The sequence below is a fragment of the Clarias gariepinus genome, chromosome 2 (genome assembly GCF_024256425.1).
Source record: "Clarias gariepinus isolate MV-2021 ecotype Netherlands chromosome 2, CGAR_prim_01v2, whole genome shotgun sequence".
Taxonomy (NCBI): Eukaryota; Metazoa; Chordata; class Actinopteri; order Siluriformes; family Clariidae; genus Clarias; species Clarias gariepinus.
Genome location: NC_071101.1, coordinates 754,049 through 825,635, shown reverse-complemented (window position 1 = coordinate 825,635; position 71,587 = coordinate 754,049). Strand labels below are relative to the sequence as shown.

At 39.6% G+C, this 71,587-nt stretch overlaps 8 protein-coding genes and 1 pseudogene across 9 annotated transcripts; 3 read left to right on the top strand and 6 right to left on the bottom strand.

Moving 5' to 3' along the window:
- Positions 1-3,111: 3,111 nt before the first annotated feature.
- On the top strand, positions 3,112-3,761 carry LOC128543179 (histone H1-like). Its single transcript, XM_053513540.1, has one exon. The coding sequence runs from the start codon at positions 3,132-3,134 to the stop codon at positions 3,759-3,761; it is 630 nt and encodes a 209-aa protein (XP_053369515.1). The 5' UTR covers positions 3,112-3,131.
- A 694-nt stretch (positions 3,762-4,455) lies between these two features.
- Positions 4,456-4,870, top strand: LOC128543128 (histone H2A-like). The gene has a single exon (XM_053513472.1). It carries the CDS (start codon positions 4,467-4,469, stop codon positions 4,851-4,853), a length of 387 nt encoding a protein of 128 aa, XP_053369447.1. The 5' UTR covers positions 4,456-4,466; the 3' UTR covers positions 4,854-4,870.
- A 963-nt stretch (positions 4,871-5,833) lies between these two features.
- On the top strand, positions 5,834-6,268 carry LOC128543109 (histone H3). Its single transcript, XM_053513447.1, has one exon. The coding sequence runs from the start codon at positions 5,845-5,847 to the stop codon at positions 6,253-6,255; it is 411 nt and encodes a 136-aa protein (XP_053369422.1). The 5' UTR covers positions 5,834-5,844; the 3' UTR covers positions 6,256-6,268.
- Positions 6,269-20,200: 13,932 nt separating this feature from the next.
- On the bottom strand, positions 20,201-20,624 carry LOC128543224 (histone H2B-like). The gene has a single exon (XM_053513592.1). The coding sequence runs from the start codon at positions 20,598-20,600 to the stop codon at positions 20,226-20,228; it is 375 nt and encodes a 124-aa protein (XP_053369567.1). The 5' UTR covers positions 20,601-20,624; the 3' UTR covers positions 20,201-20,225.
- Positions 20,625-21,150: 526 nt separating this feature from the next.
- Positions 21,151-21,462, bottom strand: LOC128543164 (histone H4). Its single transcript, XM_053513519.1, has one exon. It carries the CDS (start codon positions 21,460-21,462, stop codon positions 21,151-21,153), a length of 312 nt encoding a protein of 103 aa, XP_053369494.1.
- Positions 21,463-31,109: 9,647 nt separating this feature from the next.
- LOC128542982 (4-galactosyl-N-acetylglucosaminide 3-alpha-L-fucosyltransferase 9-like) lies at positions 31,110-33,540 on the bottom strand. Its single transcript, XM_053513237.1, has one exon. It carries the CDS (start codon positions 33,283-33,285, stop codon positions 32,137-32,139), a length of 1,149 nt encoding a protein of 382 aa, XP_053369212.1. The 5' UTR covers positions 33,286-33,540; the 3' UTR covers positions 31,110-32,136.
- Positions 33,541-39,519: 5,979 nt separating this feature from the next.
- On the bottom strand, positions 39,520-43,212 carry LOC128542945 (4-galactosyl-N-acetylglucosaminide 3-alpha-L-fucosyltransferase 9-like). The gene is made up of 2 exons (XM_053513163.1): positions 43,152-43,212; positions 39,520-41,456 (listed from the first exon to the last, which is right to left on the bottom strand). The coding sequence occupies exon 2, from the start codon at positions 41,446-41,448 to the stop codon at positions 40,261-40,263; it is 1,188 nt and encodes a 395-aa protein (XP_053369138.1). The 5' UTR covers positions 41,449-41,456; positions 43,152-43,212; the 3' UTR covers positions 39,520-40,260.
- A 6,132-nt stretch (positions 43,213-49,344) lies between these two features.
- On the bottom strand, positions 49,345-50,255 carry LOC128509597 (4-galactosyl-N-acetylglucosaminide 3-alpha-L-fucosyltransferase 9-like; annotated as a pseudogene).
- A 7,005-nt stretch (positions 50,256-57,260) lies between these two features.
- On the bottom strand, positions 57,261-67,535 carry LOC128542929 (4-galactosyl-N-acetylglucosaminide 3-alpha-L-fucosyltransferase 9-like). Of its 2 annotated transcripts, XM_053513136.1 has the most exons (3): positions 67,519-67,535; positions 67,208-67,273; positions 57,261-58,634 (listed from the first exon to the last, which is right to left on the bottom strand). In XM_053513136.1, the coding sequence occupies exon 3, from the start codon at positions 58,625-58,627 to the stop codon at positions 57,425-57,427; it is 1,203 nt and encodes a 400-aa protein (XP_053369111.1). In that variant the 5' UTR covers positions 58,628-58,634; positions 67,208-67,273; positions 67,519-67,535; the 3' UTR covers positions 57,261-57,424. The 2 variants fall into 2 exon arrangements, with proteins under 2 accessions (XP_053369111.1, XP_053369102.1); XM_053513127.1 differs by lacking the exon at positions 67,519-67,535 and having other exon boundaries at positions 67,208-67,454.
- Positions 67,536-71,587: the final 4,052 nt, after the last annotated feature.

Here is a 71,587-nt window from a genome sequence, read left to right as displayed (position 1 = left end):
TGGGGTGTGACATCACTGCAGTGACAAAAATTGCTCAAATTCCCCCCTCTTGGTCGGCGACTGCAATGGACGTCACTTCCCACACAATCCCGTCTCATGACTTGTAAGACATGGGAAATACAAATGCAAATGGACTTTTCTTTTTTATTTGAAATTTGGCAGTCAGTGTGCGTTCATGAAGGCGAAACAGCAAACGGTAATGCGAAGTTTGCAATTGCATTTGAATTACGTCCACATATGAGAACGCAATTGCAAATGCAATTTGTAATTCCTTTTGAATATCGTCCGGGATATAACTCCATACCTTAGGTTGTTTAGCTTTAAGTTGATATTTTTTTGTTTTCTACTTGAAACTAAAATTTTAAGTTTGTTCAGGAGCTGATATTTTTGCTGCTCACTCTGCTGACTCTCTTTTTCTCTCTCTCTCTCTCTCTCTCTCTCTCTCTCTCTCACACACACACACACACACACACACACAAACACTTTCTGTCAGGTTAAATGTCTCTTTTTCTAGCCTTATGGAACACAGTCTGAATCTCAAGTCAACAGTTTGTATCTGCTCTCTTTCCTACCGAGACAACATGAAGCACCTTGAAGCTTCCTGAGACGTAAAGCAACCATATTCAAAATACTTCATTGCACCTTGCACTGTTACATGTAAATACTAAATTATCTTAAAGCTTACTTGCACATACAAATACCTTTGCAATAATATGATCATATATATTTTTATATTTATATGTTTATGTAAAGTTGGGAAACATTATGGTAATGATGCCTCATTGTTATCGGTATATGACAATAAAACTTGAAACTTGAAACTGGATCCTGGACTTTCTGACCGTAAGGTCTCAGTCAGTACGTATCGGGAACTGCACCTCTAGCACCAATACAGGGCTGTCTGCTGTTCACACTGCTGACTCACGACTGTGTAGCAACACACAGTTCGAATCACATCATCAAGTTCGCTGATGACACGACCGTGGTGGGTCTCATTAGCAAGAACGATGAGTCAGCGTACAGAGGAAGAGCAGAGGCTAAAACACAACACACACACACACACAACACACACACACAAACATTATCACTCAGCTTAACTCAACTACCTCAAAACAGACTGGACTGACTTCAAGACAAGAGCAATCACACTGAGCTACACTACCAAACTATTTACACACCAACCTGTAAATGCTCTTTTTTGCACAATATTCATTACTGGATTACTTTTTGCACTAACTTCCTAATTCTTGCTGCTACTTTAAGGAACGTTTACTGGTCCTGCACTACCTCAGCTCATCAACCTGGACACCACAGAGTATTATGTTATGATGTGTTTGTCACACCGTTACTTTTCTGCTCTTGTTTGCACATTTGCACGTGCACTTTATGTTGTCTGTTGTCAGTAAAAAAAAAAAAAAAAAAAGGTTAGCTATAGGTTAGCTAGTTAGTCTTTGTTAATTTATGTTGATTGAAAAAAAAAAAAAAAGGTATGTTGTCAGGTCTCTCTGTCCTGTCTCTGCTAGCCAGCTAACTAGGTCTCTTAGTTACCTAGTTTTAGCTCTTCTGTTAATTTATGTTGTAAATTTATGTTGAATGTAGCACCTTGGTCCTGGAGGAATGTTGTTTCGTTTCACTGTGTACTAACTGTATACAGTATGGTTGAAGTGACAATAAAGCCTACTTCAACTTGAACTTGAACTTCCATATAATCTCCTTGCTTTTCAATGCACCTTTTCCATCTGTTAACATTTCTGTCAGCATTTTGTATTTAATCTTTACAAAAAATGTTTTAAAAGGTGAAAGGTATTAAAAAAAAATTATTACCAACAACATGAGTGAAAAGTCGCATGGTATTTACATACAAATGTATTAATTTGCTTTAATAACAGTCAACCTATTTTTCTGTTTGTATTGAATTCACACAGCAGAATAAACTGCCTTTTACATTTGCCATGAGTTTGTGTAGTGTTATCCTCTTTTTGAGAAGAGATAATGAATTTAACATGGTATTTTGCTTTGGGGAAATTTGACGCTGTTATACTTGGGTTAGGCACTGTGGGGACCAGGGTTCGATTTCCACCTCAGATCTGAATTCACACTGTCTGCATGTTCTTCCTATGTTACTTTCCTCCAGGTACTTCACAGGCAGTGGAGTGAGTGAGTATAGAAGATGAATAAAGTGAATAAAGTAGGGCACCATCCTGATTATTAAATGTCATATAGAATGTTTGATTGCTTAATATTTTTTAAAATTTGAAAACTAGTTAAAGTTAAAATAAAAATAATAATAATAATGATAATAATAATAATAATTCAATCTTTAACCACATTGCATAGAATATCATTTTAGTGTTTTTATCTTCACATCATACATTTCATAGGAATGACCGACTGTGTGTAATTTTTTCTGGCTAACACTATTCATAATTCACCCTCAACAGGTTGAAACAGTTGTGATTAGACATTAAAAATATATTTCAATATTCATTTAGGTAACTAATCAAAATCGTGGCTTAGCGGTTAGCGTTTTATTCTTGCACTTACAGGGTCTAACAAATAAACACACACACACTCTCTCTGGCTCTCTCAACCTGTCCCCCTAAGCTGTGCTTTACACAGACCAAAACAAGCTCTGTTTCATATCCCACACACAGCGCTCGGCCAGTGCTCACACATCAGGCTCACTGACAGGACTCGCCTTCAGTTCGGACCAGAGTTCTTACAGCGGTGCGACCTGTTTTGGTCCGGTTTTTACACACGACACGCACGAAATGCGCAGTCCGCCGGCTCGAGCTGCAGGCGCGCGGCGCACGTTTATGGCTACTGCGCGAGAGTGCGGCTGTCTAACTGACCGTGTCGGGCCTCGGAAGAAAGAGGAAAGGCCTTTCTCACTAAACGTGTGCTTGAACGCTTGAGATCTGCAGTCAGGACTCGGATATTCGCAGAGAAATGTCCGGAGAAAACACACTCGCTATCGTGTGACGGAAGCTCAGTCATTCAGCGGCTGCCTGGTTGAGTCTACACCGCTCTCATATGTGCTTTAAGATCAGAGGGGAGGGAGGTTCCAGTGTTTTACTGCGCGCTCAGCGTTATACTCGTTTATTCTACTTAGATCCCTAAAAGAGAGAGAGATGGCAGAAGTGGCTCCCGCGCCCGCCGCCGCGCCGGCCAAAGCGCCCAAGAAGAAAGCAGCTTCGCGGCCAAAGAAAGCCGGGCCTAGCGTCGGCGAGCTGATCGTCAAAGCGGTTTCCACGTCCAAGGAGAGGAACGGCGTGTCTTTCCCCGCCCTGAAGAAAGCTCTGGCTGCCGGTGGATACGATGTGGAGAAGAATAAGTCCCGCGTCAAGCTCGCCGTCAACAATCTGGTGGAAAAAGCGGTCTTGGTTCAGACCAAAGGCACCGGCGCGTCTGGCTCTTTCAAGCTGAACAAGAAGCAGGCCGAAGCCAAGAAAACCGCACCCAAAGCGAAGAAGCCGGCCGCCAAAAAGCCCGCGGCGGCGAAGAAGCCCAAGAAGGTAGCGGCCAAGAAACCCGCCGCCGCCGCCAAGAAGTCTCCTAAGAAGGCAAAGAAACCCGCCGCTGCCGCCAAGAAAGTCACCAAGAGCCCCAAGAAGGCGAAGAAGCCGGCGACCCCCAAAAAGGCAGCGAAGAGCCCCAAGAAGGCGAAGACGGTTAAGCCCAAGACTGCCAAGCCTAAAGCATCCAAGACTGCCAAGCCTAAAGCGCCCAAGGCGAAAAAGGCAGCTCCTAAAAAGAAGTAAACTTGTTAAGTTTATTTCTTTCATATTTCCCCCTGAACGGCTCTTTTAAGAGCCACCTATGTTGTCATTTAATGAGCAATAACCCACTTTTTTTGTCGAACTACATAAATAGAATTAACCATGCTGTTTAATACTATACGATTCTATGGAGTCTTATGATTTCGAGAATTTGTTAGTTAGTTTACACTTCAATCTAGTCATGTAAGAGTATTGAAATGCATGTTAGCCGGAAGTATACGAGGTTTTTAATTCAATTTTATTTCAATTCAATTTTATTTGTATAGCGCTTTTAACAATTGGCATTGCCCCAAAGCAGCTTCACACAATCAAAATAATTATTTTGTTAATATATTAATTTTATACTTTTTTTTAAGTTTGTACGGAATTTGAATGTGTATGAATCAAAATGGTCAGATAGTTCCTGATCAAACTGTTGAGTAGACATGTTATGCAACATGTTGCAATTACATGATATGAGTGTTAATAATGCGTGTAAAATGAAAACATCAAAACTCTATTTCTGTTATCTTTTGATGAGACATGGGGCGGGGTTGGAGAGAAGTCGGAAATCAATGGCGTGTTAGTGATTGGCTGGTTTGTTACAACGATTGCAGCCAATGAGGATGCAGCAGTTTAGGCTATATTAGAGAGCACTAGAGAATGATTGCTTACATTTTCTATTCGAACACGTTAACGTAGTGAATCATGTCTGGAAGAGGCAAAACCGGTGGAAAGGCTCGTGCCAAGGCCAAGACTCGCTCATCCAGAGCCGGACTGCAGTTCCCCGTGGGCCGAGTCCACAGGCTCCTCCGTAAAGGGAACTACGCTGAGCGCGTTGGTGCCGGCGCTCCGGTCTACTTGGCCGCTGTGCTGGAGTATCTGACTGCTGAGATTCTAGAGTTGGCTGGTAACGCCGCCCGCGACAACAAGAAGACCCGTATCATTCCCCGGCACCTGCAGCTCGCCGTGCGTAACGATGAGGAGCTGAACAAACTGCTCGGCGGAGTGACCATCGCTCAGGGTGGTGTGCTGCCCAACATCCAGGCTGTGCTTCTGCCCAAGAAGACCGAGAAGCCGGCCAAGGCCAAGTAATTTCACCCACTGCTGCGTTTCAGTCCCCAAAGGCTCTTTTAAGAGCCACCCATTTTCCCTTTGAAAGTGCTTTTTCCTGTTTTTTCAGAAACACTGTTGTAATACGCGAATGAATAGGAATTATAAATATTTTGTAATAAGGCTACCTGAAAAAAGTTGTTCGTTTGAGACTTATTCTATATAATGTGTAGCTACTAGCATCAGTAATTCTACAGTGTCAGTTGTCAATTAAATAGTTTGTTAAATATGTGTTTTATCTTTTAAGTCTATTTTAGTTGAGCAAGAATGAGATCTGACTAGTATTTTCAGAGTAGAACCAATGTTCTCCAGTCAGGGGCGAGTCAGGGTTTAATTGTGTGCGACACTATATACTTGTCCATGTGAGAGTTGTGTTCGGCAGACAGTAATATTTTGAGCTACAGTGTTGCAGGAGACTTTTATGGAATGAATACAAGATTTAGTTTTTTTTATCTCCCTTCGAGTTCTTCCGACCAATGAGGTATGTGATGCTTTACTTTGTTTAAAGTTACCGAATGCTAGCGGACCTTACACAAGCGGAATGTGATGGTCAGGAACGACAAAAAGCCTCATGTGGCTTTTAGAATGAGAATAAAATGTGTATGAAATTTGCTGCCATGTTTTAACGTTGCACTATAAATGTGACTATTTTGAGATGTAAATGTACAAAACAAGTATAACCATGTAAATAACTTAGGGTTATGGTACATTTTGTTTTAAAACGCAAGCAGCGCGCTCGGTTTTGCATAAAGATAATGGGGGAGTTTCAAACCGAGTCAGTGGGAGAAGAGCAGCCAATAAAAGTAAACCCTCGTCACGTTACGGAGTGACGTAACACGTTGGAACCAATGACAGGCGGCGCTTTCAAGCCGCCCAATCAGCGCAGCCGAGCGTTAGGCTGTAAATAGGCCGCGCTCTCTCGTGTCACTCATTTTGTTTTTCTCTCTAAAGAAATACAAGCAGCTCGTAAGCGATGGCAAGAACTAAGCAGACCGCGCGTAAATCCACCGGCGGTAAGGCGCCTAGAAAGCAGCTCGCCACTAAAGCTGCCCGCAAGAGCGCGCCTGCTACCGGCGGCGTGAAGAAGCCTCACCGTTACAGGCCCGGCACTGTGGCTCTGAGGGAGATTCGCCGTTATCAGAAGTCTACCGAGCTGCTGATCCGTAAGCTGCCGTTCCAGCGCCTGGTGAGAGAAATCGCTCAGGATTTTAAGACCGACCTGCGCTTTCAGAGCTCGGCTGTCATGGCCCTGCAGGAGGCGAGTGAGGCCTATCTGGTCGGTCTGTTCGAAGACACCAACCTGTGCGCTATTCACGCCAAGAGAGTGACCATTATGCCCAAGGACATTCAGCTGGCCCGCCGTATTCGCGGAGAGCGCGCTTAAACATCTTACGTTACGTCTTATATACACAAAGGCTCTTTTAAGAGCCACTTCATTGTTTCAGAAAAGTCGGCCATATTTTTTTCATATTCGAAAAGTTTCCATATTTTTAATAGGGTTGGGTTTTTACACATTTTCGTACACAAATTGACTGCAGTGAAAAGCTTTCACAATACATTATGTATCTATGATATTTGGCATTTAAAAAGGTTCGGAAGTCAGTTTTTTTGGGTGGTTTGGTATTACACAATTGAAATAAAGTCTATGTTTTTTTAAAAACATAAAAGCAAATATGCATTTTATATCATGACTTACAGATTTTGACACTGAGTTGGGCTGATATTTTAGTTTACAAATGCAGTAGATAAGGCTTGAGATTATTTTAAGAAAGTAATAGTAAGGAAGTATGCTTAATAGAGAATATTTAAAACTCGTTGTCCTACATCAAAACTTGCATGATAGTTATGTTTCTCTGTACATGATAAATATTTTAGTGGTACTATTGTTATAGCATATATAATGAGACTCTCTCCCCCCCCCCCATCACCAAACAGAATGGCCTTACTTCAATAAAATCATTTCAATAATACATTTTGAGGTGTTTAGTGCTGTTGTGTGTTATTATTGAGACACTCTGTGCTGGTATCTGCATTTAAATGCTAAAGCTATTTCAGCAGAATAGCTCAATTTGTCCACGTTTACATCGTGCATAACGTCGTAGGTGTGTGTGTGTCTCAGTTCATGTATGCAAATGATTCCTCAATATCCCAGAACCTTTATAGGTTATATACAGTGGTGTGAAAAACTATTTGCCACCTTCCTCATTTCTTATTCTTTTGCATGTTTGTCAGACAAAATGTTTCTGATCATCAAAGTAATTTAACTATTAGTCAAAGATAACACAAGTAAACACAAAATGCAGTTTTCAAATGATAGTTTTTATTATTTAGGGAGGGGGAAAAAAACGCAGGCGAAGATAACCAGCCCCCGACTCCGGCATTAGAGCCCTTACAGCGGGGCGAGTGGGTGACGACTCGGCGGCATAGTCGTTTAGCCAAAGCTAAGGCTAGCCCACCGGAGCACACCTCTTCTGCGCTTCACGTGTCCAACAGGTTTGCTCTCCTCAGTGATGAACCCGCTGAGAAACCTGAAAGAGCTCTGGTTACAGGAGACTCTATACTGAGACATGTGAAATTAGCCAGACCTTTAGGGGCGCCAGCGGCAGTGGTTAGGTGTATCCCGGGAGCCAGAGGACCGGACATAGCAGATAATCTTAGGGCTCTAGGACAGCACAGTATCTCAAAGAAAGTGGTACTTGCTGGAGCTAATGATATACGCCTGTTAGGGCGGGACGGTGTCCATCCCATTTGGGAAGGTGCTGCTCTCATTTCTTGCAGTATAGCTCATAGTCTTAGAAGAGGCCTAGTTAATCGGTGACAATCCAGAGCCCAGGCCAGGGAGCAGACAGACAGGCTAAACCAACCGACTGCTAGCTGCATAGAGTCGTCACTCAGGGTTCACTGTATTGAGACTGTGTCTGTTCCCCGAGTTAAGCAAAAATGTAGAAAGACCCAGAAAGTCTGTTTTCTTAATTTAATTAACATAGATATTACAAACTCAGATCACACTGAATGCGCAGCCGGCACCTCTGATCTGAAGCTAGGACTGTTAAATATTAGAAATCTCGCATCTAAAGCAGTTATAGTTAATGAAATTATCATGGATCAGGAATTTGATATACTCTGTTTAACAGAAATCTGGGTTAAACAGGACGAGTATGTAGCTCTAAATGAAGCTAGTCCTCCTGGATACAGCTACATACACCAGCCTCGGTTAACTGGTAGAGGAGGAGGCGTCGCAGTTATTCACGATGATAATTTAACTATTGTACAAAAACACGGACACAAATTTAATTCATTTGAAGTTCTCTATAGTAACATAACAAGTGTAGCTACAAATATTAAGTCAGCTCAATCGATTCCACTAATTGTCATTTACAGACCTCCAGGGCCGTACTCTGAATTTCTTAGTGAATTTGCAGATTTCCTCTCAAACCTAGTCGTTTCTGTAGACAAGGCGTTAATTGCTGGAGATTTTAATATTCATTTTAAGAATCCAGAAGACCCTCTGAGAACATAATTTATGCCATACTGGACTCAGTAGGAGTAAATCAGTGTGTAGTAGGACCTACTCATAAAGCAGGTCACACTTTAGATTTAATAATATTTTTCAGATTAAGTATAAGAAATTTATTTACAAGTCCATTGTCTGAAGCTATATCAGATCACTATCTTGTCTCAATTCAAGTGTGTCATAGTAATAAAGTACACACAGCGCCGCGCTACTGAACTAAACGTACATTTACATTAACTACCACACAGAGTTTTATCAGTAATCTCCTAGAGTTATTAACTTATACTAAGGCGACTGAATATCTAGAGTCTACGCTCCGTTATACCTTAGATAATGTAGCTCCAGTTAAAAGAAAAATTATTAAAGATAAGAAACTCGCTCCCTGGTATAACGATCATACACGCTCTTTAAAACAGACCGCTCGGAAATTAGAACGTAAATGGCGTCAAACTAAATTGTTAGTATTTCAAATAGCATGGAAGGAGAGCATCCTGAACTATAGAAAAGCTCTTAGTGTAGCTAGATCAACATATCTCTCCACTCTTATAGAAAATAACAAAAATAATCAGAGATTTTTATTTAATGCTGTAGCCAAATTAATCAGAAATAAGACCACTGCAGAAATCTCCACAACAACATCATGCAATAGTGAGGACTTCATGAACTTTTTTAATAATAAAATTGTAAATATTAGGCATAAAATTGAGGCTTTGAAACCGAACAATGTAAGTTATGCAGATGTTAATCTAGCCATGTCAGATCGGAACTTAAAATACTTTACTCCCCTTGAAGAGAATGAACTAATTTCACTCATCTCTTCTTCAAATTCATCAACCTGTATATTAGATCCTGTACCGACACATTTTCTTAAACAGATAGTACCAGCAATAACAGAACCCCTGTTGAGAATAATTAATTCTTCACTCAAGTTCAAGTTCAAGTAGGCTTTATTGTCACTTCAACCATATACAGTTAGTACACAGTGAAACGAAACAACGTTCCTCCAGGACCAAGGTGCTACATGCAACATAAACTTTCAACATAAATTAACAGAGAAGCTAAACTAGCTAGCTAGGAGGCCTAGTTAGCTGGCTAGCAGAGACAAGACAGATATTCCTAACATAAATTACAACATAAATTAACAAAAAAAAAAAAAAAAAAAAACTAACTAAAAAGACTAACTAACTAAAAAAGACTATCTACAGGTTTTTTTTGTTTTGTTTTTTTTTTCCCAGACAACAGACAACAACATAAAGTGCACGTGCAAATGTGCAAAACGAGCAACAACAAAGTGACAGTGCGACAACAACGACATATCAGAACATAAAAATATGGTGTTGAGGTAGTAAAAACATAGCAGCAAGAATTGGTATTTGTGCAAAAAGTAATGAATATTGTGCAGAAGAGATAAACAGTGAGGCATTTACAGATGTGTGTACGATAGTTTGTGTGGGTCAGTGTGTCTGCGCTTGTGTTGATTTGTCAGTCCAGTCACAGTGTTTTGATGTATTGATGTAGTTGAGTTGTAGTAGTTAAGCTGAGTGATAATGTTTGTGTGTGTGTGTGTGTGTGTGTGTGTGTGTGTGTGTGTGTGTGTGTGTGTGTGTGTGTGTGTTTATCAGTTCAGTCCCTTTTTGTTGAGGAGACGGATGGCTTGTGGAAAAAAGCTGTTGCACAGTCTGGATGTGTGTGCCCGAATGCTTCGGTACCTTTTTCCAGATGGCAGGAGTGTGAAGTGTGTGTAAGAGGGGTGTGTCTGATCGGCCACAATGCTGTTGGCTTTGCGGATGCAGCGTGTGGTGTAGATGTCTTCAATGGAGGGAAGAGAGACCCCAATGATCTTCTCCGCTGTCCTTACTATCCGCTGTAGGGTTTTGCGGTCCGATATGGCACAATTCTCAAACCAGACAGTGATGCAGCTGCTCAGGATGCTCTCGATAGTCCCTCTATAGAAGGTGATCAGGATCGGTGGTGGAAGCTGGGCCTTTCTCAGTCTTCTCAGAAAGAAGAGACGCTGTTGGGCTTTCTTGTGTAGGGAGCTGGTGTTGAGGGACCAGTTGAGGTCCTTCTCCAGGTGGACACCCAGGAATTTAGTGTTTTCGACAATCTCCACAGAGGAGCCGTTGATGCTCAGCGGAGAATGGTCGCCTCGTGTCCTCCTGAAGTCAACAACCATCTCTTTTGTCTTGTCAACATTCAGAGACAGGTTGTTGTTGTTGCACCAGTCCGTCAGCCTCTGCACTTCCTCTCTGTACGCTGACTCGTCGTTCTTGCTAATAAGACCCACCACGGTCGTGTCATCAGCATTGGTTATGTTCCAAAATCTTTTAAATTAGCAGTTATCAAACCAATAATTAAGAAACCTGACCTCGACCCCTGTCAGCTGTCCAATTACAGGCCAATATCAAACCTCCCCATAATCTCTAAGATTCTGGAAAAGATAGTAGCGGAGCAGCTATGCTCATGTCTACAAAGAAATGGCATACATGAACTGTATCAGTCAGGATTTAGGCCTCATCACAGCACAGAGACAGCACTCGTTAAAGTAGTAAATGACCTCCTATTGGCCTCTGATCAGGGTTGTGTAACTATGCTTGTATTACTCGTATTACTAGCTTTTGACACCATTGATCACGCTATTCTTCTTCACAGATTAAAAAATGTAGTAGGAATTAAGGGTACAGCCCTCTCCTGTCCGATCTGTATCAGTATGTAGACTTAAATTATGATTATTCTGAATGTTCCCTAGTGGAGTTTGGTGTTCCACAGGGGTCAGTTTTAGGCTCATTGCTTTTTTTTCCTTTACATGCTTCCTCTGGGCAACATAATCCTTAAGCATGGTATTAGTTTTCACTGTTATGTGTGCAGGACATAAGAAATTGGATGTTATTTAACTTCCTTCTGCTTAATCCAGATAAGACAGAAGTTCTAGTCATAGGACCGCATACAGCTAGAAGTAAGATTCTAGATCACTCTGTAACTTTAGCTGGCCTTTCTGTTCTATCGAATGCAACAGTAAAAGACCTTGGTGTGATTATAGATTCCAGTCTTTCATTTGAAGCTCATGTAGATAATATTACCAGGATAGCATTCTTTCACCTCAGAAATATTGCCAAGATAAGAAATATATTGTCGCTAAACGATGCACAAAAACTAGTTCATGCTTTTATCACCTCTAGGTGGGACTATTGTAATGCCTTACTGTCTGGTTGTCCAACTAGGTGCATAAACAAGCTTCAGCAATCCAGAATGCAAATCAAATTCAAAATCAAATTCAAATCAAATTTTAATCCAATTGAAATTTTATATGTCACGTACACAGCCACACACAGTACGATATGCAGTGAAATGCTTTTTCGACTACCAGTGACCTTAAAATAAAAGCTTAAACATAAGAAATAAATATGAATAAAAGGTAACACGGTAGATAATAAAGTTAACTGGAAAATATACTGTACAAGTAAAAATAAAGATATATTGCAGTAAAAGAAGTATTGCAGAAAAATGAAATTAACTAGTAAAATATACTGTGCTAAGTAACATAAAATAAATATATACTGTACAAATAAAAATAAAATATATATAATAAATAGAAAATAGAAATTTGTCCATATAAGTAATGTCAAAATGGCTGAGGTGTGCAAATATGCATAAAGTGACTTCTTAAAGTGTCTTATTATAAAAGTGATTTGTGCAGTGGTCCATAATAAAAGTATTGGCGCTTTTCCACTGCGTGGCACGACTCGGCTCGGCACGGCTCGGCACGACACCGCACGGCTCAGTTCGACTCAGTTTGCGTTTCCACTGCAGTTTAGTACCGCTTTAGAGTGGCCGTGATTATTCACGTGTCGTCATAGTTGCGCCGCCTCTACTGCCGTGACATCATCTAAACGCGCCACAACAAACACACAACAATGGAGCATATGGACGGAATGGTGTTCTTCATTCTCGGCATGTGGATGTTTTTAACAGCAAGACGAAGGAGTTTGTTTCAAAAGAGGCTGATGGCAGCCAAAGAAAACACATAAAAAAGACAAGAGAGTTTGGGAACTTTTACAACAACACGAAGACACCGACAACTTGTTATCTCGACGACGCACAAGGGTAAGCATCTAAAAAAAAGCTCATCACTAGCTAACTTTTATCACTGTTGCTAAGCATATAATAAACTTAACTGCCAGTGTTACATTAAAATGCAGATTCTGTATATTACAGGTCGTGCTTCAGAGTGGTGGGATGTGATTGTTCCCAGTTTTACAAACACTCAGTAGCTGGAGATCTTTAGAATGTCTGAAGAAACATTCATCCACTTATGCAACAAACTGCGTCCAGCGATGGAGTGACGGGACACAAACCTCCGTGTGTGTGTACCTTTAAAGAAAGCTGTAAGCATAACAACTGTGTCGGTGTGTTCAGGAGTTCTGTGCAGCAGCAGAAACCCTGTTGGTCCCAGAGCCAATTCGTTAACCAGCACGCGTAGTTGTTAAAAATGCCTTCGGTCGATTAAAAGGAAGATGGCGATGCATTATGAAAAATGACTGTGCTGTCAACCTTGTGAAGTCCATGGTGTTGACATGTTGTGCTCTACATAACCTTTGTGAGAGTCATGGTGAGATCAAACCCCAGCAGCAGAGACTGTGGTGGCAGTGCCACAGGCTGTAGAGGAGGAGGGCAGGGATGTCCGTGCAGGTCTGATGCGTTACTTGAGTAGCTAACTATTCACGTAGCATGTTCTGTAAAGTGTATTATCAATAAATTTCAAAAAAAAAAAAAAAAAAAAACACACAAAAACAAACACCTATGGCATTAGTCAGCAAGAGAGTTCTATTCCCGTCGGCCACTCATTGCCTGGACAAGCATCCCCATAACATTGAGGAATGCTTGATTGAAAGCTGCCGTCTGAGAGTGTTCCTCTGCCCTCAAGGCCGCTTCCTGCTCCCTCGCTTGTTTGGCCTCTTCCAGTGTCATCTGCAAGTGGCGCTCCCTCTGGGCACGGTTCAGCTCCTGCTGCTCAATGTCTGCCACCTGCATCTCTCTTAATGCAGCAATATGTTCCTGATGGTGCAGGCTCCGTTTCCTCTTGCCTGGACCAAAGCGTAGAAAATTGGAGTGAAAATGAGAGAAATTATTTTTGAAATTCATTTGATTTTACTCAATTACATTTACAGTATCTATGGTATTGTATAGTATTATTATTTATGGTATTAAACTATTCATGGTAAGCAACAGTAATTCATGAGACACGGTATATAAGGATATATATCCTATATTGTGATATCCTATTTGTACATAATATGATATATGAAGTATCAAATGTGTATTGTACCTGTTAACACACGCTGCGGTGTCGCCGTGCAGCTGGAGGCCGATGGTGTTGGCGGGCGTGGTGGAGACGCTGCTAGCACCGCTTGGGAAGAGGAGTCGTCGTCCTTGCATGTAGAAAGTACAAGTGAATCGATCGTGGACAATGAGTCTGAAACGCAAAGTTTGTCTAATCAGTTGGGAATACACAAATTACTGCAACACAACAAAAAAAACATGAACATCATGAACAATAGCACTACCACTGATACATGTTAGCTACTAGGAGTTCGTGCTTCATTAAGGCCATGATTTTACAGTCAAATTGCGATATAAAATAAGCATCGACGGTCAATAAAACCAGAAAAGTTAGGATTTCAAGCGTTATAAAAACACAACGTACCATCCTCGATCGTGTTCTCCAACAACAATGGCATGGCCGAGTCCAGGGCACCCTCCCTTCCATTGCTCGTTGGTCTGCCTCCGTAGATTGCGTCCATTTGGGCGAACCACTTCCTCGACCGCCTGTTTGAACCACTCCGGCTGTTGTGGTCCTTTATACTTCTGTAGTCGTTCTTCATTTTTTTTTTACTTTTTTAACTTGTCCCTACAATGTTTGTAAGTCCGATGGTAGCCGTGTGCGGCCAAGAGCTTAGCGACCTCCTGAAAAACTTTTTCATTCCGCGTCGCCCCATCAAGCTCTCGCTGGATCCGCTACCAATGAGAGGAACGTCTGTACTTCCTCAATAGACCATGAAACAGCCATTTTTTTTGTTAATACAGTACAAAAAGGTGCGTCCAATCCTTCGTTGGCTCTGCTAATAATACTCGCGGGTCTGTTGTGTCTCGTGTCACAAGTTCAGTGACGCAGTAATGACGATTTTTTCCGGCCAATCAGTGACCAGCAGAGTTTACACATCACGTTTTGGTAACGGTTCGGCGCGCTTGGAACCTCGGCTGAGGTGGTACTAAAAAAAGGACCAGGTACCAGGTACTGTTCCCAGTGGAAAACCCCCCAAAAGTGAGCTGAACTGAACCATGCCGTGCCGTACTATGCAGTGGAAAAGCGCCATATAAGTATATAGTGCGAAAAGTGTGCATGAATGTGTCCATAGTGTCCATGAATGCCCAGTCAGTGTTGGATGTAAAAGAGATAATATTAGTCCTGTATTGTGTTGTGGTTGAGAAACCTTATGGCCTGCGGGAAGAAGCTCCTCCTCAATCTCTCTGTATTGGTCTTCAGGGAGCGGAATCGCTTCCCAGACCGCAACAGAAAGAACAGTCCATTGTTGGGATGGCTGAGGTCCTTCACCATCTTCCTGGCCTTAGTCCAGCACCGTTTGCTGTAGATCGAGTTGCAGGTCAGGGATGCAGATGATTCGTTCAGCTCAACGCACCACTCTCTGCAGCAGCGAGAGTCCTCACTAGAACCAAAAGATACGAGCACATCACACCTATCTTATCTTCACTTCATGGTCTCGCACCGCAGTATCTGAGCGAACTGCTAGTGTCTTACGATCCGCTACGCCTACTTTGATAAAAGGATGCAGGCTGCTTATCAGTACCGCGTATTATGAAACCTAAAGCAAGGGGCGGAGCTTTTTCTTACAAAGCCCCGAAATTATGGAATAGTCTTCCAATAAGTGTTCGGGACTCAGACACAGTCTCAGTGTTTAAGTCCAGGCTAAAAACCTATTTATTTAATCAGGCATTTTTATAAATAGATTAGCCTTAGGTAAAGGAGCAGATCTGGGGGACTCATGGACGTAGAGTATTATGGTGAACTGGTATGTTTGGATGCTGTCCTCCCCACTCTCATTGATCACTCAGGTTTGTTGACGGTGAGGTGATTGGTTGCTTTACATCTCAGGAAGCCCTCATGTCTGTGTTTCCTTCTGGCTCTCCCTTTTAGTTATGATGTCATAGTTAGTCCTGCCAGAGTCTCTGCTTGCACTCTACAGTAAAAATAGAGTAAATATAGATGTACATTAACATTATATGACTGTGACCAGACCTAACTGTTATCTCTTCTCTTCTGCTCTCTCTCCTGCTCTTTCTCTTCCCTCTCTCCCCCTCTCTCTCTGTCGAGCTACACATGTTGTTCCTGGAGATGGTTGTTGGGGATCTCGTCACATGGATTCCCTGTGTGTCTCTTTGGGATGCGTCTCGTGTCTGGGGATGGTTCTTTCTACCTAGAAGACGGTTCTGGCCTTGACTGGTGTTGGCTGTTGGATGTAGCTGTTTCTCTAAGGACTTGACTCTTCAATAGTTCAGGACTGGAACTTTATACAAGTCTACCTGTGTTTTCAATAACTAACTGGACTCCATATTAACATCAATTAACATCAACTGTTATGCTGAACTGCCTGCCAACTAACACACAGTATAAATGCAGATCAATTCCTGCTTTCTGTTTCACCATGGATCAATTTGAGTCCATCAGAATACTTAAAAAGGTCATGTTGCCTTACTGTATGCCGAACAGGGAATGCCCTTGAAATGGGTGTTTCAACAAGACAACGACCACAGACACACCAGTAAGCGATCAGCATCTTGGTTCCAGACCAACAAGATTGACGTTATGGAGTGGTAGCCCAATCCCCAGCCCCTTATCCAATAGAAAAGTTGTGGCCTGACAAAGGTTTTTGAGGCAAAACCAAGAACTGTAAGAGGAATTGTGGCGTGTAGCACAATTGTCACAGATGTAAAGCAGTTCTCAGAAAGCAGGTTATACAACTAAATATTAGTTCAGAGATGCACAAAAAGATTAAACTTTAAGCAATTTTGTTTAAACTTTTTTCTACAGTACACACTGCTATTATTTTGAACACAACTGTATATATATATATATATATATATATATATATATATATATATATATATATATATATATACAGTTGTGTTTAAAATAATAGCAGTATAATGTGCGCGTATAAATAACTGACAGTCATCAATAATGATGACCTACTGTTATAACATGGCTGGACTGGCCATAGGGCATACAGGGCATTTGCCCGGTGGGCCGATGGTGATTTTCGGATGGATTCGGGGCTGGACCAATTACAGCCGAGGAGGTCAGATGCACCCTCCCCCTTGTAACGGCTCAGCAATCACATATCATTGCTGAACAAAAATGGAGAACAAAAAACGCAAAGGAGTAGGAGGAGCCGAAAAAATTAGGGCCAAAAAGAAACTAGCCCTTCAGGCAGATGCTGCCAAATGTGCTAAAATATTACAGTTGTTTGGTGGCTATAGTGGAGCTTCCACTTCAGTAAAATTAGAAAGTGATGGAGGCCAGCAGCCGCAGGTTGAAGAGTGAAAGGGGAGGCAGGAGGAGGAGAGACCCGAGGAGTAAAACCAAGTAAAACCATAAAAAAAACTTATAAACCAAGTAGGTGTAGCTTATTTTCGTTGTGCTTGCTAACGTTTTACAGTAAGTTACAATAACTCCTACTGTGTACTAGTTAGCATGATGACAGAGTTTCTATGCTGGTGCTATGATGTTACTGAGAGTGAATTATTGATAAGGTTAGTTAGTATGGGTTGCCAAACGTAAAAAACGTAATCGTCCCGAATTCAGAGAAAATATTACGTGTTACGTATTGAGGTGAAAAGGAACGCGATTTGTCCTGTATTTCAGCTAGAATAAAAAAATAAATTAAAAAACACACAAAGCTGGAGTTATCCTGTGTCTTTACGCTGCGCAGCTGCCTCGGCTTCTCTCATTCTCTCCCCCTCCTTCTCCTGTTGATCAACTGATCGGTTTATCAGCTGTTTGCTAGAGCCACATAAAAGCTGCTAGTCATGATCGGTTTGGATATGTGAGAGAGAAACATAAAGGTAAAACCAGGAGATGTCCTTATTCAATCATCAGAGTTGAACAGGTGATGGAGAAACAAGTTTATCTTTTAGGTGACATGAATGAGTTGAAGGGAAGTTATGAACTGTTTCTGACAGACAAATAACACCAGGATCCTTTTCTACATAGCTGACAGCTGGTAACTGTGCAGGGGCGGGTCTAGCAAAGTTTTGCCAGGGGGCCAGGTAGGGCATTAACAAGGAAAGGGGGTCACAAAGAAATACTTTTCTTTCTTATTCTCATTTTAAATGTCTAGCTTTTAAATAATTATCTGAATCTTACAACCAAAGTGGTCATTTGATGTTAAATGTATAGAAATCCATTATCGTTTATAGTAAATATTAAGTCTAAAAATATTAAGTCTAAAAATATTAAGTCTCTGTAAGCCCAGTAAGCTTACCATCTGTGCAGTCTGAAATTATGTCGAAGAAAGATGTTGAATCTATTTAATTATTGTAGAAAAATAATTTATTTCTGTGCATTTGTGTTAGGATTTAGCTGGTTGTGGCAGCCCAGGTCTCTGGATGACACTCCAGCGATCGTGATCCCTGTGTTTTGTTGTGTTGTCAGTTCTTGTGCCATGTACTGTGTGTAAAATGTCATCAAAAATTCAATTAAGTGTTATTCTTTCTCAACTTTCTTTCTCTGTCTCCTTTCACTTTTTAAAGGTTGCCATGTTTAAAAAATATTTTGTGCTGCCATGCTGTTTGTTGATGTGGTAAATAAATAGTTTATGAAAATATCACTAAATCTCTAATTTATTAATTTTAATACTCATTATAGATCATGTCTCACCTTTAGTCTTCTCTGTCTTAATTTCAGGTTTCCACCATGTGTTGTAGATAGTTCAGGAGGTTAACTCGACCAAGCTGTCTTTTGTTTTCCGCTAAGTACTGTTTAGAATACCAGAATAGGGAGGATGGTGTAGGTTTAAGTTAGATTGATACATATATACCAACAGGACAGTGTACATCGCTGTCAGAACAGCGGGTGTTTTCATTCAAAGGCTTTATGGCTTTGCCAATAATACCTAGTGGGCCGGTCTCTAGTCAAAATGCCCGGGCCGATTTTTTGTCCCAGTCCAGCCCTGTGTTATAATAATAACAAAGATTACTTACTATTATAGGTTTCCAATGTGTGAATTTAAGCTTTTGTTTTCAACGCATCCTATATCCTATCAGTCACTTGTGCCCGGGACCACAAAAGTTATTTTGTGCCATATATATACTCAGCAAAAAAAGAAACGTCCTCTTTTCAGGACTGTGTATTTCAACAATAATGTTGTAAAAAACCAAATACTTTACAGATCTTCATTGTAAAGGGTTTAAACAATGTTTTCCATGCATGTTCAATTAACCATAATCAATTAATTAACATGCACCTGTGGAATGGTCGTTAAGACCTTAACAGCTTACAGAAAGTAGGCATTTAAGGTCACAGTTCTAAAAACGCAGGACACTAAAGAGACTTGTCTACCGACTGTGAAAAACACCCAAAGAAAGATGCCCAGGGTCCCTGCTCATCTGCGTGAACGTGCATTAGGCATGCTGCAGGGAGGCATGAGGACCGCTGGTGTGGCTAGGGGATAAATCGCCACGTCTGCACCGTGAGACGCCTAAGACGGCGCTACGGGGAGACAGGAAGGACGGCCGATCATCCTCGCAGTGGAAGACCACGTGTAACGACACCCGCACAGATTGGGTACATCCGAATATCACACCTGCGTGACAGGTATAGGATGGCCACAACAACTGCCCGAGTCACACCAGGAACACACAATCCCTCCATCAGTGCTCAGACTGTCCGCAATAGGCAGTCCATGAGGAGGAGATGCACTGCAGTACTTCAAGCAGCTGGTGGCCACCAGATACTGACTGGTACTTTTGATTTTGAGCCTTATGGTGTTGACTCTTTTAGTGTTCGTACAAATATTTACACATTAAGTTTACTACTGTAAAAACAGTTAAAAGTTAGAGGATGTTTCTTTTTTGCGGAATATATATATATATATACACACAAAATCTTTCAAAAAAGTGATTTTGGTAAACATCTTACTGAAGTATTCTGTGATAAGCAGTACAATAGGCTTCATCTTATCATATAATCAAAATCTTTTTTCCCCCTTAAAAATGTGGGGTATGAGCTCCAGTAAATAAGGTCTGCAGGACGTACACAACGAATGCAAGCTCAAAATTGTAAAGTTTACAAGAGCTGAAAAAAAGGTCTGATGAAACATTATAAATATGTATTATAGTGGATTCATAATGGAACCAAACAACCCCAGTCACTTTACATGAGTGAGAGTCAACAGGAGAGTTAAATATTTATATAATAAGTTTATTTATTCCACTGTGTTTTTTCCCTAGTCTTCATGTTGTATTAAATTAAATTCCTTTGATCGTCCGAGATTCATGGTTTTATTTGTTGTAAGAAAAAGTAACAGCTACGAGTAGAGCAGAGTTGTAAAGCTGCTATGTGCTAGTTTTGAACAGCTCTGTACGGCTAGAAACTACTTTGATCTAGAACAATACAGCTTAAAAATTCTATTGGATTTACAAGTGGCTCCTAGAAAACGACTTCGAAATACACAATCCTACACTGCAGGAAATCACTCTTTGACGGACAACATGGGTGGCTCTTAAAAGAACCGTTGTGTTGATGAAGGCGGCGGTGACGCGCTTTACTTGGAGCTGGTGTATTTAGTCACGGCCTTGGTGCCCTCGGACACGGCGTGCTTGGCCAACTCACCGGGCAGCAACAGGCGCACGGCGGTCTGGATCTCCCGGGAAGTGATGGTGGAGCGTTTGTTGTAGTGAGCCAGACGAGAGGACTCACCCGCAATACGCTCGAAGATGTCGTTAACGAACGAATTCATAATTCCCATCGCCTTGGACGAAATGCCGGTGTCGGGGTGAACCTGCTTCAGGACTTTGTAGACGTAGATAGCGTAGCTCTCCTTCCTGGACTTTCTGCGCTTCTTGCCTCCTTTGCCGGCGGTCTTGGTCACGGCTTTCTTCGAGCCCTTCTTGGGAGCGGTCTTGGCTGGCTCAGGCATGGTGCTGTTACTTCTGGATGAAACTGAAAGAAGAATGAAAAGCGCCGTCTCGAGGCCCCTCTATGTACAGGTCACATTGTAATTAAGCACAAGCCAAGAACGGATTTTGATTGGTCTATATCCAAAACCTCAACACGTGAGGGACCTCCTACCACCTCAGTCTTTTCCTGTTACTCCTCCCCCTCCGCTTCGCTTTGTGTCCCTTCCCGCCGTTTTAGAGTCGGGGGTTAATTTATTTTTACAATAATTTCATACAGAAATTAAGTAGATCACGCGTTCAACACTTAGAAAAGACCATGTAAATATAATTCGTAAATGAACGCTATCTTTTAAAAGTCCACATTAAAAAGTAATGTGTACCACATACACTTTAAATACTTTGTTCATTTGATTTTTGGTGTTTTATATAAACATCATACAGCTTTTAAACGGTGTTTACTAGATTGTAAATACTTCACTTTTACACACATACAGAAATAAAAACTCTTTTGCTGGAGATGTGGGTGGCTCTTAAAAGAGCCGTTGTGTTCGTGTCGTTAGCCGTTAGTGTTTAACCGCCGAAGCCGTACAGGGTGCGTCCCTGGCGTTTCAGAGCGTACACCACATCCATGGCGGTGACGGTCTTTCTCTTAGCATGCTCGGTGTAGGTGACGGCGTCGCGGATGACGTTCTCCAGAAACACCTTGAGTACACCACGAGTCTCCTCGTAGATCAGACCGGAAATACGTTTCACTCCACCACGGCGCGCCAGACGGCGAATAGCGGGCTTGGTGATTCCCTGGATGTTATCGCGGAGAACCTTACGATGACGCTTAGCGCCTCCCTTCCCGAGTCCTTTCCCGCCTTTTCCTCTTCCTGACATCGTGCTATTTCCGCAAAGTTAAACAACAGACTAGTACTTAGAATTCAACGATGACGTATTTATTCGCCTCCAGAGGACCTACTTGAGACCAGGCAAGGAGGCGGGACTAAGACCAACGGTCGTGTAATATGATGTTTTTTCCTTTAAATAATAGTTGGAGGAGAAGTACTTTTTTTTCTTAAAGATATATAAAATGCGTGATTACATTTTATACCAAATAAATCATACATCCAAACAGCAAATAAGCATCCGCGAGACCTGATAGAAATATAAATTTTAATGTAACGTAATGTAAGTATTAGTAGTACTTTGTATAATTTTGCATATACGGCATAAATGTTGAAACATTTTTACATATCAGTGTAATTAACAGTGTAAAAATGAAGCATTTGTAACCATGTATATGTGTCGTGTAATGTGTAAAACCTTTCTTAAATGAAGTTTGATTAAAACCGCAAGAGCGCACAAACACACACATTCACACAATACGGGCAATTTGGTAACGATTTTGGTATGAAACGCTCGTACCAAGAGGAAACCCGACAAGCACAGGGGGTTTATTCAAACTCCCCGCACACAGATCAGTATTCCAGGGGGGTTTCCAGAAAGCAGGTTATGTGACAGACCCGGGTAAGTTTAGGAGTAAGTTAGTGGATAACCTCAACTTCCGGTTCCAAAAACGTGGGTAACTTTCTGGGTATGTATGTAACCATAGCAACTGACTCTCTGAAGATGACCTGCTCGGTAGGAGGTTATGTTCCAGGGTCAGGTTGTTTCAGAAGGTTATTGAGCATAGCGGCCCTTTTGATGATGATCCTGTGGACGTGGAGGCACAAATTATACAAGGTTTTTTCGCTGGGAGAGAGTTATAACTCCGCGTATTGATGTCTTTTTATTTCCTAATGATTATTTAAAAGAGCGTTATTGGTTTTCAACGGAATTGTTAATTTACTTAACACATCTCTTGAAACCGCATATTGTAAATGTCACAAACGGCGGGTCTGGGCTTAGAAAACGTTCTGTACAAAGCACTTCGTTTTTTTTCATCAGGGCATTTTTTTGTACAATGTGGGGCGTGTGGTGTAGAGCATGTGGGAAAGGCAACTGTATGTCTGGCACTTAAACACTTCTTACACACACATGTGTACAGTTCCCTGGCCATAAACCTCTGTGTGTTATTGGAGGAATTCCACAGAGTGCCAGGTTTGTCCTTTATAGTAAAATCGATGACACATATTTAATACGTAGTCAAACTATTTATATCTACTGTATACATGTATTCATCCTGCACACACACACACACACACACACACACACACACACACTTAATCCTTCCATATATGACTTTATATTTCAGGATTTCTAAATGTAATTGGGTGCATTGATGTCAAACACATTCCTATTAAAGCTTCTTCAATAAATGAGGGAGACGATGTTAATAGGAAATTTATTCATAGTATCAATGTTCAGGTAACAACTTAATTTTGTGTCCTTAATTTTTTGCCTTGTTAAAATCATTAAACTCATTACTTTTTTAATATGTGAGGCAACTCACATCATTACTAATGTTGATGCAAAATGGCCAGGATCTGTACATGATGCCAGAATTCTCCACAAGTCATCATTATGTCAGACATTTCAGCAGGGTTTTGCTCTATACAATGTTTTTTTTTTATTTTTTACTATATTAGTATTGTACACTTGAATCATTACTGGACAGTGCAATGTTTACTTGCTGGGGGACAGAGGACACCCTTGTCTGCCCTATTTAATGACCCCCTACCCTGAACCTGATCCTGGACCACAGACACTCTTTAACCTGGCTCACAGCCGAACACGGGCCGAGGTGGAGATGACCATAGGGATCCTCAAGTCTAGGTTTCAGTGTCTGCGTGGGCTCCGGGTCAGTCCAGAGAGGGCATGAGACATCATAGTGGCTTGTGTTGTGCTTCACCACATTGCCATTATAAGAGGAGAGAGACACCTTCCTTGTATTGAAGAAGAGGCCCAGAGGAACCTCTACAGATTTGTGCACACAACATGGAAGTGATGGAAGACAGGATTTGTCAAAATAACTTTTATTAAATAGTTTGCACTGGTCTGCTGCTCAGTTCATTTCTTTATTTCCTGAAAAACAATGATAGTAAAATGAAATAAAAGTTGTTTTTTTAATGACATTGCTTTATATACACAACACTTTTAACATGCAACAGATTAATATACGCACAAGTTCTCACCTTAAGGCGACGCTCCAGTAATTCAGTTTCTAGTGTTGCTTTTTTAATGGATAGCCTTTTCTCTCCCATTTAAGGTCCATCTCCATGTCACTTTCTCTTATTTGTTTTTGAAGATGGACCTTATACAGATCCTTTACTGGCAACTAGGAAGGAAACTAGGATTTATTATTAAAAATAATTAAATAATTGAGATTCTGTCAGACAATATAATTAAAATATGGACAACTGCACACAAATTCTTACATTGATTAGATCATGCATTGAGGTTGAAGGACCTTCATCCGTGGGTAAATCCCCAGGTATGTACTGTGAAAGAACAATGACAGTTTGTTACTCTAATGTGAAAAGGGGGCGCTGCATTATAATACTATGCATCCGACCTCAGTGGATCTACCAGCATTGTCCACTTCTGTCACAGCACATGTGGTCTCTACATCTTCATCCTTCAGTGAAAATATGCAAGTATACGTTATCTGGCAAAAAATAAAATAAAAGCAACTAAAGGTACCTGACAACAAAACACTTACAACTGTGAAAGACTGTTCTTTCTGTAAGGTCCAATAATACAATCCCTCTATTAGTATCTTCTTCTTCTTCTTTGTCTTTCGGCTGTTCCCTTTCAGGGGTCGCCACAGCGAATCATTTGCCTCCATCTAACCCTATCCTCTGCATCCTCTTCTCTCACACCAACTAACTTCATGTCCTCTCTCACTGCATCCATAAATCTCCTCTTTGGTCTTCCTCTAGACCTCCTGCCTGGCAGTTCCAAACTCAGCATCCTTCTACCGATATACTCACAATCTCTCCTCTGAACATGTCCAAACCACCTCAATCTGGCCTCTCTGACTTTAACTCCAAAACATCTAACGTGGGTTGTCCCTCTGATAAACTCATTCTTAATTCTATCCATCCTTGTCACTCCCAAAGAGAACCTCAACATCTTCAGCTCTGCTACCTCCAACTCTGCCTCCTGTCTTTTCTTCAGTTCCACTGTCTCTAAGCCGTAGAGCATTGCTGGTCTCACCACTGTCCTGTACACCTTTCCTTTCATTCTCGCTGATACTCTTTTATCGCACAACACACCTGACACTTTTCTCCACCCATTCCAACCTGCTTGTACCCGCCTCTTCACCTCCTTTCCACACTCTCCGTTGCTCTGGACCGTTGACCCTAAGTACTTAAATCCTGCACCTTCTTCACCTCTGCTCCCTGTAGCCTCACCGATCCTCCTGGGTCCCTCTCATTCACACACATGTATTCCGTCTTGCTGCGGCTAACCTTCATTCCTCTGCTTTCCAGAGCATACCTCCACCTCTCCAAATTTTCCTCCACCTGTTCCATGCTCTCGCTACAGAGCACAATGTCATCTGCAAACATGATAGTCCCTGGAGACTCCTGTCTTACCTCATCTGTCATCCTGTCCATCACCAGAGCAAACAAAAAGGGGCTTAGAGCCGATCCTTGATGCAGACCCACCTCCACCTTGAACTCTTCTGTCACACCTACAGCACATCTTACCACTGTCTTACAGCTCTCATACATGTCCCGCACCACTCTAACATACTTCTCTGCCACTCCAGACTTCCTCATACAATACCACAGCTCCTCTCTTGGCACCCTGTCATACGCTTTCTCTAAATCTAAAAAGACACAATGCAACTCCCTGTTACCTTCTCTGTACTTCTCCGCCAGCATCCTCAAAGCAAATACTGCATCTGATGTACTCTTTCTAGGCATAAAACCATATTGCTGCTCACAAATGCTCACCTCTGCCCTTAACCTAGCTTCCACTACTCTTTCCCACAGCTTCATTGTCTGGCTCATTAGCTTTATACCTCTATAATTGCCACAGCTTTGCACATCTCCCTTGTTCTAAAAAATTGGCACCAATACACTTCTCCTCCATTCCTCTGGAATCCTCTCACTCTCCAAGATCTTGTTAAACAAACTTGTCAAAAACTCTACTGCCACCTCTCCTAAGCACTTCCATACCTCCACAGGTATGTCATCAGGACCAACAGCCTTTCCACTCTTCATCCTCTTCAACGCCCTTCTCACCTCACTTCTACCAATATTTGCTACTTCCTGTTCCACAACAGTCACCTCTTCTACTCTTTGTTCTCTTTCGTTTTCCTCATTCATCAACTCGTTAAAGTACTCCTTCCATCTTCCCATCACCCTCCTGGCATCTGTCAGTACATTTCCATCTCTATCTTTAATCACTCTAACCTGCTGCACATCCTTCCCATCTCTATCTCTCTGCCTTGCCAACCTGTACAGATCCCCTCTCCCTCCTTACTGTCTAGCCTAGCATATAAGTCCTCATGTGCTCTTTGTTTGGCCTTTGCCACCTCTACCTTCACCTTACTCTGCATCTCCCTGTACTCCTGTCTACTCTCTTTAGTCCTCTCAGTGTCCCACTTCTTCTTAGCTAGCCTCTTTCCCTGTATACACTCCTGGACTTCCTCATTCCACCACCAAGTCTCCTTGTCCACTTTCCCCTTACCTGATGATACACCAAGTACCCTCCTACCTGTCTCCCTGATCACCTTGGCTGTAGTTGTCCAGTCAACTGATAGCACCTCCTGACCACCCATAGCCTGTCTCAACTCCTCCCTAAAGACTTCACAACATTCTTCCTTTCTCAGCTTCCACCACTTTGTCCTCTGCTCTGCCTTTGTCCTCTTCGCCTTCCTCACCACCAGGGTTATTTTACACACTACCATTCTGTGTTGTCTAGCTACACTCTCCCCTACTAACACTTTGCAGTCACTGATCTCTTTCAGGTTACAACGTCGACACAAGATGTAGTCGACCTGAGTGCTTCTGCCTCCACTCTTATATGTCACCCTATGTTCCTGCCTCTTCTGGAAGAAAGTATTTACCACTGCCATTTCCATCCTTTTTGCAAAGTCCACCACCATCTGTCCCTCTACATTCCTGTCCTGAAGACCAAACCTGCCCATCACATTTTCATCACCTCTGTTCCCTTCCCCAACATGTCCATTGAAGTCTGCACCAATCACCACTCTTTCACCTCTGGGGATGCTCTGCATCACTTCATCTAACTCACTCCAGAATTTCTCCTTCTCTTCTAACTCACATCCTACCTGTGGGGCATAACCACTAACAACATTCCAACATTAACATCACCCTATCTGATACTCTCTTTACCTCTAGAACATTCCTTACAAACTCCTCTTTCAGAATAACTCCTACTCCATTTCTTTTCCTATCCACACCATGGTAAAACAATTTGAACCCTGATCCTAAGCTTCTAGCCTTGCTACCTTTCCACCTGGTCTCCTGTACACACAGTATATCCACCTTCCTTCTCTGCATCATATCAACTAACTCTCTTCCCTTCCCTGTCATGGTCCCAACATTCAAAGTCCCTACTATCACTCCTAAACTCTTGCCTTTCCTCTTCTCTCTCTGCTTTCGAACACGCCTTCCTCCTCTCCTTCTTCGACCAACAGTAGCCCAATTTCCACCAGCACCCTGTAGGTCAACAGCACCAGTGGCGGTCGTTGTTAACCCGGGCCACGACCGATCCGGTATGGAAATTATATTCTTGGTTCGCATCATTGATTTGGCAAATGTTTTACGTCGGATGCCCTTCCTGACACAACCCTCTGCATTTATCCAGACTTGGGACTGGCACAAGAAGACACTGGATTGCGCGCCCCCCCCCCGTGGTTGCATTACAATCCCTCTATTAGTATCTATAAGAAAATACAACCCATAGAATTCTCAATATTATCAAAGAAAAAAACAATAATGCAGAAAAAACATGTTAAAGTAATACAACTAAGATCCCCCGCCAGTTAGATGGGCTTCAACCTTTTTTCTATTAGCTCCATGACAGAAAGAATATACTAAATCAAGTTAAATAAATAGCTCAGTGATCGTGTAATCAAATATTACCTTTTTGCAGGATGTTTTTGTGTTTGATTTTCACTTGGCTTCTGGCTCCAGAAGGATTACACCTTATTAAATAAGAAACCATAAATTCCTAGCCAGTATACATTGGTGATTAGCATCCAATAATACAATCCCTCTATTAGTATCTATAAGAAAATACAACCCATAGAATTCTCAAGAAAAAAACAATAATGCAGAAAAAACATGACAGAGTAATACAACTAAGATCACAGTAGCCTAAATATTATATGCAGTTAAATACAGTAACCCTGCATAAAAACATAAAGCATGTTTAAAAGCCTTTAAGTGACAGAGATAGTAATTTATTAAGTCGTTTAATGAAAATAAATCATAGTGGTAAACTTACATTTCACCATGTTAGTGTCACTGGTGGCCCTTTATTAAGGGACAGAGCCGCTCCTCAGATGGGGTGAGTGGAGGTGGTGATGTGCCCCCGCCAATTAGACGGGCTTCAACCTTCTTTCTATTATCTACATGACAGAAATAATATACCAAATCATGTTTAATAAATAGTTCAGTGATCGTGTAATTAAATATTACCTTTTTGCAGAACATTTTTGTGTTGGATTTTCACTTGGCTAGGCTTAGGGTTAGGGTTAGGGTTAACCCTAACCGTAGCTTTCATTTAACAGCCAAAAGGATGCGGAAGGGGTGTTTAATTATTTAGCATTATAATAAAAGGGGAGGCGATGTTAAATGTGTCCGTTATTTTTTGCCAAGCCAACTCTCTTTCTTTAGCCGATGCAGCCAGATTGCTTTTTTTTTTCATTATTATTGGCTTGAATTCCTCATATGTGTGCATGTAAAAAATAAACGGGCATAAAAAAAATAAATATTCATAATATACAATTCACATATGTACATATTCACAAATACTTTTAAAGGTTTTAAATTTTAAAATTTTATTTAAAGCTTTATTTTTAGCTTTAAATAATGGTCATATTAGTTATATATGGAGGAGAAGACAAGTGGTTGCTAAAATGTAATTCATTCATTCATTCAAGAGGTTAGTTAAAACTGTTGATTTATTCAGTAATGCAATAAGTGCACAAACCTTGAGTCTTGTGGGAGAATTATGTTTATTGTAAAGAGTAAAAAATCACAGCTCTCCATTTATCCATTCATGCAGCTTAGAGTGAATTATTAATAATTATAAAAGACTGGAGACAGGTGACAGGAGTTAAAATAAAATAACACCAGCATTACATAGCAGCTGGCAAAACTATATATATATATATATATATATATATATATATATATATATATATATATATATATATATATATATACACAAACACTACCGTTCAAAAGTTTGGGGTCACTTGCAAATTCCTTTGTTTTTGTTTAGTGATTTATTTTCTACATTCTACAACAATACTGAGGATTTCAAAACTATAAAATAACACATATGGAATTAGGTAATTACGTAACAACAACAAAAACAACAGTTAGTTGTTATTTTAAAACACAGAGGTCAGCCTTTCTGTAATAGTTCTTGCAAGAACAGTATTGTCATTTTGAAAATCCGTCAAGCACCATAATGAAACTGGCTCTCATGAAGGCCGTCCCAGGAGGGCGAGACCAAAACCTACCTCTGCTACAGATGAGAAGTTCATTTAGAGTTATCAGCCTGAAAAATGACCAATTAACAGCACCTCAGATTAGAGGCGTTATAAAGTCTTTACAGAGCAGAAGTAGCAGAAACATCTCACCATTAACTGTTCAAAGGAGATTAATGCATTGTTTTGGCGCCTTCAGCATTCCTTTACAATGTAGAAAGAAATAAACATCTGGAACCATCATGGAGTTAGAAAGTCACCCCAAACTTTTGAATGGTAGTGTATATATATATATATATATATATATATATATATATATATATATATATATATGTGTGTGTGTGTGTGTGTGTGTGTGTACAGTATGTTTGATCCACTGACGCTGTATGAGGAGCTTAGATTTGACAGGGCCGTCATGACATCTTCTGTAATATGTATGTATAATATTCCATCCAGGGCACCAATAACCACCAGCTCCTGTCTGTAAATGAACTGTAGGTAGTCAGTGTTCAGTGTCTGTCTCTCCAAGACATGAACCAAACCATCATGAAGTCATTATATTGAACTTCCAGTCTCGCATATTATTATGCACATCAATCCCTGCTATCTGTTATCACCCAGATGAGGATGGGTTCCCTGTTGATTCTGGTTCCTCTCAAGGTTTCTTCCTATTACCATCTCAGGGAGTTTTTCCTTGCCACTGTCGCCGTCGTTCTAGGCTTGCTCATCAGGGACAATCATATCATTTTGATTCATACACATTCACATTTCATACAAACTTAATTCTTTTGATTGTGTAAAGCTGCTTTGTGATGATGTAAATCGTTAAAAGCGCTATACAAATAAAATTGAATTGAATTGAATTGAATTAAAGAATGTCCTGCTGGAGAGATCCCTAAGCTGTGAGGAAACGCTGTGAGAAGCATGTAATGAAGGTGAAGTGTGTTATTACGATCGTGTCTTTTGCGTGAATTATTTATGAGACCGATCTGTCTCCATACCATACCACTGCAGCCGTCTCACACACTTATTTCACGCTCCATGTTTCACTCACACTGCTGCTGTCCTACCAATACACCTTACTGCTTATTCACCTTTTATATTATACATTTAGTTTAGTTTATTGTATTCTATGTATTTATAGATTTTATATTGTATATTCATTATTTTAGTGAGTAAATGAGGTTGTTTTGTTTACTGATGGTATTATACACTGTTGTGATTTATTAGTTTAAATAAAATAGACAGAGCTCAGAGGGAACAGTAAAATGTGGGGGAACAAGAGAGTACACTCATCACTTCACCGGAAGTGGACCTGCAAAGTTTCCCATCAGCCATTGCGGCACAATAAAATTAGCAATTCATTTAATATAGAGTTAACTAAATAAAATAAAACAGTTCCTCAGTAAATCTTTACTATTTTATGAGGGCTAGGAAGCTGAGAAAATAAAAACTGCACATTAACCATTTCTTCGTACATCTTGTGTTGTAAAAATAAATCAAATATTTTATTCACGATTTATAAATAAATATTCAACATGTAATTTCCGTAGTGTTCACATTTCCACAGCTCCAGCAGAAACAGGTTCACAGGAAGTGACGTTTGCAGCGATGACGACACAAGCGCGCGGCGTTTCAGGGTTGCTATGACAACACGACATCGCGACATGTCAACTGTCCAATCGTTAGATCGCGCGCATGAGGCGGGGCTCGTCGTTCACCAACCAATCACAATAGGTGTACGTCATACGCAGGATCTACGTAACGACGTCAAACCCGGAAGTGAGTGTGTGTTTTCCTCACCATGCTGCAGTGTGCGTGTTCTCTGATAAAACTCAAGTGTGTGTTTACAGTTAGGGCGCAGTGTGTGTGGAAATGCTCTTCTTTAAATTCACTGTTACTATTAAACATAGCTCTGTTTTTTTTTTTTACCATGCAATTTAAATGACATTTTTATTTGCCACACACACAGCCATACACAGTCTGATATAAAAGAAAAGAAAAATATAAAGAGCATTAAGCTGGAAAACGTACAATATTTACGAGGTTGCTAAACAGGATAGAAGTGCATGAGGTGTTGAGTGTAAACATTATACAGGGTAAATGACAGCTGTGAGCAATGTGTAAACACAAACCAAAAAAAAGTGCAATTTATTACGAAGTATACACCATGATGAGAAATGTGCAACCTGTGAATGTTTACGTTATGTTCAATAAAAACATGAGAACATATAAAGTTTGTGTAGTATTAATTTAAGCAGATTGTGTTTTTGTATTGTTGTTCAGGATGTGAAATCTTGTTTAAGATGTGTTTGTCTAGTTAATTAACAACAAGAGAAGTAAAAGTTTATTTTTACATGTGTGTAGGTCTTGATTCGTGTCTCCCGTGTATTTCCTGGTGGTGTTGTGGAGGTGCCTTGAGAGTGTTTGGCTTTGCAAGGTTGTATACATTATATATTTAAAGAGGAAAAGAAATCACAATCTGTGCAATCTAAATAAAAAATAAATAATGCACAGGTGCTATATATTTGATTAGCTTAAAAAGAACTATAGGAACTGCGATATGTGCACAGGTTCAGTAACTAGACACCTGACATTCCGCACAGACAGAAGGCTGGGCTCAGGATTGAGACCAAACCCCATTCTCACATTACAGTACAAATAATAGTATTGTGCCGATATGACCCCGATCGCACAGATGTGGATCTTTATCAGCACATGATGAACATGTTTTAGAGGCTCAGGAGTTAAAAGCCAAGCACCAGTAAAGCCTTGATGACAAACCTCTCTTAGTGCAGGCATTATTGTTTGTTACATTGACTGGAAATAAAAATGGATCAAGTGTCTTTGTCTGGAAAAACCTTTAAAAGAATGTTGGAATTTTTCCAATCAGAAGCCCATCGCTATCCCACTCATGATGGTGTAAAGGCTTGTTAACCCCAATACCATTTAGTGAGATCTTTAAAAACTCGGTAGCCCTTATAGTTCCTTATATATTCACAACTTCTGCATGTTTGTTCTATAGCAAAAACTGAATGTGTAGCTATGAAGTGTCTTCTCCAGTTGAAGTACTGCTCATACACCTTCGGGTTCTTGTCCAGGAATGTGAGATGTTCTGCCAGTTCCTGGGGAGATTTGAAATCGTCTACATGAATGAATGAATCTGCTGGTATAAACTGCTCATAGTTCTCCCTGGATGTACCGAGAACCACAGGGACCGTGCCAAACATTAGAGGTTTAAACACCTTCTCCGTGAAGTAGTCTTTATGGACAGAGTTTTCAAACCCTAGGTAAAATTTACAGCCTGTTACAGTCTTAATATAATCCTCTTTGTTAATGCGCCTGTTAAAGGCGCTGCCGTAAGCCTCTATTTTGATGTGTTTGCTCAGTTCATTAAAATATTTCACCCTCTCAAAGTTGGGGTTCCAGTTACTGACGATCCAGCAGACTAATTTGTCTTTGGGTGGTATTTCAAAGGTTTTGTCCTTTTCGGGTATTTCTACAATTTTTCCAACAGGCACCCAGACATCCGAATCTCTCCGATAATTTGATGTCAGATTGAACAAGCCATCAAGCCCAGGCAATTTTTGTGCATTACTAGGGGACTCCATGTTCAACCACACCCACTTTTGATGTGGATGGCGTGGCATGTTGTGCAAGTTTGTGAGCTCACCACTGATATCTCTGTGATGAAACATAACACCATGGGCTTCGTCATACTGGCTTCTGTCATCTGTAATTTGACATCCTTTAATCCCAAACTGTGAACTACAGGCGGTTCCATTAAACACAACTCCAAACGGCCATGACCACATTAACATGATGATGTCATTGGCATGATGTTCCTGGTTTTCTTCCATGACAGCTGGTTTGGTCACCAGTGGTTGCTGATTGAGTGGAATATTAAGATTGCTGGTTTGGTTTATGGTCTGGATAAATGTATTTCTCACTATATTGAGGCACTCTTCAGTGGAGACTTGAGCATTAGAGATGATTGGCTTGTAGTACGTGTAGAATACTCCTCCAAAACAGAAGAGCAGAAGGACAGGCAGCAGGAGACAATGAAAAGGTTTGGTTTTCATTTTTTTAGCATTTGGAGAAAAGAGAAATAAAATGCATGAAATTCGGTTTTAACAAAAACTACATTTAAAGTTGGTTTTATCAGTAAACTTCAAGTTTAATCCCCAAATATAGTTTATGTGCTAAGTACACTAATATAAATTTAGTACTAGTATCTGTTTAATTGTACTATTTCAATGCATGTTGCTATACCGTTATACTTTATAAGTATATACTGGTATGCTTTTAAGTATAATTTGGGAGGAATTGTGGTTAACTTTGAGTAGACAATTAGTTCGCGTTTAAGTTTTGTTGTGTTTTTCTCTGACGTATAATATATTTACGTTTTCCATAGAGTGAATAGCTGGAGGATGGGAGGGATTGGGTGTGGTGCCGGGTGTGATTAGAGCTGAGAGGTTAGTGGGTGTCGAGGTATATGAGAATTAGCACATCAACTTCTGCTTCAAACTCGAAAAAAGACATCAGCCAAATACAGGGGACACGTGGATCAACCCTGGAGTGGTCCAACTGGAGCGGTCGATAACCTTAAATAAAAAACCACAAAGAAAGGGACACATCACTACTTCTGATGAAATGTGAACAAATGCAACAACAAATACAGTTTAAATAAACTTGGCACCTATTGGATCATAAACTGTTTAAGCAGACCTGTAATCTAGAGTACGTACAGTATGGATAGGCATTAAATATCATCTAGCTCCTTCAGCCTTGACTCACTCAGTAACCGGCCTCAGGCAGTGGGCCTCTGAGGAAGCTGTACACATGTTCAATATCTTTCTTGTACCTTAGTCTCTGTCTGTGTATCGCTGTCTGCTCTTTTATTTTATTTTCAATACTTAATGTATGTAATTGTTCAAACTGCACCTGGACTACACACATATGCGTGGAAAAGATTTACTTTATTCATCAGTTAAGGCTGAAGGCAAGTTAAACTACCCTAAAAACCTTCAAACCTAAAGAACGAGGCTGCCGTAGGCGTGACATGTTCATTACTGGACCACTTATAAACCACATGCAATGTTTAAAAAAAAAAGTATTCCATTTTTGTCCAAATGTGTCTTTTATTATCTTTATGTCACTCAGTGTTACTGAAACGTCTCTCTTTCATGCATGTCTCTGTCTGAACAACATTTCCTCACTACACCTCTGGAGCTCTCCTACATTTTGGTGGAGTGATTACTATTAAAAAAAATCTTGATTAATTGCTTTTACTCCTACTTGTAAAATCTAAGAATTTTTGCCCAATTAGGATGGATTTCCTACTCTGAGACGCTCAGTAAATACTGTACATACACCTGCTGTATTTCCTTTGTCTTACCTGCTGCTGTGTGCTCAGTAGTGCGTTTTGACCAGACGTGACATATTTTTACAGAGCAAACATTTATATTGTGCAATATTGTGTGTGTGTGTGTGTGTGTGTGTGTGTGTGTGTGTGTAAAATATAAACTTAGAAAAATGCTTTTAAATGAAGATTCTACTTAGACTGTGCTTTTCCCTCTGTGCGACAGTATAATAGTTTAGTTGTGGTAAAAGCAAACATGCTTAAATTTTAAAAACAAACCAACTCACCTGTGTTGTAAATAAACGTTTTATGGCTCGTCCACTGTAACTCCTGAAGAAGAACAATGCAGCGGCACCTGGTTAGTCCTCAGAGTTCATTCTGACAGATTCTTTGACTCTAAACCATCCTAACCTGTTTGATCAGTGTGAGTCACGCCTGCTGTGTGTGTGCTGTATGTTGCGTCATCAGGACCGAGGTTCAGACCGTATCATTTACATTTTTTATGGTATATGGCAGACACACCTGAAAAACATGTAAAATGTAGAATATAGATTCATTTTTTTGGTTTCCATGGAAAGGGAACAGCTGACATCTTCACTAGAGATTCAGGAGGGAGAGACTCTGATAAGACTCGTGATTGGCTAAGCAATGAAGATTTTAGGTAAAAGATCATTCTAATTTCAAACGCATCAAAACTAAAGCTCTGCAAGCTACAACATCAATAAGACTTTTCTCAGCACATTATAAATGGAATGGCATCAGTCCTGCACAGCTCTATTACAGAGGCTTTAAACAGTTGTGATCGGAGTCTGATTAGGATGACGTCATGCAGCGAGTCGCACATCTAGAAGTTTTATCTGTGTGCATAAAGCTTTCACACAACTGCTGCTGATTTAACCCTGATTAAAACCTGTAACCCCAACCCTAAGACCCACTGTAACATGCAGCTTACGTAACGGCTCTCAATTACTCAGATATTAAATATTAGATCATTCACGTCCAAAGCAGTTATAGTTAATGAAATTATCACTGATCAGGAGTTTGATAGAGTGGAAGATATATAAGTTTGGTGACAAGGTAGTATTGCGCCATAAGTCCCGCCCCCTGCCTTTCGCGTCATCGCTGCGTCATCCAGGACGACGCATCTAACGAAGCCCTGTCGCTGGCATTGGCCCGTAGTCATCCCTCTAAGATTCAGAGGATGGCGTGGGACAGATTCAGACCGTTCAGACGTTTCTGCCTCTCTGTAGTGCACACTGCGTCCCAGATCAAGTGGACTAGTTCTCAGTTCTCTTGCAAGTTGTTCACCTGCATAATTGGGTTTATTGGATTCTATTCGTATGTTCTGTAGTTCAAAGATTCTTATCTGTTTGGTAAGTGTAAGGTTTTATAATATAGTAAGACAATGTAAGAAGATTCCTGTGCTGTGAGAACAGACCCCTCACAGATCACTCACGCTCCTGTCTGCTAGAACCCTTTAGTTTAATCAGGAGAATGTAATTGTATCTCCTCTCTCCTGTCTGTCTCCGGGTTCCTCTATGACTGACATGTTAATGATGGTTCTTTTGATGTTCGGGACGTAGCACCGTTTAAATGTGCTCTCTTTGCTGAGAATAAACAGAGATCTTCAGACATCATGCCTGCATGTGTGTGTGTGTGTGAGAAGGAGAGAGCGGAGTGGGAGCTCAGATGTGCTCCACCCCGCCCCCGTGCCCCCCCCCCCCCCGATAAAGGTTTAGTGCTGAACGTTATTCTCGGCTCTGAGCTCTTTCTTCTCTCGCCGTCACAAAGCGTCACACTGTATTTAAGACCACTTTGATTTCAAGAACAAGAAAGTTAACAGCTTTATTATGTAAAGGTCTTCCTTCAATTAACAACTCCCTTGGCCCCCGAGTCCTGTTAAAAAAAAGGAACTCCGTAACTTTTACTCTAAATATCTCAAAATTTTTATAAGGGTAACTTTAATTAAAATTTCACTGAAGTGACAGTACTCGTACTAGAGTACAAAAGTTTATTACTCTTTCCACCTCAGCTCCTAGTGTGACTGGTGTTACCAGGATGTCGGTGCTGACACACACACACACACACACACGCACACACACGGAGAGAAACATATAAGATACGTTTGTCGTTACAGGAGCTGAGTGCCTAAGGCGGGGTGTAGTCCTGGTGCCGGTCTCCCTCTCACACGTGTGTGTATATGCTAGTGAGTGTTTATACATGGATATAAGGTAACGTGAGGTGCTGTGGAGGTCTTGTTGTGTCGCTTATCGCCTGCTGTCATGCCTCAGCTGCTGTACAGTGAACTTGGACATTTTGTAGCCCAACCACTCTTTTGTGTGAAGTTGTTAACGATTGATTCTTATATGTTACTGCGCTGTGTCTATACTGTTAAGTTAAGATAAACATTATCTGTTTTGTTTGTTTAATGTGATGTTTTATGTTTGTAATAAAATTTTATTCATTTTTATATTTGCATCTTTTGGCGCCACACTGAGAACAAACCTGCGCTGTGTCTAAGAACAAATATATTATACATATTCCCTGGTGAAATTCCAGGGTGGTGTAATCATTAGGGAGCACTTTCTTTAAACCCTCGGTGTCCCGCCACAGTACAAAAACACGGACACAAATTTAATGCATTTGAAGTTCTCTATAGTAACATAACAAGTGTAGCTACGAATATTAAGTCAGCTCAGTCAATTCCGCTAATTGTCATTTACAGACCTCCAGGGCCGTACTCTGAATTTCTTAGTGAATTTGCAGATTTCCTCTCAAACCTAGTCGTTTCTGTAGACAAAGTGTTAATTGCTGGAGATTTTAATATTCATTTTAAAAACCCAGAAGACCCTCTGAGAACTGCATTTATGTCTATACTGGACTTGGTAGGAGTAAATCAGTGTGTAGTAGGACCCACTCATAAAGCAGGTCACACTTTAGATTTAATAATATTATTTGGATTAAGTATAAGAAATTTATTCACAATTCCACTATCTGAAGTTATCTCAGATCACTATCTTGTCTCAATTCAAGTGTGTCACAATAATAATGTACACACAGCGCCGCGCTACCGTATGAAACGTACATTCACATCAACTACCAAACAGAGTTTTATCAGTAATCTCCCAGAGTTCCCAACTTCGATTAGATCACCGTCTGACCCCACAGAACTCGATCAGGCGACTGAATATTTAGAGTCAACATTTCGCTATACCTTAGATAATGTAGCTCCAGTTAAAAGAAAAATTATTACATTAGCACTCTGGGAAATTGAATTCCAAACAAAATGATGTCTCTGGGCACACAGCAGACAATCTAGATCCTAGAAGACAGTATGTGCAGCTAAAGACAGGCTCTAAAAACTGCTAGGACCGAGCATCTTAGCAAACTGATAGCAAGAAACCAAAACAATCCCAGGTTCTTATTTAGTACAGTGGCTCGCCTAACAAAACCTAAGATGCCCGCAGAGAGTCTCCCATCACAGTTTAGTAGTGAAGACTTTATGGACTTCTTAAATGAAAAAATCAATAGTATCAGGAAGAAACTACTGTAAAGGAGGTTCAACCTCCAATAGCATCTCATGATCTAGTTCAGCCTAAAGTTTCACATTTAGATTTTCAGTGCTTTACAGGTATAGGACAGGAAGAGCTTTATAAACTTATCACCTCAGCTAATTCAACAACGTGCCTGTTAGACCCAATACCAACCAGATTTAAAAAAAAAAGTGATGCATACAGTTGGAGAGCCACTTCTAAACATTATTAATTCTTCATCATATCTAGGTCATTATAACAGCTTTTTCAGGGAACAGGTATAAACTGGTATAAACTAGTTTTTCTGCATTCTTTTTTATCTTTTTTTATCTTGGCAATGAGGTGAAAGAATGCTATCCTGGTAATATTATCTACATGTGCTTCATGTGGAATCTATAATCACACCGAGATTTTACTGTTGCACTTGATGGAACAGAAAGGCCATCTAAAGTGGAAACTCCACCCCGAAGTAGTCAGTCAAATTTGGGAAAGATTTTATGTAGAAGAGATGGACTTCTTTGCCTCCCAAGAGACAGCACAATGTCCCCTTTACTACTCTATGACTCCTCCAGCTCCTCTGGGTCCCATACGTGGCCCAGATTATGCCTTTATTTGGCCCGGCCCTAGTACTCTCAGAATGTACGTAGCTGCTATTTCGGCTTGTCATGTTCTGACCGACGGGGTTTCTGTGGGAAAGCACCCGTTAGTTGCCTGTTTTATTCGTGGAGCTAAATGCTTGAGGCCACCCACTAGAGCGACGATCCACTCAGGTGATGTCCATTTCTTCTGATCCTCCTTGAGACGGTTCTGCACCTTCATTTGAGTCCAGCTGTGTTTGATTATACTGATTGGACTTGATTAGGAGAGCCACACATCTGTCTTTATAAGACCTTACAGCTCACAATGCATGTCAGAGCAAATAAGAATCATGAGGTCAAAGGAACTGCCTAAAGAGCTCAGAGACAGAATTGTGGAGAGGCACAGATCTGGCCAAAGTTACAAAAAAACTGCACTTAAGGTTCCTAAGAGCACAGTGGCCTTCATAAACCTTTAATGGAAGACATCAGGGACGACCAGAACCCTTCCTAGAGCTGGCCGTCTGGCCAAACTAAGCTATTGGGGGAGAAGAGCCTTGGTGAGAGAGGTAAAGAAGAACCCAAACATCACTGTGGCTGAGCTCCAGAGATGCAGACGGGAGATGGGAGAAAGTACACCTTAGGAGACCAGAATTTACACTAATGGGATGAAAAAAATGAACTTAAAAGATTTTGGTAAATGGCTACAATATAAAGAGTGAAAAATTGATGGGGGTCTGAATACTTTCCGGACCCACTGTATATACAGTATTACATATTTATACATAGCTTTTTTTCTTATTTATGCAGAGTATATTAATCTGCTTTGTGATGACAATTGTTGACTTTTTAAACATGTAAATTGTTACAAATTTGTTATACAAATACAAAAAAACTTATTTGTTAATGTGTGTGTTTTGATTTCTGTTCTGAGATGGAACATGGAGCCAAAGATAAAACAAAGCAATCTACATACAGTATTGGTTTTATGGATTTTAAAACATTGTAAACCGTATGTAAAAAAGTGATAACAAAATGCCTTAACTTTAATCTCTTTACAGGTAAACTCTACTGAAGCTTTGGAGGACTAGATTAGCTGCCAGATTAGTTACTACTTGGTCACTCATAACCTCCAGTACAGGAAATAAAAGACAGAAACAGCAGATGATTTTCTATACAAACAGAATTGAAGCACTGCACATTGAAGCAGAACTGAAACACTGCAGAACAAATAAACTTTATCAGTAGACACTGCTACAGAGCAGCTTTTTCATTACAGAACTGAAAATTTAGATGTAAATTAAAAAAAAAAGAAGGCAAGGAAAGCTCCCTGAGATGACATGAGGAAGAAGCCTTAAGAGGACTCAAAAGGGAACCCATGACTTCTGGGGTGATACTGGATAGCACAGCCAAAAATAGACACCTTTTGTTACAGTGTGCTCCGAGGTCAAAATTGCAAGTAATGCTCAATTTATATTTGAGGTTACCCACTGATCTCTGATGTTGGCTTGGGTATAAAACCAATTGAGGCAATTTGCATGTGGACAACAGCTTCATATGAACCAGCTCCTGTGTAGGATAGGCCTGTTAACCCCAATACCATTTAGTGAGATCTTTAAATACTTTGTAACGCTTATCGCTTCTTATATGTTCACAACTTCGGCACGTGTGTTCCAGACCAAAACGTGCACGTATAGCTATAAAGTGTTTTCTCCAGTTAAAGTACTGCTCATACACCTTCTGGTTCTTGTCCAGAAACATGAGATGTTCTGCCAGTTTCTGGGGAGATTTGAAATCGTTCACATGGATAAATGAATCTGGTGGAATGAATTCCTCATAGTTCTGCCTGGGTGGCCCGAGAACCACAGGGACCGTGCCGAGTTTCAGAGGATTAAACACCTTTTCTGTGAAGTAGTCTTTGTGGATGGAGTTCTCAAATGATAGGTAGAATTTACAGCTCTTTAAAATCTTATTGTAATCGTCTCTGCTAATGGGCCTGTTAAAGTGTCTGCCGTAAGCTTCAATTTTAATGTGTTTGCTCAGTTCATTAAAATATCTCACTCTCTCATATTTGGCCTTCCAGTTACTGACAATCCAGCAGACTAATTTATCCTTCGGTGGTATTTTGAAGGTGTTGTTTTTCTCAGGTGCTTCTACAATTTTTCCAACAGGCACCCAAACATCTGAATCTCTCCGATAATTTGATGTCAGATTGAATAAACCATCAAGCTCAGGCCATCTTTTTGAATTACTAGGAGACTCCATGTTCAACCACACCCACTTCTGATGTAGAGGGCGTGGCATCTTGAGCAGGTTTTGTAAATCCCTACTGATGTCTCTTTGATGAAACATAACACCGTGGGCTTTGTCATACTGGCTTCTGTCATCTGTAATTTGACAACCTGGAATACCAAACTCTGAAATACATGCTTCTCCACTGAACTTATAATCGCCAGGCCATGTCCAGATTAGCATGATGATGTCATCAATTTCTTTATATTCTTCAATAGTGTTCGGTTTGTTGATTAGTTGTTGCTGTTTTACCAAAAAATCATCAAGAGTCTCGGTCTTGTTTGATTTCTGGACAAATTTTTCCTTTGATGTTTTAAGGCATTCGTCTGTGAGGACTTCATGTGTGGAGACTGAAGCATTAGGGAAAGATAACCAGCTCCTAGTGGGCTTGTAAAAAGTGTAGAATAATCCTCCCAAACAGGAAAGCAGGACTAGAGACAGTAAGAGACGCTTAAAAGATGCTACTCGAGGTTCGAATGTCATTTTTTTACCTGGTAGAGAAGAAAGACATAAAACACAAACTTCAGTTAATAATAACCTTAATAATAATTTTAAAAAACTGCTATGAATGCAATTAATTCCATGTAACTTGAAAGACAACGCTTTACTTCTCTTAGTGAGATTAGTTTCCACGGGCCATTTAGTCAGAAAATATGTTCATTAAGGGTGTTGGTATAATATTTATATAGTGCTTGGACGAAAAGCACTTGTACATTTTTGTACATTTTCGTTACATATTTGTCATATTTAAATGATTAAAATGATCAAACAAATTTTTTTATTACACAAAGATGACCCAGGTTAATACAAAATGGTTTAAAACGTTGAGCGTACCACCTGGTCGTACCACCCTCAAGGTCGCAACAACTGTAACCAAGCGTTTGTGATAATTGGCAGTGAGTCTTTCACGTCACTGTGGAAGAATTTTGACCCGCTCTTTTTTGCAGAATTGTTTTAATTCCGCCACGTTGTACGGTTTAATGTCAGGCCACAGCGTCTCAGTCAGATTTAATTCTGGACTTTGACTAGACCACACCCAAAACATTAGTTTTTTAGCCATTCAGAGGTGGAGTTGCTGATGTATTTGGGGTCATTGTCCTGCTGCATAACTGAAGTACGATTGAGCTCGAGGTCAGAAACTGATGGCTGCTGCAGAGCCCCAGACCCCAGTCAGATTCTATTTAAGTGATTTCCTGGTCCAACAAAGAAATCACTTAAATATAGGTCTGGAAGTAATCAGGTCTGGGTGTTTTTGTACATTTTCACATAAGGCCAGGTAGGTTTGGACAGTTTTTTTCCCTTAATAAATAAAATAATTATTTAAAAACTGCATTTTGCATTTATTGGTGTAATATAATTTAATATTATATTTTATATATCTATATTTAAAAATAAATAAGAAAATAGGAAAAGTCCTAAAATTTGTAACAGATTTAGTTCAGTGAGTGCCCTATAAGGATAATAAAAAATTATTGAAAATATTCCTTGTCAAAAGATCTTTTTTATTTGCTTCAGAGGCCAAAAAAGAAAGAAAAGAAAAGAAAAATAACTGCCGAACAATCTTCAGAGAAAACCTAAAGGTCTCCAGTTTAACTCTAGTTCAGCTTCCCTTGTTTTCTGTCAAACACACACACACACACACACACACACACACACACGCAGGAATGTGAAGAATTTGAGTTTTGTATCTTTATGTTGAAAACTAGTTTAACTTGAGTGTGAAGTGGCGGCTCTGTTCTATAGAACGTCATGAAGAAACACAAAGGAACAAAATTCATATTATTCAGATTATCTTTGTGCAATATTGAAATTTGTTTCATGATGATAAAGTGATTTAAGTGTGACAAATATAAAAAAATGAGGAGGCAAAACCCTTTTCACAGCACTGTATATAAAATTGTATAGAATTAGAATTAAATGGCGACATGAGCCAGCCAGAGGTGAAAGTTCTTAATAAAACCTCCCAGAAACTGTAAATAATCTCTTCCCTATAATTATAATAATGAGCTTTATCATTATAAAGTGTAGAGAAATGGAGAGATTTCCCACTCGAGATCTTGACACATTTAAATTTACTTAAAAACAGACTCCAAGCTTTGTGTGTGTGTGTGTGTGTGTGTGTGTGTGTGTGTGTGTGTGTGCGCCTGTACTCCCCATGAGTTATGAATGCATTCAGGCAGACTCACCTCGAATCCTTAGGTACGACTCTCCCACGGAACCTCCAGCTGAGGGTGAGACTGACTGCTCCTCCACATTCAGAGTGTAAGGTTTAAAACGTCAGAGGTGTCCCGACCTGTTTGATTGCTTCGTGTCGACAGTATCTATGCTGCAAGTCAAACAATCAGGACAAAAGTTCAGCCCCGTAAGAGACACAAGTCATGGTGGGAGTTTACTGATGATGTTCTGACTTCTGATCTTAAGTTAGAGTGTAGAGTTTGAATCGCTCCAGTCCTTCTGCAGAAGTCTTAGATGAACGCTGGTTTATTTTATGTTCACTTGTTCTCACTGTCTCGCTCTCTTTGATTCCTTAAGGATTTCACACAAGGAGCACACAGAGGACTTGGCTTTTAAACCTGATACTTATAGATTTTATTTTTTATTAGTAGTAGTATTATTATTGTTATCGCTAAATAGATTAAAGACCTTAGTCTGGGGACATAATCACACAAAGATTTTAAAGTTTAATCCTTAATCAGTTAAAGAACCACATAACACACAAGTGCCAGTATATGTATCTCAAAGAAAAAAAAAAGATTTTGTAGACAATTTTTAGTCACATTGGACGTTAAATTAGTGTTCCGTGTTCCTTTGACTTTATCTGTGTTTATATATATATATATATATATATATATATATATATATATATATATATATATATATATATATATATATATATAGAGAGAGAGAGAGAGAGAGAGAGAGAGAGGGTCCAGGGTTCAAGTCCCATCTCTGTGTACATGGAGTTTGCATGTTCTCCCTGTGCCTGGTGGGTTTCCTCTGGGTTCTCCGGTTTCCTCCTACAGTCCAAAGACAAGCAGAGTAAGCTAATTGGCATTCCCAGTTTGCCCATAGTGTGTGTGTGTGTGTGTGTGTGTGTGTGTCTGTGCCCTGTGATGGATTGGTGCTCTGCCTAGGGTGTACCTGGTCTCCTGGGGTAGGCTCAATATAAAATGTTTGATTATTGAAAATATTTCTTGTCAAAAGATCTTTTTTATTTGCATCAGAGAATCAAAAAAAAAAGAAAAGAAAAACAACTGCTAAACAATCTTCAGAGAAAAACGAAACACCTCAAGTTTAGCTCTAGTTTAGATTCCCTTGTTTGCTGTCAAATCCAAACATACTGTACACACACACACACACACACACACACACAAGAATGAGAGGAATGTGAGTTTTGTATCCTTATGTTGAAAACTAGTTTAACTTGAGTGTAAAGCGCCGGCTCTTCAGCTTTTTGATCCTGGAACTGGGGGGTACTTAGTACACAGTGAAAGGAAACAACGTTCCTCCAGGACCAAGGTGCTACATGCAACATAAATTTACAACATAAATTAACAGAGACACTAAACTAGCTAACCAAGAGGCCTAGTTAGCTGGCTAGCAGAGACAGGACAGAGAGACCTAACATAAATTACAACATAAATTAACAAAAAACTAACTAGCTAAGTATAACTATTTTTACAGACAACATAAAGTGCACGTGCAAATGTGCAAACAAGAGCAACAACAAAGTGACAGTGCACAACCATGACATAACAGAACATAAAATATGGTGTTGAGGTAGTGGGTAAACGTAAACATTCCTTAAAACAGCAGCAAGAATTGAGGAATTAGTGCAAAAATTAGTCCAGTAATGATCATTGTGCAAAAGATAAACAGTGAAGCATTTACAGGTTGGTGTGTACGATAATTTGGTGGTGTAGGTCAGTGTGTCTGCACTTGTGTTGATTAGTCAGTCCAGTTCCAATATTTTGAGGTAGTTGAGTTAAGCTGTGTGATAATGTTTGTGTTAGTGTGTCTGTGTGTGTGTGTGTGTGTGTGTGTGTGTTTATCAGTCCAGTCCCTTTTTGTTGAGGAGACGGATGGCTTGTGGAAAAAAGCTGTTGCACAGTCTGGATGTGTGTGCCCGAATGCTTCGGTACCTTTTTCCAGATGGCAGGAGTGTGAAGTGTGTGTGAGAGGGGTGAGTCCGATCAGCCACAATGCTGGTGGCTTTGCGGATGCAGCGTGTGGTGTAGATGTCTTCAATAGAAGGGAGAGAGACCCCGATGATCTTCTCCGCTGTCCTCACTATCCGCTGTAGGGTTTTGCGGTCCGATATGGCACAATTCCCAAACCAGACAGTGATGCAGCCGCTCAGGATGCTCTCGATAGTTCCTCTATAGAAGGTGGTCAGGATCGGTGGTGGAAGCTGGGCCTTCCTCAGTCTTCTCAGAAAGAAGAGACGCTGTTGGGCTTTCTTGTGTAGGGAACTGGTGTTGAGGGACCAGCTGAGGTCCTTCTCTAGGTGGACACCCAGGAATTTGGTGCTTTCGACGATTCCCACAGAGAAGCCGTTGGTGCTCAGCGGAGAATGGTCGCCTCGTGTCCTCCTAAAGTCAACAACCATCTCCTTTGTCTTGTCAACATTTAGAGACAGGTTGTTGTCTTTACACCAGTCCGTTAGCCTCTGCACTTCCTCTCTGTACGCTGACTCATCGTTCTTGCTAATGAGACCCACCACGGTCGTGTCATCAGCGAACTTAATGATGTGGTTCGAACTGTGTGTTGCTACACAGTCGTGAGTCGTGAGTCAACTTGTGCACTGTTCCAGTGTTTATATATAGATGTGATTGTGTAAGAGGACTTTTACCTGCTGAGACGTTTAAGTTGATGATGGCGCTTGTTGCACCTTTCACAGTTCCTCTTCACTAGTGTAAATAAGTAAGGTGAGTTAAGTGGACATGTCCCCCTGTCTCAGTGTCCAGGTTTGTTTGTTATTCACACTGTCCTAACACGAGCCTGATGTTACGATTCTCTGGTCTTTATGTTCTTTTTATGTTTGTTCATACTAATGTCAAATTCAAATTTTATTTGTCACATACACAGTCCTACTGTCACGAATATTCCTTTGGTGTCTGTGTGTGCGTGGCATAATGTGCAGGAGGCGAGCTGGCAGTTTAGTATTCGGTTTTTATTAAATAAACACATAAAATAAACACCAACCTAAATCACTCAAAGGACAACAAAAGCTAGACGCCTGAATGTGCTCCAGTCAGGCTCTTTTTAATCAACTTAATTATCCTACCTCGGTTCAGGTGAATTCCCACGTCACCTGACCGAGGTGCAGTCTGGGACACGCAGTGTCCAACTTAACCACAAATTATAACAAAAAACAAACAAACTCAGGCGCTTTGGCGCCCTCTAGGGGTTAACCGTTACAGTACCCCCCCCTTAAAAAACGCTCCTCCGGAGCGTTACCGGAGGACCCGGACTCCCTCCCCAGCGGTGCCAGTCTGGACCCCCAACACCGAGGCTTCGATCCCCTCTCGCGAGCTGGGTTGGCAAGGCTTAAGAGCTGGAGCGACGCTCGTCGGCGGCTGAGGAGCTGGAGCGACGCTCGGCGGCGGCTGAGGAGCTGGAGCGACGCTCGTCGGCGGCTGAGGAGCTGGAGCGACGCTCGGCGGCGGCTGAGGAGCTGGAGCGACGCTCGCTGAGCTGGGCGGCGGTGGCGGCAGAGCTGGAGCGACGCTCGCTGAGCTGGGCGGTGGCGGCAGAGCTGGAGCGACGCTCGCTGAGCTGGGCGGCGGCGGCGGAGCTGGAGCGACGCTCGCTGAGCTGGGCGGCGGCGGCGGCGGTGCGATGTCTTCAAAGCCGGGAGGCGGAGGAATTAGATTAGAGAGAGGGAGAGTATCCGGAGTTACATCGCGGTTCTCTCGAACCTGGACGAGCAGCCTTTGGAGTAGCGCCACCTGCTCCCGCAGGTCGGAAATGCGCTCTCTGTTTTGCTGTGCCAACAACGTGTAGTCCTCCTCCGTTAAATCCACGTCACCGTCCTGCCAGGCCTCCTCGGCCCGTGCCTCATGGATGGTGGTTGGGACCGTGTATCTCCCCGCTGCCTCACCCTTGAACGGCGTCCGCCGAATGGCGAGTCTGCAGCCTTCCCAGCTGTGCCGCGCTCTTATCTCTCGCTGCTCTTCGCTGTTTTCCAGCCAGTCCGCCGGTTCGATCAGCTTGCAGCCTTCCCAGCTCTGCAAGAGCTCTCTCTCCCCTTGCTCCACGCAGTCCAACTTAACCACAAATTATAACAAAAAACAAACAAACTCAGGTGCTTTGGCGCCCTCTAGGGGTTAACCGTTACACATACACAGTACGAAATGCAGTGAAATGCTAAGACAACTGCTCGTGACCTAAGAATATGGATAGGAAATAAATATGAAAATTAAAATAAAGGGTAAGTTTAACTAGAGAAGAATAAAATAAAAATAAAAATATACAAATAAAAGTTAAAAATAAAATATCTGTACAAAAAATACACAATATATGGAAAATATATGGAAAATATATGAAAAAATGTAAAACAATAAGAGCAGCCGAATAAATGGTAATAAGGAATAGTAACGTCCATGGTTGTGCAGTCCACATATTAAAAGTGACTTGTGCAGTGCAAATATGCTTAATGTGATTTGTGCTGGAGTGATTTGATGTGATTTGATTTGATGACCACGAAGTGTAGTGGTGCAGTGGCCAATAGTGTAAACAAATGTCCAGAATGTCCAGTGTGTGTTTAATGTTCATTAAACTATGTTTGTTTTTTTGGGTTTCTTTTTTTACTTCTACCTGAAAGTCTTCTTCTTCTTCTTTGTCTTTCGGCTGTTCCCTTTCAGCATAAGCGCAGAGTTAAGGACTTCAAGGTATTAATAATAACAAAAAGCAAACAGAAACAAACAAAACTGTAACCTAAAACCTGGAAAAACTACATTAATGAACAATCTAAGGAAACTGAAGAACGTCAAAACAAGATGGAACAAAACAAACAGGTATCAACTCAGCCACCAACACAGAGGCAGGATAAGAAACTGGGGGGTATTCCAGAAAGATCAGTTAACTTAGCATTTGGTAAATCTTAATCTCTGGGTTAATTACCCCAAACCTGCATACTGTGAGTATGTCGGTTCCAAACCCCCTGAGCAGAGTAAGTTTAATCACCTCCTACTGGTTACCCAGAGTTAGTGCGCGTGCACGGTGCGTACATAAAGACATTTTCAATAGATCACCGATTTCACGAGTCAAAATGGAAAATCAAAGTGAAATAAAGAGAGCGGCACAGAGTCTATTATACTTCACAGAGGTTTAATTGCACGAATATGAGGAATTCAAGTCAATAATAATGAAATAAAGCAATACGGCTGCACCGGCTAAAGAAAGAGAGCCGGCATGGCAAAAAATAAAAGACAAAGTAAATGTGTGAGTGTATTAAATTACACATTTAACATCACCTCCTCTTTTATTATAATACAAAATAATTAAACACCCCTTCCGCATCCTTTTGGCTGTTAAATGAAAGCATTTACTTTTCCTGTCATTCATTTCTTTAGGTTAAAATACCAATGTATACTGACTAGGAATTTATGGTTTCTTATTTAATAAGGTGTAATCCTTCTGGAGCCAGAAGCCAAGTGAAAATCAAACACAAAAACATTCTGCAAAAAGGTAATATTTCATTACACGATCACTGAACTATTTATTAAACATGATTTAGTATATTCTCTCTGTCATGTAGATAATAGAAAGAAGGTTGAAGCCCGTCTAACTGGCGGAGTTATCTCATTATATAGTGACTTACAAAAATGCTTATTTATCTGCTTTAAATGCATATCTTCGTGTTATTACAAATAGGTCAGGGTCCAAACCCTGTTTAAGAAGGTTAAAGCTTTAACAACAAGAGCCGTCTCAGATCACTGTTCGAGTGGGCGGGGTGCACTGGGTTCTATTTTGGCTTTGTGGAATTATATGCAAAAGTTTGTGCACCCCAGCCATATAGCGAATTTAGTTTATATTTAGGAGGGGAAAAAAAGCATAAGCTCTGCAACCTCCAAAAAAAAAAAAAAAAAACAGTTTATATTTGATGAACTCAAATTTTGCATCTAACTTTAGGTGAGCGTTTGTATTATAAAGTACTGTATAGCTCTGCTACTGTACATTGAAGACAAATAAACTCAAATTTTAATTTGTAATTATCAATAACATTAGCATAAATGAGACAAAATGTCTTGGTGTGGAAGACTCCTCTTGAGATGTTTGGAAGAATGGTGGGATTTCCCAGTGTTTCCAGTCTTAAGCTGATGTTAGCCAGTTTATGATGTTGTAACTAAAGAGAAGCTAACCATTCAGTGAGATTTAAAAATAGCCCTTATAGTTTCTTATATATTCACAACTTCTGCAAGCATTATCTAAACCAAAAACTGGATCTACAACAGTAAAGTGTTTTCTCAGGTCGAAGTACTGCTCATAAAGTTCCTGGTTCTGATCCAGAAATCTGAGCTGTTCCAGTTTCTGAGGAGATGTGAAATCACCTACATGAATGAATGAATCTGGTGGAACAGTTCCCTCATTGTTCTCCCTGGGTGGACCGAGAATCATGATGTAGTCTTTGTTGATCGAGGTCTCGAACCCCAAGTAGAATTTACAGCTCAGAGAAAATTTAATTATAATCACCTGTGTTACTGGGCCTGTTAAAGTGTCGACCGTAAGTCTCTATTTTCATGTGTTTGCTTGGTTCATTAAAATATTTAACTTTTTTTAAGTTGGGGTTCCAGTTACTGACCATCCATCAGACTAATTTGTTCTTTGATGGTATTTCAAAGGTTTTGTTCTTTTCAGGTATTTCCACAAAGCTCCCACTCGGCACCAAGACATCAGAATCTGATAGATGTTGTTAATAACCTGTCCCCATCCCCAGCTTGTAGTAATCTTGTAATAAGTGATGCTCTTAAAAGAAACCCAGAACAAAAGGTGGCAGAAGAAGATACTTAAAATATCCTACAGGACGGTTGGGTGTCATCGTTCACCTGTTAGAGAAGAGAGAAATAAAAGACTTGAGATTCAGTCATTAATATATATATATATATATAGTCACTTATATCCCTTTATAGCACAACCCACGCAATATGATCAAATTAATTTTATTTCATTTTGACCATCTACACACCCATGACTGAGCAAAAAGTGTTTTTTTTTACACACACACACACACACACACACACACACACACACACACACACACACACACACACACACACAGGCGCCATCTTGAGTCTGGATTTGCCCTGTAGCCCAGACATAATGAATAAAATAAATACATTTATGAATAATGTGGGAGTACTGGTACTCAGACCACCAGTAGCTCTGGATGCCCTTCTGTTACATCATGTACAGCAGTTATAGACATCGGTGTGATTACAGATTCCAATCTGTCATTTGAAGCTCATGTAGATGATATTAGATAATAACAGGGTAGCATTATTCATCTCTTATTAAATATTGTCAAATTAAGGAATATACAGGTATTCTCATTAAATGATGCAGAAAAACTAGTTCATGCTTTTATCACCTCTAGGTTGGACTATTGTAATGCCTTACTGTCTGGTTGTTCAACTAGGTGCATAAATAAGCTTCAGCTAGTCCAGAATGCAGCAGCGAGAGTCCTCACTGGAACCAGAAGATACGAGCACATCACCCCTATCTTATCTTCACTCCATTGGTTTTTATGAACGCTCTCGCAGCCCACCATGTCCACTTTGATTACAGTTTTTTGCTAGGACACATTTCTCAATACTTAGGTCACTTTTGCAAAACTCTTCACACAATTCTCCTAACTGACTTTCAGCTTAGCAAAGCAGTTCATTTCACATTCAAAATGCACTACAATTAGCAAAACACTTTATTCAGGTCTCAAATAAACTTATTCTTCCAGAACACTAGCAAAGATCGACAGCCAACAAACACACTTTGTCACCCACAAAACAATGACCTAAAAAACACTAACAACATGTAGCATTACACAGTGTTTTCTTGTGTAAAACAAGGACACATCTCTGTTTATAACTGCAATACATGTTACTGGAATGAATCAGACATAATGAAGAATTTGTCAATATTTTATGTTGTTTATTTAAAAAAAAAAATTTTGCACTAAGTAATTCCAAAATACAAGAATTTGTAGACACACCATACTATGGAAGTATATTAGTGCCAAAATTCCTCAAAGCAAAATAGCAGGTTGAATTACATGAACTGAAAAAAACGTGTTGCAATAAATATGTTTGAATTTTTCTGCATTGCAATTTGATCTGAATTGAAAAAAATCCTCAGAGCATTTACAATGTTTGAAATTTTTGCCACTGCAATTTATTGTGGTTGTTTATTTCAAGTGAAAATGTAATCCAAGCATTTAAAATTCAATGCAAAAATATTCAAGTTACTAAATTGCAGTTCAAAAATATTTTCAAGTGTTAAAAATACAATCTTCATTATTTTTCAATCTTACAAATTCAGGTAACAAAATTCAGGTCTTCACATCCGGGATATCACAGAAGAGCAGTGGAGAGCCGATTGCTGCTGTCCGAGCCGCAGTGTACTTTAAAGTGTGCTTCCTGCTCCCTGTGTAGTCTACTTCTTACAAACTACTTACCGATCGGAACACAGCCCTCTTAACTAACAGGCCGGGTTGCCAGTTGCACAGTAAAGGTGTAATGTGTTAAAATTACTCCTCTGCAGTAAACACCATATTCAAATCCGGCGCTCTTTCATTCACACGCGCGAGCGATTGGTTTCCCGCCCCTGAGCTCGGTGATGTTACAGTCTGTGGAAACATTCAGTACAGCAGCAGAAACACATTTAGGAAGCAGTGAAACAGCATGAGTTCAGCGCGTGACACCAGAGTAACTGTAGAAGTCTGACTCTGTGCAAATAAACTGATAGGGACAATTCAAGACAAAGAATAAAGACGGACAGATAGATAGATAGATAGATAGATAGATAGATAGATAGATAGATAGATACTTTATTGATCCCGAAGGAAATCCCAGATATCCAACAGCACTAGAGACAGTAACAGTAAGACAGGTTATAGACTCCACACTGTATATCTTACAGTCAGTATACAGTCAGTACACACAGGGTGATGTGGGAACTGACCAGAGTTACTAGTGCAATGATGGACAAAAACTAGATATAAAAAGGATATAAATATAATAAATATAAATTACAATAAAAAATAGAAATGGGGTTAATTGCAGTGCAGGAATGGTGTACAATGTTATAAGTGACAAAGTCACAGTGCGACAGGTATTAATGAGGCGCTGTATGGGGCTTAAATCAAACACTCACACACACATATGAAACAGTCACACACACATATACAGGCCCGTAGCCAGCCTAGTGCAAGGGGGAGGGGGGGGGTTCTTTTTTTTTTTTTAAGTGGACCTTTTTTCTCAGTATTTTGTATTTGAGTATTTACTTATTTTGTATTTCATTTTGAGGTTTAAATACTGCATTTTAGTGACATGTGCTGGATTAGCTTGTCTGTCGGTATCATAATGTTCATGCTTTTAAAAAAATATTACCAATAATTATCTCATAATAATAATATACAAATATTACGGGAAAAAGACGATCAGTTAATGTACTTACAAGACTGTGGGATGAATAGAAATTATTTTTTGTGGGCTTATTTTATTTATTTAACAATATTTCATGATATACCACGTATAGACACTAGACAGCATCGCCGATGGTTAATAGAATACTTTAATAAATTTACTAATTTAATATAATTATTTATTAATTCAAAATAAAATGTTAATAAATCCTATATGACTTTATACTTAATATTAAACTGAAACTGAAATGTTGTAATTGCGTTGCATAAAATAATTTATATAATTTATTTATATTATATTTTAATCAGACTGACATTAAACCGTACTATCCACACTTTACGTTTTTCTTAATTACAAAGTTTTTGTGTTTACCTTTATTTATAAGCAATATAAATTTAACAAAGTCTAAACAGCATGTATGTTGTTGCTGCTGCTGAGGAAATTAATCACATCTGGTTACTGAATGTGACTGTAACATCACCGAGCTCAGGGGCGGGAAACCCATCGCTCGCGCGTCTGAATGAAAGAGCGCCGGCTTTGCTTTGAATATGGTGTTTACTGCAGAGGAGTAATTCTAACACATTCACCCTTTATGGTGCAACTGGCAACCCGGCCTGTTAGTTAAGAGGGCTGTGTTCCGATCGGTAAGTAGTTTGTGAGAAGTAGACTACACAGGGAGCAGGAAGCACACTTTAAAGTACACTGCGGCTCGGACAGCAGCAATCGGCTCTCCACTGCTCTTCCTGTGATATCCCGGATGTGAAGACCTGCATTTTATTACCTGAATTTGTAAGATTGAAAAATAATGAAGATTGTATTTTTAACACTTGAAAATATTTTTGAACTGCAGTTTAGTAACTTGAATCTTTTTGCATTGAATTTTAAATGCTTGAATTACATTTTCACTTGAAATATACAACCACAATAAATTGCAGTGGCAAAAATTTCAAACATTGTAAATGCTCTAAGGATTTTTTTCAATTCAGATCAAATTGCAATGCAAAAAAATTCAAACATATTTATTGCAACACGTTTTTTTCAGTTCATGTAATTCAACCTGCTATTTTGCTTTGAGGAATTTTGGCACTAATATACTTCCATACCATCCACTGATATGGATACAATAGTGATGCTAATCTACTCGGTCTTCTCCATTTGGCCACAGGTTCTGCTGTGGTTCCACATCACATCTTATGTCATCTGGAGCAATACACCTAGGAAAGAATCTTCTGGCATTCCTGATCCATCCCTGGAAATCCTCTGCTGATATGTCCAGGCATCCAGCATTCATTGCATCTAGGAAGGAACATTTGATCATGTGGATGATAGTCGTAAACCTTCCACCGCCATGAGGAAAATAATTCCTCTATGGGGTTGAGGAATGGGGAGTAAGGTGGGAGGAAAAGTGACTCCATTCTGGGATGGGCCGCAAACCACTCGGTGACTGCACGGGAGTGGTGAAATGCCACATTGTCCCATACAATTATAAATGTTGGCTGATTCCTTCTCTCCGCATCCCTTTCCTCACCTAGCACAACCCTTCCACAGAGTAACACCTGCGTAGATGTTGATCTACAGTACAATGAGAATTTGCTGTGGCTGGTTAAACTGCATTTTTAGATTTAAAATATGTTTCAATAAAATATTGCTGTTGAATTTTGCTGTCGTATTCAGTTTTGCATTATTTTATTGTTTTGAACATAAGTTTAACAGTTTTGAAAACAGTATGTAAGCACATGCAAAATGTCCTGTACGTACAAAGATTTTTGGCAATTGTTGTGTCTGAGTGAGAAAAGAATTCATGAAATTTGAGAGATGTAGTCACTGAATGCATTTTATGCCAAAACAATGATAACTGATCCTCAGTTTAGCCCACATAGACTTCTGTTGTGCTCACTGTGTAAAGAGTTTTGCAAAAGTGACCTAAGTATTAAGAAATGTGTTCTAGCATCTGTAAAAAACTGTAAAATAATCAAGCTACCTGTTGGTTCCTGTATATCTGTTTGTGTACATTGATGGGGTTTGGTTGATGTGGTGACGTGGACTAACTACTGGGGCAAAAAAAACTAAACCAATAATAATACATTTTTATGTATTTAGTAAATAAAGCAATACCTGATTCTTAAATATAATGTGGCGTGGGCGGGGTTTGAGTGACAACCATCATGCTCTGCGGGAGGGGTTGTTATGTGTTCACCGTGTTGGGGAAAGGTGTTTGGGGTAGTGGCTTCGGCCAGGTTGTGTGTGTGCGTAGGTACATGTCTGTTTTAATTAGTGTGGATGTGTTTTGGCAATTAGTGAATGTGCTGTTTTGTGCTGGTGCTGAATAAAGTACTCCCAGCCATTTGCATTGGGCAGCAAGGAAGCTCACTCGTCTCTCCAAGTTCCTTCTTAGCGGGAAAAACGCTACAATAATATGAGATTGAACCACAAGATGACACAGTTACAGAAGTGCTTTGAGTGCTTTAACACATGTTAGTACAAATAGATCAGCGTCATGAAACCTGTTTAGGAAGGGTTTGTCCATGTTATCAAGGTACATTAACAACAGTCTTATTAAATTCTCTCTAAGATTTTGTACTAAAAATGTGAGAGTCGGAGCACTGCTTAGAGCCTTCTCCAGCACATCCCAAAGATTCTCCATGGGATTAAGGTCTAGACTCTGTGGTGACCAACCCATGTGTGTAAATGGTATCTCATTCTCCCTGAACTGCTCTTGGTGTTGCTGTCATGCACACTCAAGACGCGACCGGCACTAGGACTTGCTTTCTTACTGAGTGTGTGTTTATAGGACGCGGGTTAGATTGTGTCTTTCCCTTACTTCCCAATCGTAAGAGTCCTTAAACTAAACAGCATGATTATCCTGCCTATTCGTGTCACTCCGCGTTTGGGTTTACCATTCACGCTACACAGGGCTAACCGCTAAAGCTACGTCTTCTGGTCACCTCAGGTTAGTTCTTGACAGTTGCATCCTGGAATACGACGCGCGCCATCAGGGGAAAAGAAACCCTCCATAGATGTTATACTCTGGTGATTCAGTACATTGAGGTGGTCAACTTCATTTTATTGCCACATAACGTTACTGAGTCTAGACCTGAGTAACTGATCAACCCCAGATCATAACACTGTCTCCAGAGGCTTGTACAGTGGACATTATGCTCCAAATCGCTATCGCTCCAAAGTCCAGTCTTTATGATCCCTAACAAACTGAAGCCTTTTTTCTGATGAGTCCCAATAACAAGTGGTTTTCTTATGGACACACCGCTGTTTAGTCCCAATCCTGTGAGTTCTCATCATACTTTGTTTGTTAAGTTAGGTTTATCCTTTATTTGTTACATATACATTACTGCGTAGTGAAATTCTTTCTTCATATATCCCAGCCATGATACTGCACCCCTGGAGCAGCCAGGGTTAAGGGTCTTGCTCAAGGCCCCAACAGTGGCACCCTGGTGGAGCTGGGATGTGTGTGTGTGTGTGTGTGTGTGTGTGTGTGTGTGTGTGTGTGTGTGTGTGTGTGTAAATGCTCTTACTGTCACAATTAAACATAGCTGTGAGTTCTACTGTACTTTTCTTTAGGATCTGATTAAACTAAGTGTTTAAGTGATCTCCCATTCACCACCTTTCCTCCTTGAAGATGAAGGGTTACCACTATCCTTACAGCGTTGCATAATGTGTTTAACCCAATTTTAGTAGTTTCAGAAATTCAGTTGTTTTCTTTGCTTGATGCATGACAATAATATGACCCTTTTAAAACAGAAGAATATTTTTGCCACATCCACAGGATACAGTATGTGTTTTGACATGACTGAAAAGCTCCTCACTACATCGGTTAGGGTTAAATAGTTAATTATCCATTAAAAGGATCTTAAATATTTGCTTAGTTGAATCTATGTGGTGACTCTTTTTGGACCAGGCAGTGTGTTTGATGAGCTCAAAGTAGAATAAATAGTCATTATGGCATATGCAACAGTTTTATTTGTTTTTTACTAAAAACTGAATTTGGCCAGGGATGCTCCAACCTGTAGCTGGGTTTCTGTTTTTTTTTTTTTTTCTTTAATTATTATTCTTGTTATTCTTAACCCAGGTAAAAGATAATAATACAGTAGTGTGCCTATAAAATGTAACCATATGAGCTTAACATTTTCTATGTATAGAGCGAGTGAGTAATGAGTGTGTCACTGTGTGTATTCTAATGTCTGATAGGAGATTGGTGGTGAGATGAAAAAAAAAGCCAGAGATAAAACAAGATAGTCCAAAGTTCAGTTTTATGGCTTGTAGAACGGAAATGAACACATTGTAACTATTAAATAAATTAAAAAAAATGTCTTTATCTCCAGATCTTTACAGGTAAACTCCTTCATTAATCTTTAATAAGTAAGGTCCTAGTTGTAGTCCAGGAGATAAAACACAAAAACAACACATAAAAAATCCACACAAACAGAAGCCTGAGACACCAAAACCCATCGTAAACCATAATGCATAGATATGGATCTTTATCAGCTGATTGGTGCTTTATGACTTAATTACAGTCTTAATGAGAACGTCAGATTAATATGATGATTTGTTGATTAATTCTAGTTATTATAATAAAAGAAAACAGTAGACTAGTTTATAAAGTGAATGTGAATGCTCTCGCGTAACTCATTAATGCTTTCCTAGACAAAAAAACAGAGATTTTGTACCATTAAATGGTAGATGAAAATTAGCTCTTTGTGTCAGCAATAATTCTGTTTGGAAAGAAAATTAGATCAAGTTTCTTGGTTGGGAAAAACTCCTCATGACATCTTCAGAAGAACGGTTGGATTTCCAGTGGCTAGCTAACCCCAGTACCATTTATTGATGTTTTTAAATACTCTGTAGCCCTGGTAGCTTCTTATATAATTACAACTTCGGCAAGCATGTTCAAGACCAAAAAATGAACCTTCAGCAATAAATTGTTTTCTCCAGTTGAAGTACTGCTCATACTTCTCCTGGTTCTGGTCCAGAAATGTGAGATATTCTGCCAGTTTTTGAGGAGATTCGAAATCGTCCACATGAATGAATGAATCTGCTGGAATGAACTCTTCATAGTTGTCCCTGGGTGGCCCAATAACCACAGGAACGGTGCCCACATTCATAGGATTAAACAGCTTCTCAGTAAAGTAGTCCTGGTAGATGGAGTTCTCGAACGATAAGTAGAATTTACAGCTTTGTAAAATCTTGCTGTAATCATTATCGCTGACGTACCTGTTGAAGTGTCTGCCGTAAGCCTCTACTTTAATGTGCTGGCTGAGTTCATTAAAATATTTTACTCTCCTAAAGTTGGGGTTCCAATTACTGACGATCCAGCAGACGATTTTATCTTTTGGTGGTATTTCAAAGGTTTTATCTTTTCCCGTTGTTTTTCTGATTCTTCCATAAGGCACCCAGACATCAGAATCTCTCCGATAATTTGATGTCAAATTAAATGCATCATCTAGCCAGTTTTGTCTGCCTGAATTATCAGGAGACTCCATGTTCATCCACACCCACTTCTGATATGGAGGTCTCGGCTTGCTTAGCAGGTTTGCGATATCACCACCGATATCTCTGTGATGAAACAGAACACCATCGGCTTTGTCATATTGGCTTCTGTCATCTGTAATCTGACATCCTGAAATACCAAACTTTGGGCTACAGGCCTTTACATCAAATTTAAATCCAAATGGCCAGGTCCAGATTAACATGATGATGTCATTGTCATGATTCTCCTGGATTTCTTCCCCTGCAGGTGGTTTAGTGACTGGTAATTGTGGTAATTGCGGCTTTACCAAAGTGTAGTTGTGGGTACCCGTGGTGTTTATAAGATGGGTAAAGTTTTCCATTAATGCACTGAGGCACTCTTCTGAGCAGACTTCTTGTGTTTTGACTGGAGAATTTGGACATGATAACCAGCTGATAGTGGGCTTGTAGTAAGTGTAAAATACTCCTCCGAAACAAAAAAGCAGAAAGAGTGGCAGCACTAGGTGCTGAAAAGATGCTACTGAAGGGTTGGATGTCATCTTTCACCTGTTAGAGAAGAGAGAAAAAATAAAAAATAAACCTCAGTTAATTTCATAGTCACCAACTCTTACACCCTCATTGGTTACTTTATCCTGTATACAGGTCATGGGGGGTCTGGAGCCTATCCAGGAAATTTAAGGCACGAAAAAAGGTATCACATAATATTTGATATTGCATGTAGAATTTTAATGATATTGCACACTGGATATATATATATATATATATATATATATATATATATATATATATATATATATATATATATATATTGCACATGATTTTCTGCTACAGAAAATTTCTGCTACTGCTACAGACCGAGTTACACCCCTTCATGGAGAGAGTGTTCCTTGAAGGCAATGTCCTCTTTCAGCAGGATAATGCGCCCTGACACACTGCACCCACTGTTCAGAAACGATTTAAAGAACAAGAGAAAAAAACTGAGGTCTGACTCCGCCTCCAAATTCTCCAGAATCTCCAGAGTTCTCCAAAATCTCAGATTCCGATTAAGCGTCTGTGGGATGTACAGGAGAAAAAGTCTGATCAATGGAGCTTCCACCTCACGGCTTACAGGACTGACGATTTAGTCTCAGGTACCACACACACCTTCAGGGGGTAGTTGAGTCCAGGCCTCATGGTTCTGGGCTGTTTTGGTGGTACAAGTGGAACACAAATTGACTGTAATGTCATGGCTGAGCGATGCTTACCCAGACATACAAGCCACTAAAATGTGTTATATCTCTTTGGCGACCATTGACAGCAAGCGACGGAGCTCATAAACGTGTCGAGCTCAAACTGTAAATACTGATATGTATTTATTCTTCATTTTCTTCTCTCCTTCAATGATGATACTTCATTAACTGCGCTTTCTCCATTCAGTATAATTATTATTATTAGTAGTAGTAGTAGTGCTCTGAATTTAATATAATTGTTATTATTAATATTATTGTAACGCACCCGCGCATGTGCAAAAAGACGAAGTACAACTAATAATACAAAAATGTATGATATGTTAGCCTAAAACAATATTGTTTTATTGTGTTTATACACCAAACAATAAACACTGCCTTTTGCAAAGTCAAAGCAGATATGAGCAGATTTATCGATAAAACAACAGACATGAAATGAAACAAACACAAAAATATGTACTACTCTCTGAATACAATGCAACAGCACGTAGAATCCCCGGGCTTTGACTGTAGTACTGTAGTAGTACACCATGGGTGAACACGATGATTTAAGAATTTAATTAAACATGAATATAAGTGGCATTTTAATTCAAATCCAACATTTTAATGGTTAGTGATTGTTGCAGACATTTACATTTGGCTTGTACAGGCTACTTTACACTGATCAGCAGTCGGTAACCAGCAGATCATCTGTAATAATAATAATCTGTAACCAGCAGATCAAAGGAACAGTTATCGGCTTTGACACGTAGCTTCTGAGTTTGGAGGCCGGGGTTGGTTGGTTGATTGAAAGCACGTTTGAAGGAGAAGATAACGTCACAAACATACACACAAACTCTCCATGCATACACACCTACAGTATGCGACGCGCGCGTGGACACACACAAACTCTCTGTGCACACACACACACGCACACGCACACACAATCTCTCAGTGCAGATACACTGTGCAGAGAAAAACCGAACAACAGGTCTTCACTTTGTAATACACCTGGCCATTAATAAAAATGAATATTTAGGCCTATAAAGATGCTTTAAAATCCATCTAAAATTCCTTCATTGGCGTGTATAACCCCGCAGCTCGCACTGTCATAAACACGTGTGATTTATTGATAAAAATGCAGACATAACCTTTTCCAACATGCCAGCGCGGTCCGATGTGAGCCGATTTATTCAAGTCATAATTAAAGAATATATAGAGAGATAAATAACGTAGAGAAAGCATAATGCGACTGTCCATACAGTAATTAAAATAAAAAAGTGTATATTTTTTTATAAAATACAATATTGTTTCCAATGCTAAAGCAAACATGATTTTGCTTTAGTCTATTTTCTGAATACAACGTGACACTCAGAACCCCCAGTTACTGTAATCCCTCTTCCCACCTTTCATTTACGATAGGTGTGAAGTTATCAAACCAGTTTAGCTGCTGGGGGAATTCACAGAATAAATATTCTATATTTAATAAAACTGTATTAAAACAAAATTGTGTATTTTCCTTATTTAATATCGCCTCCGGAATATTGTTGTCCAAACGTTGTATGTATATGGAAAACAGTGAAACAGTGAAGCACAAACAGAAAGGACGAATAAAGGAATGTACGAAACATTAACACCTTTACCGTGTTCAAATGAATGAAGAGTTACTGCATTATGTTTCAAGACATCCTTAATTTACATTTTTTTTTTACTAATTATATTGTTCGGGGGTGCGGTGTGAAGGTCCGCACCAAGAGATGTTTAACTGATTATAAGAGTCCTGACGCAGGGCTTTAGAGGGGGTCAGTGAAATAGGAGTTGTTGTGAGAGCTTATGACAGACACGGGAAGACATTTCCGTTTGGAGATAGCGTGGGATTATTAATTAATAAACTTAAAAGGAAACCAAAAGAAAACTGAAAACACAATATAACCAGAGCTCCGCCGTCTACGCGAGAACGGACGGGATTCTGGAAACTAAAACTAAACTAAACTAAACTAAAACTAAACAGAAGTGTCTCACTTTCTCGCCTGTGTCTTAGACAGACAGAGGCTACATACATATCCACAAATACTTTAACAACGTACACTTATCACAAATTGCATTTTATATGAAAGTCACATATGGGACGCGCGCACAAACACATACTTATATAATATATATTTACATACAAACACATACTGTATACACATAAAAACATAATATATTCAGTAAATTTGTGAATTAGACTCAAAGTAATTATGAAGTCTGATTTGATTGGTACCATTAAACATTTTATTTCTATATATTCTATGTTTTGCTGGCGAAATACATTTTAGGCAGAGACGTCTGCTCGGTCTTATTTAATAGTTTTAAACCCCTCTGGTTTGATAACTTTACACCTACATCAAAGGGGATAAGTTGTATATACTGTACAACACGCGTTTATCAGCCTTTTGATAAAAAACAGCCTTGGTCAAATAATGAATGAAATAATTTTTTATTTCTGAAGACAAACAGCTAAAAACATGATTATTCTTATTCTAAAAAGCCCGAAGCACTTCGTGTCCATAAAAGAATATTATATATATATATATATATATATATATATATATATATATATATATATATATATTGTTTATTCATGTCTTCTGATGATGGCGACACATTTTAAGGTTTTAAATAAGATATGTTGGCATATTCACGAATCAGGACATTCGCATAGTTAACACTATCAGATAGCATACTATCAGGAAATTAAATTAATTTCAAGACCATTTAATCAGAGGCATTGTCATGTCTTTCATTGTTTTGTTTCTGTTTAGACATTACAAAATCTATATAAGAAACTTTGGCTATATAAGAAAGCAAGAATTTGGGCATCTCATTTCATCATTATGAAAATAACATGAAGCACATATACACATGTTCATTATGAAATATCTGTTGTAAAACAAAATAAAATTCATATTTACTTGGAAACAAAATTGTTTTAGGTCAGTGGTTCTCAAAGTGTGTGGCGCCCCACTAGTGGGGAATACAGACATGACAGGTGGGGTGCAATGAACGGTAGGGAATTAGTGGAAAATAATAGGAAAGTACCTATTCTAATTCATGCTTTTCTTTATTGACAATAAAGATCGGACACTCGAAACTAAACAATCACACGCAAAGAAATGGATCATTAATACAAGTAAATTAAAATAACATCAGAGAAAAAGTGGAACCATAGCGCAACAATAACGAATTAACGTCGGCATGTTAATTCCAGAGAAACAATATATAAGGAAACATTCGGTATTATATATGTCATTTCATTTAGTCCAATGTGTATGCTGATGTTTCTGTATTTTTGTTAAAAATTTATATTTTATCAGGCAGTACTAGTCTGGCATTTCTAGTTTCCAGTGTGGCAACAAAGTTGCTTTTTGATCCTTCAGGCGCTGAACAGAAGGGAAGATACCTATTTATTTAGCCAAGCATTTTTATAAATAGATTTGCCATAGGTAAAGGAGCAGATCTGGGGGACTCATGGACGTAGAGTATTATGGTGAACTGGTATGTTTGGATGCTGTCTTCCTCACTCTCATTGATCACTCAGGTTTGCTGACGGTGAGGTGATTGTTTGCTTTACATCTCAGTTCCCCCTCATGTTTGTGTTTCCTTCTGGCTCTCCCTTTTAGTTATGATGTCATAGTTAGTCCTGCCGGAGTCTCTGCTTGCACTCTACAGTAAATATACATTCACATTATACATTGTGTGACTGTGACCATACCTAACTGCCATCTCTCCTCTTCTTCTCTTTCCCCCCCGTCTTTCTCTTTCCTCTCTCCTCCTGTCCCCCCCTTTCACTCTTTCTCTCTCTCTCTGTCGAGCTACACATGTCGTTCCTGAGCTGCCAGTGATCCAGACTCCCTCTGCCCTCCGGACCTGTCTGACCCATCCTGGTGCCCCGCTTCTGGCTGAAGATCTCGTCACATGGATGCCCCGTGTGTCTCTCTGGGATGCGTCTGGTGTCTGGGAATGATTCTCTCTACCTAGAAAATGGTTCTGGCCTTGACTGGTGTTGGCAACTGTTTCTCTGGGGACTTGACAGTTCGATAGTTCATGACTGGAACTTCTTACAAGTCTACCTGGGTCTTCAATAACTACCTGGACTCCATATTAACATCAATTAACATCAGCTATTATAGCTGAACTGCCTCCCACCCCACACACTGTATAAATGCAGATCATTTACTGCTTTCTGTTTCACCCAGATGAGGATGGGTTCCCTGTTGAGTCTGGTTCCTCTCGAGGTTTCTTCCTATTACCATCTCAGGGAGTTTTTCCTTGCCACTGTCGCCCTCGGCTTGCTCACCAGGGACAAACTAACCATTTTGATTCATACAAATTCACATTTCATACAAACTTAAATAATTCTTTTGTCTGTGTAAAGCTGCTTTGCGGCAATGAAAATTGCTAAAAGCGCTATACAAATAAAATTGAATTGAATTGAATATCAATATCGTTCTACGCTTTTTGTTAGTGTGCGGCATTTTGCGATGATCCCTAAATCATTCGTTGTGCCGTAGAGAATAATGGTGTTTATGCTTTTAAACATGTATAATTTAAGGCGGATGGAGCTTAAAGACAATGTAGAGAGGAAATATATGTGGGTATCTTATTCGCGGGTTTATTTACACAGCTATTGAATTCGGAGATGCGAACATCAAACTAACTTTACCGCGGACACAAACAGGTGTTATGCGCTAAAATGCCCCCCCCCCTGCCACGGATTGCCCCCCTACATAATCTCTATCAATTATTATATTAGGACATGCATTCAAAGGTTTATTATTATCAAAGATATTATTACTATTATAATTAACCCTAGGCACGTGACAGCCGTCGAGACGATTAATACAAATCCCCAAAATGATTATTTTATGGCACATTTATTTTGCAGGGGTTTGTCAATGTACAAATAACAAATTATTTATCACAAATGACACTAAATAAATATTGTTTGTGGTAAAAAATTACAGGAAACGATTTTTATTATAAAATAAGCAATATAAAAATATACATGTATATGAAAAAATATATAATTTATATATTTTTCCTCCTATACAACATTTTTTATATTGCTTACTTTATAATTAAATTCATTTGTTATAATTTGTCATTTGTAAACCATAAACCTATGAATTTATGTTCTTATATATTATTTGAAAGAGATTGTGTGTGTGTGGGGGGGGTGGGGGTGGGGGGGGTCCATTTTAGACCATAACACAGTAGCGTACTGTATGTAGTGAGCATAATGACATCAGTGGATACATTTGTTACATGGACCACAAAAAAGCAGGTGATTCAGCATCATCAGCCTAATCAACCAAAAATCCAGCCGAAAGGAAAACATGATGAATGATGATGAAATGATGAAGCCTACTGTATGATGCGCTTGGATTCATGGTGGGGATGGTGGGGGCAGAGGAGAGACCTGTGTGTGTTTTGTGTCTTAAACCGCTGGCAGCAGACAGCATGAGACCAAACAAAGTAGGAAGACACTTAGAGACAACACACCCCAGTCACGTTAATAAGCCACTTCTTTGAAAGAAAGCTCTAGATAAGTGACGAAGTAAGCCTGTTATAACAATTGCACGTGTATTTTAGCTGTTTTGAACTTGGTGTTATTTGATCTTATTGGTTTAGAAATTGATATTTCAATAAATAGTACACTTGGCCGTTTCGTTATCATTTTGTTGACAAGTGGGGCTTAAAAATTCGCCCACCGCCTTAAGTGGGGAACGACAGAAAATGTTTGAGAACCACTGTATTAGGTTAACTACACAATTCTTCGTTGTACTTGGTCCGGCTTTTAGATAAAGTCCTTCCATGCGCCATCTGGCAGATATTCAGTGAAGCACAAAACATTTATTTAAATTTCAGAATGTTGCTTGCAGCAAGTCGCGGCACGCCGCGCGCCAAATTGGTTCATCTCGCGGGAAAACACATGCATTCTAATGGCCAGGTCTGTGGCGCACTATTTAGTAAATATAGGATGAATTGATGATTTATTTCACAGTTTCGCAGCTGACTTATCAGACATGTTGCATGAATGAAATAATGCCTGGCCTAAACACACTCTGAGCTGACTCTGTTTGATCAACTCTATTCCACTAAGCCGAATTTGCCGCCGACCCTTCCTGACATCTCCCAATTTGAAGTCGTTGCGGTTAGTACCAATTCTGTTAATTTGTTCAAATGAAGCAACCCCACATTGAGCCGGTAACAATTTTTTTTTAAATAGCAAAGTGTTAGATACATGATAATGTCTCAATAGTAAGCAATTAGGATTTTAAGAATGTTATACCAAGCCCTAAAGAACTGATAACAAAACCGTACTGTCATTACCAAAACAAAGCAGAAATTACAACAACGCTAGTGACTATTACAAACTATGTACAGTTACAGGTGTTAACGACATGATACTGACCTCATACTGTCCCGTTAATGCATAAACACTGTCCTATATACACTGGGCGAATGGAACATACTGTACATCAAATGCCCAGCTATTTAATGACAGTGAGCTGAAGGAGGGCAGAGAGGTTGATACTATTAACTTTCCCCCAGCAGAACCCATGTCTAGTGATGACAAGGCCAGCCTCATTTCATCTGCTGCGATGACACTTTCACCTTAAGGACTTATTTGATGAAGCCCTACAGTAGACATGGATTAAAGGATGAAGATGCATCAAAGTAGATTCGGAAGCAAATTCGGCTGAGTTTAAACAACGCAGCACCAAAAATGTAAAATTTGATTAGAGTGTTTGAATCACCTGGGATGGTCTAAAAGACTAAAAATGTTTTGGAGATTAATTACATTTTTATCTACTCTGAAAAGTTCTGACAATTTGCCCGTTTGTACAATTAAACTTAGCTACAGTGTCTGATAGATCTTTCTGAATTGTTTTAATGAACCGTCTTAAGTTTAAAGTGAGGGACAGCAGACGCTACCGCTGGCAACCAGAGAGACAAAGAGAGAGACACAGTGTGTGTGTGTGTGTGTGTGTGTGTGCGTGTGTGTGTGTGTGTGTGTCATGTCTATTTGTTATATTAAAATCCAAAAAATTATTAGAATCTTTTGGTTGTGGGGCAACAAAAGTGTCCTGGTGAGCCATAGGGAGCATTACCATAAAAGGAATGAGGAAGTACAACACAATGGACCTACTGTATGATTCACACTCAATGACAGAAAACTCAAACACACACTTTGTTGCTTTTTTTTTTTTTTTTAAAGCTGACCCTTGCTCTGGGCTTTTTTTTCATGATGTGCCTAATGTTAAAAACTTTTATTTAAAGTTTAACTACTGCATCATCTCATTATACATCTGAACAGATGAGGACCTTGCCTTAGGGTCCAACAGGGCCAACTTGAAGGTCATGGGGTCTAAACCTGGGCCTTTCTGAACTGTAGTCCAATGCCTTAAGCACTGATCCTGACCCTACTGAGCGAACCCTTCCCTACTAAACACTTTCCTTCATGAAGCCTTGGTAAAGGTAAATGTGCTGGTCCTGACCATTTAGAGATATTTTTTTTGCTGCAAGATTGCTGCAGATTTTAGTGCATCATCATTTCTTTTTTAATTCTTTTAAGAAATTTTATCCTTAATGTGTAGAAATCAGCATTTGTAACAAATACTTTTACAATAGCAGTAACACTATGCTGTTTCCTCAATCTGTACTGCTGCTCAGACAAAATAGTCCTAGGGTTAGGGTTCGAGGATGTAGAAAGGTTTTTATCTGATTCCTCACAACAAATTTGTATTTTAAAGAGAGCGTCTTCCTTGAACAAGACACAGGGATAGAAACATAATTGTGGACGTAACCTGTAGTCCGAGTGAAATAAGAGCGAACGCGACTCCAAACAGAGACGGAGAAGACGCTTACCTCGCTGCGTCAGGATGTCCACTGGCAGAGGCTGAAGGACAGATTGAACACACTCCTCTTCCACATCTGCAAGTTAGAGTGAGATATTGTTAGCTGTGTCATAAGGCTTGGTAGTAATGAGTAACGTATTGACTCAGGAACACTCCGGCGCTCCAGCAGCCGTGACATGCTGACGTCACGACTGCTCACCTGGGTTGGGTTCAATTTGTAAGTAAAACCAAATGCAAATGATCCAGATGATTGGAAAATGCAGATGTAAACATTTACACCTGCGCGCAGTGAGCAGAGATGAACCAGAAGCTGATACTCACGGGTACGAGACGTTTAAACTCTAATACAGGATTATCTGTGCTGTGGTTCTACTGGAGTTTATTCTATTACTCTGTATCTTCATTATGTTTTTACATCTGACTTCTGTTTTGACTTCAGTTCGTCCTTGTTGATCTGATGATCCATCCGCCCCCAACACACACACACACACACACACACACACACACACACACACACAAACACACACATTTAGCCCATGATTTGGACTCTATTATGTATTTCTGCGGTTGCAGTGACCCTGTATGTAAAACAGTGTTTTCTTTTTACTCCAAGGTTTTAGTTTCTGATGCCTTGGTGTCTTGCTGCAGTAAAACAACACGCGGCTCGCAGCAGGTTTGTGTTGCACAGTGACCTCACCTTGTATCGGCTTTATTCTCCCGTTGTTAGATTGACGTAATAATTTTCGATAGAGCTGATAAATTAAACTGTTCTTCAACACTCATTGTCTCTCTCTCTCTCTTCTTATGGAATAACAAGCGGGTCTTTATTCACTCTTCTTTCATTTTTTCTTCTTTTATATTATTGGAATATGTACAGCACCTTTACGCAGACGCTCTTTAAAAAAACAGCTGAGGAAGAAGGACCGTTTTTGTAGTCTTGTTTTAATCAAAGTCTTTAAAAACTCAGTTTGTTTAAACATTTCTTGTATGAATGAAAAATAACTCTGATATAATAAGGATTATTCAGGAAGTGAAGCTGCATATTTACTCCTAATAGCTGGTTATGTTCAGTATGTGTGTGATCATACGCAACATCCTGATTTTTATTCAGTAACACATTATGGAGCTCACATGACTGTGGCCTTGCACCTCCAGGGTTGAGGTTCGATTCCCACATGGAGTTTGCATGTTCTCCCTGTGCATGGTACTCCGGTTTCCACCCGCAGTCCAGAGACATGCAGATTACGCCAACTGGTGATTAGGCTGACTTGTGTCCTGCAATGCAGTGACACCCCGTAAAGAGTAAACCCCATCTCGTGCCCAGAGACCCCTTTGATGGTCGAACGTGTTACTAACTCCAAGTTCCTGGGGATACACATTTCTGAGGACTTAACCTGGTTCACTAATACCTCCAGTCTCCTCAAGAAAGCTTCCCAGCGTCTCTTCTTCCTGAGATTACTGAGGAAGAATCACCTTTCTAAGGACATAATAAACAATTTCTATCGTTGTGCAGTAGAGAGCATCCTAACCAGCTGTATTACAGTCTGGTACGGTAACTGCTCTGTTTCAGACCGTAAATCCATCCAAAGGGTGGTGAAAACCGCCCAGCGCATCATTGGTACCCCTCTTCATGGCATTGAGGAGGTGTACAAGAAAAGGTGTCTGCTTAGGGCCTGTAGCATTGTGAAAGACACCTCTCACCCTGCACATAAACTATTTTCTCTCCTTCCCTCTGGAAAAAGGTTCAGATGCCTAAAAGCCAAGAGCAGCAGGATGAAAAACAGTTTTTACCCCACAGTGGTTACCTTATTGAACACTTCGCCAACCACCTAACCCCTTTACATGTACGGCATCATCATCACTGATAACCCAACATCCCTGTATAATATCTCTGTAAATATTCCCTGTACATTCACTTGTATAATCTGCACATAGACAGTACACTAATATATATATATATTGATATATGTATATATGTGTGTATAGATATACTCTCTGCATTCCTATCCAGCTGTTAAGTTATTCATATTTATTCGTATATATATATATATATATATATATATATATATATATCCATATTATTGCACATGATGTAAATTCAACCATATATAGTTTCTGTATATCTTTATCCCATATACTTATATTTAGACATCTCTGTATATCTACACTTATTCAGTCAATTAATTCATCCATCTCCGCTCACTTTACACTGTATATTCATTTAAATATGTACATACAGTATATTCTTCTGTAAATACAATTTATACATAGCCTTTATTTTTATTTATTTATTTATATATATATATATATATATATATATATATATATATATATATATATATATATATAGTACATATACTGTATAATATATATATATAATGTACAGTATATGTGACAAATAAAGACTTAACGTCTTAAGTTTGGCATATAACTAGTCCTGTACTGTTGAAAGAGGTGTCCAATTGTGCGGTTTATTTGGAAATGGGGTGCTATGACTACTCCAAGGGGTCTTTTCTAAAAATCCCATAGACTATAACATTGAGACCAACTTTGACAGATTCTAGTGCAGAGCTGACGTTGACATATAATGGTGAAGGTTCTCCCCATTGAAACAGGAAGTTAAGGGTTTATTTTACCATGGCAAGCACCACTCACATTTTTTTCTTTAAAAAAATGACCTCCCTAGTATATATTCATGCTCTTTCTCTCTCTCTCTCTCTCTCTCTCTCTCTCTTTCAGTCTCTCTCAGTCTCTGAATGTGTCTGAGTGAGCAGCGATACGTGATCTGAAAGCATCCGTGTTATTGTCTGATTATCACGTCAGTGTCCACAGTGCTGTATACAGTATGAAGGAGATGAATAGAGGATTTAACTGTGAATAGCACTAGAATAGAAAAATATCAGAGTAGAGTATGATAGAGAAATTATAATCATAATGCAAGCTTCGTAATAACGTGTACCTGATTTGAAAAAAAAAAAAAAAAAAAACAGTTAAAGCAATAAAAACTGCATCCTGAACAGCATCTTTTGGTGTCTCCCTTAAAAGGTTCAGATTGTGGCTCGTTTGGATCGCTGTAAAAAATCTTAAAAATCTTTATTAGTAAAAAATATCTTACATCTAGTCCAATGTAACTACTATTACTTATTAAGATTAGAATTAATCAAATATCACTAATCATTAAGTTTTTTCATAGACATAAATTACAACGGTATATTTACATCACATCGGCTAATAACATCGTGTTTTTAAAATAAATAAATAAATAAATCATTAAAAACGCAAGAACATGTTTCACTTACTAAGACGTTTGTTGCAGTGGGAGTGTGTATGTGAATGTTAAACTGACTTCATGAATAGTTTTATTATGTTGAGAATTTTAGACAGCAGTAATTCACATATCTGGCGTAATATGGCATGAGGCAAACCCGTGGACGTAGAAGGCTGTGATTATTAAAACCCAAGCAGCACAGATACAGGTCTGCAAGTCAGCACAGGTCGATTAAAAAAATAAATATATATATATATGCTTACGTATATAGAAGCCTTACTGGTGTGTGTTAACAGGGAAATTTCAGACTGTGAAATCTAAACCTAACCCTGTGTAATCAGGTTTTCAGATGTTAGGTCGAACAAATTACTTTTTTATTATTTTATCATTACTTTTATAAAGGGTTTTTACCACTACTTTTACCACTACTACCACTAAATAAACTTGCAAAAATGTAGAACTCAAAATGAGCATATATATATATATATATATATATATATATATATATATATTTTATTTTATTTATTTATTTATTTTATTTTTTTTTTTTGGTCATAGGAACAACCAAAAACAACAATTAAACTTGTGATTTCGTGTATTTGTGCTATTTCTTTGCCTTTGTGACCCAGTTTCAAATTTTTCTCTCAGTCATGTTTTACTAAAATTCAGTTCATGTAGCCTATTTTGTGCCGAGACGTCACTCTATACCGCACAATCCTGAACCCCATTATGTTTATTAAAAAATAAAAATAAAAACAGCAAAACAAACAATGTTTAAAACGCTTTGAGCTTTAAGGACCACAGTAAAATAAGATAAAATAAGATAAGATAAGATAAGATAAGATAAGATAAGATAAGATAAGATAAGATATACCTTTATTCGTCCCACAGTGGGGAACATTGTAATGTAACAGCAGCAAATAATTTTTTTTTATATATATAATGTATGGATTGTGGCATTAAGCAATACACAGTATGTGAAAAATAAAGTAGTACACAAGTAGTTTGTGTTTTGAATTATTTAATTAAGGACTGAAAAACCTCCGTTCTTTTAGCTTCTTAGCCATTCTAAAAATAAAAGGATAAGGATGCAGGCTGCTTATCAGTACCGCGTATTATGAA

What these genes read in the sequence shown, in the direction of transcription:
- LOC128543179 (XM_053513540.1), top strand. Translation starts at nt 3,132, where the DNA reads ATGGCAGAAGTGGCTCCCGCGCCCGCCGCCGCGCCGGCCAAAGCGCCC.
- LOC128543128 (XM_053513472.1), top strand. Translation starts at nt 4,467, where the DNA reads ATGTCTGGAAGAGGCAAAACCGGTGGAAAGGCTCGTGCCAAGGCCAAG.
- LOC128543109 (XM_053513447.1), top strand. Translation starts at nt 5,845, where the DNA reads ATGGCAAGAACTAAGCAGACCGCGCGTAAATCCACCGGCGGTAAGGCG.
- LOC128543224 (XM_053513592.1), bottom strand. Translation starts at nt 20,600, where the DNA reads ATGCCTGAGCCAGCCAAGACCGCTCCCAAGAAGGGCTCGAAGAAAGCC.
- LOC128543164 (XM_053513519.1), bottom strand. Translation starts at nt 21,462, where the DNA reads ATGTCAGGAAGAGGAAAAGGCGGGAAAGGACTCGGGAAGGGAGGCGCT.
- LOC128542982 (XM_053513237.1), bottom strand. Translation starts at nt 33,285, where the DNA reads ATGAAAACCAAACCTTTTCATTGTCTCCTGCTGCCTGTCCTTCTGCTC.
- LOC128542945 (XM_053513163.1), bottom strand. Translation starts at nt 41,448, where the DNA reads ATGACATTCGAACCTCGAGTAGCATCTTTTAAGCGTCTCTTACTGTCT.
- LOC128542929 (XM_053513136.1), bottom strand. Translation starts at nt 58,627, where the DNA reads ATGACATCCAACCCTTCAGTAGCATCTTTTCAGCACCTAGTGCTGCCA.